The following is a 72,089-nucleotide window of genomic DNA, read 5'->3' as shown; positions in this document are numbered from 1 at the left end:
AGAAAACTTTTGACGCCTCTGTTGTGTCGATGAATGAGCAAAAGGCTTTCGATGTCTTGTGTACTGGTCACTAAAGTCAGGGCGAAAGCTTACAAGAAAATTTCGTCTTTATATACTTGGGACCTTCCATGGGCGTATTTATTGGCATGATTGAGTCCTACCGGTAAGACACTTCAGGTACCGGAAACATGTCTTTGAAGCTCCTAGACTATTGCATGCTGAGTTTTCAATCTTGTTAATGAATGGAGAAGCGGTTGGAACTCTGCGCTATCCGTAAGATAAAATGGTTCAAATGGCTCTGAGCACTATGGGACTCAACTGCTGAGGTCATTAGTCCCCTAGAACTTAGAACTAGTTAAACCTAACTAACCTAAGAACATCACAAACATCCATGCCCGAGGCAGGATTCGAACCTGCGACCGTAGCGGTTTCGCGGTTCCAGACTGCAGCGCCTTTAACCGCACGGCCACTTCGGCCGGCGTATAAGATAAATTAAAACCCTATAATCATCATTCCCGGATAAGGGAAAAACTCGGCGAATTTGGAATTCATTCATTCTGAATGTGCTACCCATAAGACAAATCAAAACTCTACGATCTTCATCCCCGGAATTGGCAAACCTTGGCGAATTTGGAATTCACTCGTTCTTGAATGAAGAAGTCTCTGCAGCAGTACATTTCGTAAGTGGCGGCTAAGTTGAAGATACATTGTGCGACTGTGTAAGATCCGAACAAGGTGGCGTATTATGGAGGAATGTCTACAGAGGTGTCTGGATTCACTTCTATAGACGTACAATGGATTATTACACTTCTAATTTGCGTTTACCTGTGTAAGTTACGAGAGTGTGCTGAGAAGGAATGACTTCGAATTTTTTATGTGGAAACTCTTAAAGCTTTTTGAATAAAACAAACGTTATTAAATTTTTACAACTTCATTCATCATGTCTACATATTTATTTCTCATCTTAGTCATCCTAGCGACTAACACATTTCTCCCAACGAGAGACAGGTTTTTGATATCGTCTCTGTCGAAAGTATGTTTTTTTTTTATTGCAGATGTCGTAGCGCTCGTGTGTGGTCTGTCATTATGTTGCTGAAGGAGAGGGTGGCCTATGTGCGGACGAACGCTTCGAATTCGTGCTTTCAATTTTTGAGGGTCTCGCAATACTTACCATGTCACATACCAAATGCGCCACATGTTGGACACCCCAGAACACTGTGAGCATGATTCTGCCTGCTGATGACATGGTCTTGAATTTTTTTTTTTTTTTTGGTGTCGATGATCCTTTGTGGTAGATCTCCACTGACTCGTATTTTCAATACGAAAGCGGTGAATCCAGCGTTCATTACCAGTCACACTGGTGTTAAGGAACCCTTCACCCTCACGCTGAAAACGCAGAATAGGTTGTTGGCAGATGAGCTTCTGTTTCATATCAGGAGTGAACATTCGACGCACCCATCGTGCACACACTTTTCTGTATTGCAGTTGCGCACTGATGGCAAGTACATGTTCTCGTGATATGTCACATGAGAGCTGCGTCTGTGTTAATCGACGATTTTCTCTGATGAGTTCACCAACCCGATTCCGATGTGTCTCATCGGGTGTCGTATGCGGTCGTACACTTCGATGTGTCACATATGTTGAGGTTAGTACCACCTTTTACAACATTATGTGCACGAACAAAACGACGTCGCACATTACTGATATCGATACAATCATCACAGCACACAGCTTTCATTCTTCTATGGATTTCAATTGGAGGCAAGTTTTATGCGCTTATAAACTCGATTACAGCACGCTGCTTCTCGCGCACTGACATAGTTCCATTAGTTGCAGTACACTCCACCATGTTAAACGGAATATTTCGGAGCCATCTGGCGCCAGAGGTTACAACTTGCGCGAACGAAGCGGGAAAGTCGACGGGATAATATGCATGACATGTAATATCTCAACCGATGTTGACAACAGAATAAAAAGTTCGGAGTCGTTACTTTCCAGCAAGTCCTCTTACAACATCTTGTGTAACATTCCGCTTCTCTTGCTAACAGCGAGGAATACTGAAAGTGCGCCCATGGTGCTATTCGAGCGCTGCTGGCTTTTCTAACGCACGCGATCTCGCTACGCGGCATATAGCACCACTGTCCACGATAGAACTCTTAATCACCCCATCCGGATCTGCTCTCTTCTCTACTACATTGGAGACACAGTTTTTGATAAGAGTAGTCAGCCTCCCCTTAACTCACATGACAAGGTAAAAAGAGTCAGAAATTAGACGCTACATCACTACCCTACATCAATCCGATTGCAGGCAGACAAATTCAAGACTCAACCGGAGAACTGGAAACATAAAATGCTAACAATTGCAGCTTACTATGTAACTGCTTCTTTCCAACTTCCTCTGCAATGTTAGCAGTGTAAAACGTTCAAAACCATGAAAGTCACACCAAATCAAACACTCCAGTTTCCACGAAACAATACGGTTTATTATCTTTATATAAGCTGGAACTACTTCAGCTTTTAATAACTGAAAACTACTTGCGGATATTGCAGGAATATACAGGGCTATTACAAATGATTGAAGCATTTCATAAATTCACTGTAGCTCCATTCATTGACATATGGTCACGACACACTACAGATACGTAGAAAAACTCATAAAGTTTTGTTCGGCTGAAGCCGCACTTCAGGTTTCTGCCGCCAGAGCGCTCGAGAGCGCAGTGACACAAAATGGCGACAGGAGCCGAGAAAGCGTATGTCGTACTTGAAATGCACTCACATCAGTCAGTCATAACAGTGCAACGACACTTCAGGACGAAGTTCAACAAAGATCCACCAACTGCTAACTCCATTCGGCAATGGTATGCGCAGTTTAAAGCTTCTGGATGCCTCTGTAAGGGGAAATCAACGGGTCGGCCTGCAGTGAGCGAAGAAACGGTTGAACGCGTGCGGGCAAGTTTCACGCGTAGCCCGCGGAAGTCGACGAATAAAGCAAGCAGGGAGCTAAACGTACCACAGCCGACGGTTTGGAAAATCTTACGGAAAAGGCTAAAGCAGAAGCCTTACCGTTTACAGTTGCTACAAGCCCTGACACCTGATCACAAAGTCAAACGCTTTGAATTTTCGGCGCGGTTGCAACAGCTCATGGAAGAGGATGCGTTCAGTGCGAAACTTGTTTTCAGTGATGAAGCAACATTTTTTCTTAATGGTGAAGTGAACAGACACAATGTGCGAATCTGGGCGGTAGAGAATCCTCACGCATTCGTGTAGCAAATTCGCAATTCACCAAAAGTTAACGTGTTTTGTGCAATCTCACGGTTTAAAGTTTACGGCCCCTTTTTCTTCTGCGAAAAAAACGTTACAGGACACGTGTATCTGGACATGCTGGAAAATTGGCTCATGCCACAACTGGAGACCGACAGCGCCGACTTCATCTTTCAGCAGGATGGTGCTCCACCGCACTTCCATCATGATGTTCGGCATTTCTTAAACAGGAGATTGGAAAACCGATGGATCGGTCGTGGTGGAGATCGTGATCAGCAATTCATGTCATGGCCTCCACGCTCTCCCGACTTAACCCCATGCGATTTCTTTCTGTGGGGTTATGTGAAAGATTCAGTGTTTAAACCTCCTCTACCAAGAAACGTGCCAGAACTGCGAGCTCGCATCAACGATGCTTTCGAACTCATTGATGGGGACATGCTGCGCCGGGTGTGGGAGGAACTTGATTATCGGCTTGATGTCTGTCGAATCACTAAAGGGGCACATATCGAACATTTGTGAATGCCTAAAAAAACTTTTTGAGTTTTTGTATGTGTGTACAAAGCGTTGTGAAAATATCTCAAATAATAAAGTTATTGTAGAGCTGTGAAATCGCTTCAATCATTTGTAATAACCCTGTACGTATGCATCCCAACAGAGGTCGCATGAAACAACCCACTCAGGTTATCTGTCAAATTACAAACTTGAAGGGGTCGAAATACGAGGGCATGCTGAAAAGTAATGCCTCCTATTTTTTAAGTGAAAACTCTTAATGCTTTTTAATTAAAAAACGTTATTAACATTCTAAATCTTTATTATACATGCCTACATATTTGCAGCAGTCTGCCGCTAGAGGGCACGGAATTGTAGCGGTTAATATGTACAACAAATGCCTGAACTGTGTTATAATAGATGGCAAGAAAGCTTGCTCTCAGGGTCAACAGCAGATATATGGAAATCATAGGATATGCAGGCGGTATGATGATTTGGGAAGCAAATGAGCAGAAATTGGAAGAACAGCCAAATACCTGGAAACGAGTAATTAAAGAAGCAGTCATGGAAATAAGCTTAACAAAAAGTGAAATATTGAAAATCAGCAGGAAAAATTGAGGACGTAAGTTTGAAGTAGATGCTTTCAAGTCTTTAGGAAGTAAATTAAAATTAATCAAGAAAGGTAACGTCAAGGACGAAATTTCGGGGAGAATTGAAAAATGTTCAAAATTTTATTATGGTGTATCGGACAGAATTAGAAATTGGAAAATACCTGCCCAATTGAGTATCTCTATGCAGAGGCTGCCGAACTACCACTGTCATACCGTCGAGATGTTCTCCTCAGCAGATACGCATGCCGTTTGTCTGCCATGTCCGGCCACCTATCCTAAGCCTCCGTTTTCGACGACACCCTTGGCCGCCAGTATGGGCCGCGTCTTTCTTCTCTGTTAACTCCCGGAGTTGGCTTTCGGCTTTTGCTCCGGCAGCTTAACTTCACGCCACCTGTCACGTTCCAGATAGGTGTCAACCCTTCGCAACCTTGGCTTCATGAGGCGGCCCGTGTTAATCTTGGACTTCATTAGCTTCCTAAGGAAACTACCCCGGATTCGACCTATCGCTGTGAGTTTCCAGTCTCGTATTGGTCGTCGAAAGAAAGACTGTCGGTATGCTTCTATGTGGGCTCTAATCTCTCTGATTTTATCCTCATGGTCTCTTCGCGAGATATACGTAGGAGGGAGCAATATACTGCTTGATTCCTCGGTGAAGGTACGTTCTCGAAACTTCAAGAAAAGCCCGTACCGAGCTGCTGAGCGTCTCTCTTGCAGAGTCTTCCACTGGAGTTTATCTAGCATCTCCGTAACGCTTTCGCGATTACTAAATGATCCGGTAACAAAGCGCGCTGCTCTCCGTTGGATCTTCTCTATCTCTTCTATCAACTCGATCTGGTACGGATCCCACACCAGTGAGCAGTATTCAAGTAGTGGGCGAACGAGTGTGCTGTAACCTTCTTCCTTTGTTTTCGGACTGCATTTCCTTAGGATTCTTCCAATGAATCTCAGTCTGGCATGTGCTTTACCGACGATTAATTTTATATGGTCATTCCATTTTAAATCAAAAATGTTCAAATGTGTGTGAAATCTTATGGGACTTAACTGCTAAGGTCATCAGTCCCTAAGCTTACACACTACTTAACCTAAATTATCCTAAGGACAAACACACACACCCATGCCCGAGGGAGGACTCGAACATCCGCCGGGATCAGCAGCACAGTCCATGACTGCAGCGCCTGAGACCCCTCGGCTAATCCCGCGCGGCATTTTTTAAATCACTCCTAATGCCTACTCCCAGATAATTTATGGAATTAACTGCTTCCAGTTGCTGACCAGCTATATTGTAGCTAAATGATAAAGGATCTTTGTTTCTGTGTATTCGCTGCACATTACACTTGTCTTCATTGAGATTCAATTGCCATTCCCTGCACCATCCGTCAATTCGTTGCAGATCCTCCTGCATTTCAGTACAATTTTCCATTGTTACAACCTCTCGACATACTACAGCATCATCCGCATAAAGCCTCAGTGAACTTCCGATGTTATCCACAAGGTCATTTACATAAATTGTGAATAGCAATGGTCCTACGACACTCCCCTGCGGCATACCTGAAATTACTCTTACTTCGGAAGACTTCTCTCCATTGAGAATGACATGCTGTCGGTTCTAAGACTGATTGTGGTGTCGGGTGTGCCTTCGTCACCGGCACCGACCATTTTCCATATCGGCTTTCGGAACGCTGCTCAATATTTACAGCAGAGCTCTTCCTACTATATCAGGCCACGCAGTATACCCGGCGACAAAGGGTTTTTAGTTGTGTTGTATGCTCCGATTCTCTGAGTGCCCTTCTAAGCCTCTGTGCGCTGCACACAGGCCATCTTTTAGTACAACTGATCAAAGAGAGCTTCCACTTGCTAACTGTTGAGGGAGCCGCTGTGATATTTATGTGGGCTCCTGGCCACGTTCGTCTGACGGGAAACGAAGCTGCTGACGCTGCTGCCAAGGCTGCAGTCTTCTACTTCGGCCCGCTAGCTCTTCCATTCCGCCGGCCGCTGTGGCCGAGCGGTTCTAGGCGCTTCAGTCCGGAACCGCGCTGCTGTTACGGTCGCAGGTTCGATTCCTGCCTCGGGCATGGATGTGTGTGATGTCCTTAGGTTAGTTAGGTTTAAGTAGTTCTAAGTGTAGGGGACTGATGACCTCAGATGTTGAAGTCCCGTAGTGCTTAGAGCCATCTTCCATTCCTTCAGATGATCTGCGTGTTGTCGTCTGTCGGCAGGTGGTGTCACTTTGGTATCACCACTGGCCTTCTCTTCATGGGAACAAGTTCCGGGGAATTAAACCTCTCCCAGCGGCTTCGCCGACCATCTCTCGGTCCTCTCGCTGCAAGGAGATCTTTTTAGCGAGGTTGCGTTTTGGACACTGACGCTTTAGCCATCGTCATTTGTTAGGTGGTGATCCACCACCACTACGTGTTCATTCTCGTCAACTTTTGGACGTTCGCCATTTCCTCAACGAATGCCCTTTTATTAACCACTTACGTTCCATGTGGTCAGAGGCTTTCCCGGCGTATGTGTTGATTCCAGGGCTCTCGGGTGTCCAGCCGGATGCGATCGTTGAAGTTGGACTTTAACGATCATATCCAGCTGGACACCCGAGAGCCCTGGAAACTTACGTTCTAGTGTATGTTTGCCGTCTCAGTTATCGGCCGTTGTAGCGAACGATGTGCGGGACGTCGACCGCGTTTACATTTTATTCGTCTTACAATATGGCAAAGGACATTCAACTTTTACTTCGGGAGCTCTGCCGTCTGTACGGTGTATTTTGTGGACCTTTCTCCAAGTGGAAGTCCTTGTTCTTAGCTCTCTTTCTTTCCATCGGCTGCGCTTAGCGAGTAGTCGCTTTTAACTTCAGTGTTCTAAGGTTATGACATGGGCGCTTATGACTTCAGTTGCTTTTGCGCCCGGAAACAAAGAAAAAGAAATGTTGCACAGATCATATTATCTGCCAATTATGACCTATTAATGAAAATGTTGGGCCTGGACAAAGAAATATCTGAGCCGAATACAAGGTAAAGAGATGCTCTTTGCAGCCTGGTTAAGATGAAAAGGGACAGGATAAGGAATGAGACAATAAGAAACACCCTTACGATCAATCCCCTAAAATAAACTGTGGAGCAAAATAGGCTTAAATTATTTGGCCACATTAAAAGAATGGGACAAGAAAGACTTCCAAATAGAGCCCTAGAATGGACAGAGCCTGGAAGAAGACCAATCGGAAGACTACAGACAAGATGGAGAGAGCAGGCAAAGGATGATGTGGACCGAAGAGGACTGCAGTGGTTGGAGATGTTGAATGACACACTGTGGGAGAGAAGAAAAGCTTAGAAGACGTAAGCAGAAACGTTTCGGGAAGGAGAGGAAGATGAAGAGAACTTGACGTTGTGTAACGCAACTATGTCGCTGCGTGAGAAACAGCGTTCTGAACTAGAGTTTCGAGTTCGGAGATTTTGTTGGCACATGGACCACCCTCTTCTTCAGCATGGCGATGGCAGACCACAGACGAGCGCTGCGACATTTGCAGTAATCCGACGCCTTGGCTTCACTGCCATCGATCATCCTGCATACAGTCCCGACTTGGCCACATTCGATTTTCATCTATTTCCAAAACTTAAAGAACACCTTCGGGTACTTCATTTTGATAGTGATGAAGCCTTGCAAGCAGAGGTCAGGTTGTAGTTCCGTCACTGAAGTGAAACATTCTACAGTGACGGTATCAGAAAACTGGTCACTCGTTGGGAGAAACGTGTTCGTCACTAGGGTGACTATGTTGAGAAATAAATGTGGAGACATGCAGAATGATGTTGCAGTATGTTAATAATGTTTGTTTTGTTTAAAAAGCTTTAAGTGTTTTCACATCAAAATTCGGAGTCATCACGTTTCAGCATACCATTCTATACGTCATCAGCCTGTACTCAATTTAACTTTGTCAGAATACGTGCGAGCTCTTGACACTCGTCACCATATCTGCATAGCATATTTTAATGTATTTATTAGTTGACCACTACGCACGATGGAAACACCATCGCAGTGAAACATCAGCTTAAAGTACACCTGCTTATATTTATTGGATAAGGGTGAAGTAACCATAGGAGAAGTAGTAGGAAATTGTGCTCACAAAAGTAAGTCGAGTTTACAACTACAAAAACGTATATCCCGTATTTAAAATCACAAACCTGATGTATTACTGAAATGTCACTCTTAAAAAACTGAATACTAAGAGGAGCTTTGACTGAAATTATTCGGAAGACTGGCAGAAGAAAAAATATTTCCTCATCTGGCCAGTGTATGATTTTAAATTAACAAAAGAAATACAGTTACAATGAACTCTGGATTCTAAACCCACAAATGAATAAGTTAAATGCGGGCTGTTCGGAATGTGGACAGAAATGTAAATAACACCTCACGCTATTTGCGCTTCTGCAAAAGTGAAACTTGCGTTTCCAAACACTAGAGAGAGGATGCCAATCAGGATGATACGGGAACCAGGAAGCGATGATATAAAAATTATATTTTCTACGTTCTGAGCTGGACAAACTGGCCGGCCGCGGTGGCCGAACGGTTCTAGGCGCTTCAGTCCGGAACCGCGCGGCTGCTACGGTCGCAAGTTCGAATCCTGCCTCGGGCGTGGATGTGTGTGATGTCCTTAGGTTAGTTAGCTTTAAGTAGTTCTAAGTTCTAGGGGACTGATGACCTCAGATGTTAAGTCCCATAGTGCTCAGAGCCATTTTTTTCTGGACAAACTGCTCAAATTTCCTATAGAGAGGCTACAGAATGCATTTTCCCAGGGTAACAAAACGTGAATGTGTCTTGTTGTTTGAAACTGATGTGAAAGCTGCGAAGATTTCTGATTTCACTGTCAGGATGTGCAAATACGGATATTTCTCTTTATCAGGTTGGTACCGCGTCTGGGCAGTCCTTCTCTGTTGGTGAGCATTGCACATGGAATATCTAGTAGTAGGGGCAACAAAGTGAAAGGGTTGTCAGATTTATGTAGAGATGGTTAAGAATTTTCTTACGTAGCAAGAGAAGCAAAAATCAGTGTTGTTTCTGAATAGACACTTGCCACATCTTAAGTTTGCAGTAGAAGGCTTACGCGCTCCTGGGCTACCTATAGGGATTTGCACCAAGAACTTCTTTAGAATTCGGGAAACGGACCTCCCCACTTGCCTCCCAAGTGGTTGTACCAAGCGAGGTGCTCCAGTGATCAGTACACTTGACTCACAATCGTGAGAACAACGGTTCAAATCCACGTCTAACCAACCAGATTTAGGTTTTCAATGATTTCTCTAAATCGCTCAAGGCAAATGCCGGGGCGATTCCTTTGAAAATGCACGGCCTATTGCCTTCCCCATCCTTGAAACATTCCGAAGCAAGGAAGATTAGAGTCCAATGTCCCGTCAACAGTGCGGTCGTTAGAGACAGAGCACAAGCTCTTGATTACGAAATAATGGGAAATAAAATCTCCGGGCTCTCGCCGGGAGAACCAGCCCGGCATTTGGCTGAAGCATTTTTAGGATAATAGCGGAAAACCGGAGTCTGGATGTCCGGGTGCGGAATTGAACCGTAGTCCCACCTCGCTCGGTTTGAAATATTCTGAGTTTGTGCTCCGTCTATAATGACCTCGATGTCGACGGGAAGCGAAATTCTAATCTATCTTCGTTGCTTCCTTCTTCCAAGTGGCTGCCTAATCCTGTCCTGAGTCTTTGTGAAAGCTTTATTGCCGAAACTGGACAGTAAGCTAAAAGTGCACCGGAATTCGCTCCCTTTAGGTGAGCATAGCAAAGGTTTCTATTGCTCGCTTTTGTTTACGTATTAAATGTAGCTGAACTGATGCCGAATCGTGAGGCGATATGTACCAGTCGCGTTACAAAACTAGCGAAGTCTGTTTCTTCGAGTCGCACTTCATCCCCTTACAACTCCCTGGTCCGTCTGAAAAATGTTGAGAAATACCTCCAGTTTGGTCTACATAACTGTATTCTCGACTTCGAAAGTCACAGCTGCTGATTAGCTAGCCACCCTCTACGAGGTTCATCGACTAGTTGCCCGATTTCATGACTTATAGCCAACTCTCCAAATTCGATAAATATCTAAACCCTTTAGACAATTAGCGCCATGCCTGTAGAATGATTAACTTGTTTCTCACCTACGGGAATTCTCATTGGCTCAGTCTCCTCTATAGCGAGTGACCACATACACGCTTGTCGGTGCACCAGACGAACGGTCTTAAGCGCTTTTCGCGTTAAGATTTACGAACAGGTCTAGCAGTACGTGTTACCTTGCAAGAGAAACCTTACATCTAAGGACCATCCGATGTTATTATAAGAGTGAGTATCGATGGCAAAGGTCTCGGTAAATTTACGATATTGGAAGAAATATCAAAATATCCGTATAGGAAGTGTCAAATGTTTTTGGGGAAAACAATAATAATTTTCACTACTAGTTTAATAGGAAATAAAATTTATGCTTTATCTATGTAACATACAGGAAATGGAAATGCAGTAGTAATAATTACATGCCATGTTCATAATAACGATAATGCTTTTGAAATAAGATTCCAGAGCGGAAACCTGGTAGGAATTTTCAGTCATTTTTCTGTACATAATGCGCTGGAATTATAATGAAAATCAGTTTTCATTGCTTTTTTCCGCATTGCTATGTCATATCTTCTAGTACTAGTACATCATATAGTTCACTAAAATTCAGAGTGCTGTTTTCCTTCCGTGACTGTATCGGGTAATTTCGATTTATAACAAAGCACATGTATTACAAGGGGTAATTATGGTTACGTTTTCTTTATTCGCCAACACAATATGTTCTTAATAGTTTGCATTCGTTTGACAAATTCCTGAGTTCTGTTCTCCAGTCTGGAGCCTTTTCCGGGAAGGACGAATAGAGGTGATGTTGAAAATCAAAAGAAGAGCAGCGCTTGTCGTCTCCGTTTCGTTCAGTAAATACGATTGTTTTACGGAGATATTCATTATACTACTTTGGAAGGTGGTAAGAATACAAGAGAGGCGATGTGCATCACGGAGTGGTTCCATGTTATAATTCTGTGAGAGTACGTTCCAAGAAATGGCAACGAATACGTTTTAGGCTACCATTCTTCCGTACTCCATTAACAGTTCGAGCAGGAAGTAGCGAAACTGATGGTGGTCTACAGAGTATCGTCCACCATACACCGTAAGGTGGCTGGCAGATTACAAACACAGGTGAAGGTCTAAAATGTGTTTCAGTCCACTCACTGGTTGGTAGCAGGCTACTTGCTATAAGTACGAGTAGAAAATATTATCCCTTCTCTTGCCTCACCACATTTAAATACAACACTCAGACATTCAACGACTTCCACAATCATTGTCGTCAGGAGCAGCTGATGATATGTCAGCTTATATTCCTCCAACGTATGTCATTCTGACCTCGTGGAGGGAGTTCCCGTTCTATTCGTAGCAAAGATTATATCGATATAAACAACTCAGCATATCCTAGTTAACGCCTCAGTATACAACGGTGGTTTCGAAGCACTTCTGAGGGCTACAAATCCGCCAGGCTTAAGTTCTTGATACACGCTTTTATTTCACCTACTGAATCCCAATATGTAGGTGGGTGAGACAAACTTCACGATCCAGTGCATATGCTTATTCTTGCGAAACACGCGCGTAGTTGTGAGAAGTAGATAGGCACAAGAGCGCACCGATAATTTTGCGAGGAGCTCCTGAAGCCCACTTGTGTAGGCAGTCGGTATGGCCTACACGCGGCACGGCTCTCTAGCTGAGCAATTAGCGTGCTCATAAAGCACCGCAGCTGCCTACCTAACAGCTAGAAAGAGGAAGCCGTGACCTCAGCGAGCAAACGGAAAACCAAAAGAACGAGCACCCTTCTAGCTACACGAGGAGATCCTGGAACATCTGCCAGCATCCACGCTGCTCCACATTAAACGACGTGCAAAATACGTCATTATAACGTGAACAGCGTCGCCTTTCCTGCAAAATTTCCCAGTTAGTTACCTGAGGATTTCTGTTACTCTTCCGTATGGAGCATACCGACGTATTACGATACCAGCAGCACGCATCTGATTCTGCTCTATGACTGTTGTCACGCATACTTGATGCTTACTGCAAATCCTGTAGCATCACTCTAGACGTGGTCACAATTAACAATCGTATACAATCGCTCGCTCGACGAGAGATCCTTACCCAAAGAGTGGAAAGTTGCACATGTTACACCAATATTCAAGAAAAGCAATTGGAGTAATCCACTAAATTACAGGTCCATGTCATTAACGCCGATATGCAGCATGATTTTGGAACATACATTATGTTCGAACATTATGAATTCCCTAAGAGAACGGCCAATTGACATACAGTCAAAAAGGATATAGAAAACATCGTTCTAGTGGAACGCGGGCCGCTATGGCCGAGCGGTTCTAGGCGCTTCAGTCTGGAACCGCGCGACCCCTACGGTCGCAGGTTCGAATCCTGCCTCGGGCATGGATGTGTGTGATGTCTTTAGGTTGTTAGGTTTAAGTAGTTCTAAGTTCTAGGGGACTGATGACCTCAGATGTTAAGTCTCATAGTGCTCAGAGCCATTTGAACCATTTTTCTAGTGAAACACAACTAGCTCTTTACTCACACCAGGTGTTGAGTGCTATTGACAAGTGGTTTCAAATTGAGTCCGTATTTCTAGAGTTCCAGAAGGCTTTTGACACTGTACCCTCGCAAGCGGCTTGGAATCAAATTGAGTGCTTATGGAATATACTAATTATAAACATTTGGAAGACGACATACTAGTAATCTTAAAGTATCTATTTGGCTCTATTCGAAGACACGTTACCAAAACCAGCCCTGAATTAATTCCAAAGTAATTAACAGTTTTGTCAAAAATATTGTTTACATAATGATATTTGTTAATTTCATGATTTAAACAAATAATTCTGCCGAACTCTTGTAGTAGAAGAAACTGTTAAAAAGACGGAATGTTTCCATGTATTTAGTTAATTTAATGAGTTAAGTTTTAATCGTAATTTCTGTAAATTTAGCTTTAAACAATGTGTAGTTTCAGCACCTATTATTGTGATGATATATAAGGTCCCAATTTTTGGTCAAGAGAGAATCAGTCCACGGCCGAGTTTCAGACGAGTAAACTGTGCTGCTTAGAACAACAACAATGTTTCAATTGAACTGTGAAATAAGTGTTAAAAAATTAGCCCGTGTGTAAAAACCAATGACAGTGACTTCTCCATACGTATCTGATTATTCTCCAAGAATGTGTTCGGATGCAGACTGAGTTGGCATCCCTTCGCTCCCAGCTTCAGGCAGTGTTGGCTTCGGTCACACAGCTTGAGGCTGTTGCCAATGGGCATCACTGTGGGGGTCCGGATGGGGGTTTGTCGGGGACGGCCAGCTCGTCCCACGCATCCCCTGATCGGACTACGACTGTGGTTGCCCGGGATACTGCCCGCATTGAGGCTGATCCCTCACCTGTGGTAGAGTGGGAGGTCGTTTCAAGGTGTGGCAGGGGGCGAAAGACATTCCGGAGGGCTGAACGGAAAGCCTCTCCAGTTTGTCTGACGAACTGGTTTCAGGCTCTGTCTCAGGCTGATACTGATCTTCGGCCTGACATGGCTGCTTGTCCTGTTCCAGAGGTTGCCCCTCAGTCTGCAAGATCCGGGCAGTTGCAGAGGGTGGGCTTACTGGTAGTTGGGAGCTCCAACGTCAGGCGCGTAATGGGGCCCCTTAGGGAAATGGCAGCAAGAGAGGGGAAGAAAACCAATGTGCACTCCGTGTGCATACCGGGGGGAGTCATTCCAGATGTGGAAAGGGTCCTTCCGGATGCCATGAAGGGTACAGGGTGCACCCATCTGCAGGTGGTCGCTCATGTCGGCACCAATGATGTGTGTCGCTATGGATCGGAGGAAATCCTCTCTGGCTTCCGGCGGCTATCTGATTTGGTGAAGACTGCCAGTCTCGCTAGCGGGATGAAAGCAGAGCTCACCATCTGCAGCATCGTCGACAGGACTGACTGCGGACCTTTGGTACAGAGCCGAGTGGAGGGTCTGAATCAGAGGCTGAGACGGTTCTGCGACCATGTGGGCTGCAGATTCCTCGACTTGCGCCATAGGGTGGTGGGGTTTCGGGTTCCGCTGGATAGGTCAGGAGTCCACTACACGCAACAAGCGGCTACACGGGTAGCAGGGGCTGTGTGGCGTGGGCTGAGCGGTTTTTTAGGTTAGATGGCCTTGGGCAAGTACAGAAAGGGCAACAGCCTCAACGGGTGCGGGGCAAAGTCAGGACATGCGGGGACCAAGCAACAATCGGTATTGTAATTGTCAACTGTCGAAGCTGCGTTGGTAAAGTACCGGAACTTCAAGCGCTGATAGAAAGCACCGAAGCTGAAATCGTTATAGGTACAGAAAGTTGGCTTAAGCCAGAGATAAATTCTGCCGAAATTTTTACAAAGGTACAGACGGTGTTTAGAAAGGATAGATTGCATGCAACCGGTGGTGGAGTGTTCGTCGCTGTTAGTAGTAGTTTATCCTGTAGTGAAGTAGAAGTGGATAGTTCCTGTGAATTATTATGGGTGGAGGTTACACTAAACAACCGAACTAGGTTAATAATTGGCTCCTTTTACCGACCTCCCGACTCAGCAGCATTAGTGGCAGAACAACTGAGAGAAAATTTGGAATACATTTCACATAAATTTTCTCAGCATGTTATAGTCTTAGGTGGAGATTTCAATTTACCAGATATAGACTGGGACACTCAGATGTTTAGGACGGGTGGTAGGGACAGAGCATCGAGTGACATTATACTGAGTGCACTATCCGAAAATTACCTCAAGCAATTAAACAGAGAACCGACTCGTGGAGATAACATCTTGGACCTACTGATAACAAACAGACCCGAACTTTTCGACTCTGTATGTACAGAACAGGGAATCAGTGATCATAAGACCGTTGCAGCATCCCTCAATATGGAAGTTAATAGGAATATAAAAAAAGGGAGGAAGGTTTATCTGTTTAGCAAGAGTAATAGAAGGCAGATTTCAGACTACCTAACAGATCAAAACGAAAATTTCTGTTCCGACACTGACAATGTTGAGTGTTTATGGAGAAAGTTCAAGGCAATCGTAAAATGCGTTTTAGACAGGTACGTGCCGAGTAAAACTGTGAGGGACGGGAAAAACCCACCGTGGTACAACAACAAAGTTAGGAAACTACTGCGAAAGCAAAGAGAGCTCCACTCCAAGTTTAAACGCAGCCAAAACCTCTCAGACAAACAGAAGCTAAACGATGTCAAAGTTAGCGTAAGGAGGGCTATGCGTGAAGCGTTCATTGAATTCGAAAGTAAAATTCTATGTACCGACTTGACAGAAAATCCTAGGAAGTTCTGGTCTTACGTTAAATCAGTAAGTGGCTCGAAACAGCATATGCAGACACTACGGGATGATGATGGCATTGAAACAGAGGATGACACGCGTAAAGCTGAAATACTAAACACCTTTTTCCAAAGCTGTTTCACAGAGGAAGACCGCACTGCAGTTCCTTCTCTAAATCCTCGCACAAACGAAAAAATGGCTGACATCGAAATAAGTGTCCAAGGAATAGAAAAGCAACTGGAATCACTCAATAGAGGAAAGTCCACTGGACCTGACGGGATACCAATTCGATTCTACACAGAGTACGCGAAAGAACTTGCCCCCCTTCTAACAGCCGTGTACCGCAAGTCTCTAGAGGAACGGAGGGTTCCAAATGATTGGAAAAGAGCACAGATAGTCCCAGTCTTCAAGAATGGTCGTCGAGCAGATGCGCAAAACTATAGACCTATATCTCTTACGTCGATCTCTTGTAGAATTTTAGAACATGTTTTTTGCTCGCGTATCATGTCATTTCTGGAAACCCAGAATCTACTATGTAGGAATCAACATGGATTCCGGAAACAGCGATCGTGTGAGACCCAACTCGCCTTATTTGTTCATGAGACCCAGAAAATATTAGATACAGGCTCCCAGGTAGATGCTATTTTTCTTGACTTCCGGAAGGCGTTCGATACAGTTCCGCACTGTCGCCTGATAAACAAAGTAAGAGCCTACGGAATATCAGACCAGCTGTGTGGCTGGATTGAAGAGTTTTTAGCAAACAGAACACAGCATGTTGTTATCAATGGAGAGACGTCTACAGACGTTAAAGTAACCTCTGGCGTGCCACAGGGGAGTGTTATGGGACCATTGCTTTTCACAATATATATAAATGACTTAGTAGATAGTGTCGGAAGTTCCATGCGGCTTTTCGCGGATGATGCTGTAGTATACAGAGAAGTTGCAGCATTAGAAAATTGTAGCGAAATGCAGGAAGATCTGCAGCGGATAGGCACTTGGTGCAGGGAGTGGCAACTGACCCTTAACATAGACAAATGTAATGTATTGCGAATACATAGAAAGAAGGATCCTTTATTGTATGATTATATGATAGCGGAACAAACACTGGTAGCAGTTACTTCTGTGAAATATCTGGGAGTATGCGTGCGGAACGATTTGAAGTGGAATGATCATATAAAATTAATTGTTGGTAAGGCGGGTACCAGGTTGAGATTCATTGGGAGAGTGCTTAGAAAATGTAGTCCATCAACAAAGGAGGTGGCTTACAAAACACTCGTTCGACCTATACTTGAGTATTGCTCATCAGTGTGGGATCCGTACCAGGTCGGGTTGACGGAAGAGATTGAGAAGATCCAAAGAAGAGCGGCGCGTTTCGTTACCGGGTTATTTGGTAACCGTGATAGCGTTACGGAGATGTTTAATAAACTCAAGTGGCAGACTCTGCAAGAGAGGCGCTCTGCATCGCGGTGTAACTTGCTCGCCAGGTTTCGAGAGGGTGCGTTTCTGGATGAGGTATCGAATATATTGCTTCCCCCTACTTATACCTCCCGAGGAGATCACGAATGTAAAATTAGAGAGATTAGAGCGCGCACGGAGGCTTTCAGACAGTCGTTCTTCCCGCGAACCATACGCGACTGGAACAGGAAAGGGAGGTAATGACAGTGGCACGTAAAGTGCCCTCCGCCACACACCGTTGGGTGGCTTGCGGAGTATCAATGTAGATGTAGATGTAGAAGAACTGTGGACTTTGTGGTTATGTTTTTACTGCTCGTAGATGTTCAACAGTAAACTATTGTAGCAGTATGTGGAGTTTCGCCTGCAAACTATTACTGAGGCTTATCGCAAGTTAAACAATAGTGCACTGGCCATATAACCGTGTATTATTGGGGGGAGGGGGGGGGGGGGGACGTTGTGAACAGTGAGATTAAAGTGCTATGAAACACAACTGTGCACCTGTCGGCTACCTTATTTGCAGTAGTCAGTGTCGGAATCTACAAACCCGAATTTTCAATCAGTACGTCAACACTGAGGACAATCATCAAAGTGCAGGAGGAACCGCGACGATGTCACGTAAGTAATAAATATTGCATGTTTATACCACAGAGAAAATAGTCACCAGATACTGGTTTGGGGAACTAATATTTATACGTTTTGCACATGCCAAATATGTTGGTAAAAAGTTGTTTTTTATGTGATAAATGTACAATTACCAAAGGTTTTCTTGTAACATGTCATCTGCAAGCAAACAAAACGATTTGTATTTTCTGGTTCTCGTCTATTACATTGAGAATCGTGTTACTTATCTTGTTACTTGAGAGTTTTGATTCTTTGTCCTTTTTTCCCGCTATTTTCGACGTGTTAGGACACTCATTTTATCTATAACGGAAGCTATGATGAATTCACACACATTTTACTTATTTTGTCACAAAACCGTAGGTTTCAGTCGTCATCTATGGTGTTATGGCGGCTGTCTGCAGTTCATTTGTTTCGTTGTCTGGGTCTTGTGTGCTGTCCTTAGAACTACTTAAACCTAACTAACCTAAGTTCTAGGGGACTGATGACCATATATGTTAAGTCCCATAGTGCTCAGAGCCATTTTTGTTTCGTTGTGTGTTTATTTGAAGGGTGGCTCGATTATTTCAAAGTCTTTATTGACATCCAGGATATTTACTGCATGTGTGGTGGCAGTGACACAGAGCTATAGAGAATGTACAAGAGTGCAGTTATATATAGGATTTCCCACGAGGAATCGTCAGTATGCAGTGATGTGACAGGGACTATCGTTCGAAGCAAAATGTTCTGATAAACATGGGCTCAAAAATGCATACCTTAAGAGCTATTAGCATTTCTTAAACAAATCTCTTGTACTGCAAACTCTTTGCTTTCCATATTTTAGGAGGCGGTAGTATGGACCAAACCAAGAAAACTCCAGAGATGAATTCGTAATTGCGAATAACGCCTACCATCAGCTGTATAAAGGAATGACGACAATGAAAATTTGTGCCAGACCGGGACTCGAACTCGGATTTTCCGCTTATTAGTCGTTATTCACAGTTGCGAATTCATGTGGTGAGTTTCGTAATGGCTGTCGTCGCCGCAGTGCGTCGTCATCAGAATAACACAGGCATTGCAATATCGTATAGAACGAGAAAAATTCTAAAATACGTATCTCAAGAACTAGCTTTGAAGGTACGCATTGTAAAGCCCATGTTTACTAGACTTTTTGTTCCCGTCATATCCCCGAATAATGACCATTCCTCCTCGGACACCCATTTAGTGCGTTTACTCCTTGGGCTGCTGATTTTTGTTTATGATTATTATCCTCTGTGGTTAACTTTTGGTGCACGTTATTGCTAGTTTAAGGAATGTTCACATTGTTTTCTGTTTTTCTTGGGTGGTGATTCTGTACCGCTACATGGTCTGCAAATGTTGAGTGGGAGCTGTTTCTTTGTAGGGCCCTTAGATGCTCTGTATATCTGGTTCTAAACTTTCTACACGCTAGGGCCACATACAGGGAGGTCAGAAACAGTCTGAAAAGCTCGTAACGGTGTTGCAGGGTAGGTTGCGCAGAGGAATGACAATTAAGACAAAAATTCTATATCCTGCGCCGTTTCCGAGCTCAGTCAGCCCTTAGCCCGGTCAGATTCATGTGGCGCACCAGAGAATGTGTCGCTAAACGTCTCTTTTATTTGGCTTCCTAAAATCCAACAACAGAGAGATACAAAACTTGATTATGGGATGGTAGTAAAGATCGAATCCGAGGCAAAGGCTGAGCGCTCTCGCACGCTATCATTTACCGTATTTTACGGACTGTGAGACGCTACGGACTATAAGGCGCACCTTAATTTTTGAACAATTTTCCAAATAAAAAACATTTTTACAATTTTTATTATTAGACTGCAAAATACTGACTAAAATAATTCTTAGCTTATAAAACCTAACTGACCTTTAAAATCCCTGAAAATCTTCATCTGAACTTTCTTCTTCTTCTTCTTGGTCGTCGTTGTCCTCTTCATACGTAAGATAGTCTTCACTGCCATCGAGAGTGTTACTTACGCCGCACTTCTTGAAAGATTTAACAATAATGTCTTCTCTCACTCTAGACCATGACTGTTTTGTCCACTGACACACTTGTTCGATTGTAGGTGGTTTTAAAGCTCCCTTTGGCGTGAATTCATGTTGGGTTTCATCAGTCATCCATTTGTTCCATTCCTCTCTCATATACACTTAAATGGTTTATTAATGAGACATCGCGAGGTTGAAATTGCGAAGTAAGTCCTCCGAGAATAATAGCAATGTATTTCCTTGTCTCAGTTCCCTTTTCATAGAATTTTCCAAATGACTACTTATCTAGCACAAGAAGAGAACTATTCTTCAGCCGCATGGAGCGGCCGCGCGGTTTGAGGCGCTATGTCACGGATTGCACTGCCCCTCCCGCCGGAGGTTCGAGTGGTGTGTTAGTGTAAGTTAGTTTAAGTAGTATGTAAGTCCAGGGACCGACGACCTTGGTCTCTTAGGAATTTACACAAATTTGAACATTTTTTTGAGAAGTGTTCTTCAATAAAGCATCTCTCCTTCTCTCCCACATTCTGTTAATCGATAATTTCATACCAGACTCGTCCATGCTGCCCTTGTCACGTACGTGAACAACACCTGGTGGTATTTCAGAATGATAATGATCGATGGATTAAGTTTAGTACCGTCAGCACATCATGAAAGGATAACAGTGTAGTGCACGTTTTCATGTCCACTCGTTTTTATAGATTCAGTTTTAGCACTTTTTATGGCAATAGTTCTGTTACTCGGCGCATCAAACGTCAGAGGAGTTTCGTCTATATTCGCTTTTTGGCTTAGTTCCCCTCTGGCTTTGTTTCGATGCTGATGGAAACATAATAGTTTTTTCTTCATACTCTTGCTGCTTTTTCTGAGATATTTCGGTTTTGGTTCGAATGCTAAGTCCATGACGCTTCATAAACATGTAGAACCAACCAACTCCATCATTAAAGTCTTTAAGTTCCACTGTAGCGCTAGCTTACGGGCGTGTAATTAAATCATTTTCATATTAATTCCATTCGTATTAATGCCATTTTGACGGTGTCCTTGAATCCATCACGATACGTCATCTTCTAGTTTTCGCCACTTTGCACTCAGTCCTCTATTTGCACGTTTAGTCTTCCTAATTTTTTCCTGTTCTTCTTTACTAGCCCGCCACTCGCGAATGGTTTTTTTCTGTTTCTGGAGGGCCGAGATGCTGCTCGGCTGCTCTGTTCCCATGTTCTTCTGCGTATACTGGGCTTCGTCGCTATACTAAACCATCATGCGCATACTAATTCCTATCATGCCCCATGGCCAACCGTGCAGTTTGAACGTCCTAACGCAAAACTTTCAGAGGTTATCCCGATTTTATTTCATACAGTTCAATAATTATCACCCTGTATGTGAGTAGCTCGAACACTTCTTAAGTAATAGAACCCAGAACATTGTTCTTGACGGTGAGTGTTCTTCAGAGAGTAAACTATCCTTAGGAATGCCGCATGGAATAAATGATCAGCCAGATAGGTTGACCAGCGCAATCTGTGACTGACTGCCTATGACACTGCAGTATATGGGGAATTGTCGTCGTTGTGGCTGTAGCAAGATACAGTTACATAGAGTTTCTATTTGGTGTGATGAGTGGCAGTACGCTCTAAATGTAGGTAAATGTAAGTTAATGCAGATGAACAGAAAAAAACAATACTGCAATGCTCGAATACAGTATTAATGTGAGCTGCTCGACACAGTAATGTCGATTAAATGTCTATAAGTAACGTTGAATTCGGTTTAATGGGAGAATTTTGGGAAAGTGCGGTTCATTTGTAAAGGAGACCGAGTATGGAACACCAGTGTGACCCATTCTTGGGTACTGCTCGAGTGTTTGGGATCCCCACCCGATGGAATTAAAGTAAGTCAAAAGCGGGGTTTTAGATTTGTTGTCGGTAGGATCGATCAATAGGCGAGTATTACAGAGATTCTTCGTGAACGTAAATGGCAGTCCCTGGAGGGAAGACGAAGTTCTTTTAGCGAAACACTATTGAGAAAATTTAGAGTACAGGTATTTGCAGCTGACTGCAGAACGATTCTACTGCCGCCAACGTACATTTCGCATATAGTCCGCAAATAAAAGATAAGAGAAATTAGGGATTGTATGCAATCATAAAGACAGCCGTTTCTCCTTCCCTCCATCTGGAAATGGAGTAGTAAAGGAAATGACTAATAGTAGCAGTACAAGGTACCCTCCGCCATGTAGCTTGCGGAGTATGTACGTAGATGCAGGTGTACATAGTGGCTGCTTCAAAGGTATTTATAGGTGAACAAAAGTAATAATTTCTGACCTAGCGAGCTCTGAGGGAGAAAAACTTAGATAGACTGCGCCAGCTAAGAGCGTCGGGAAATGAAGAAACTCTCGTTGGTAAGAAGGATGTAATCGGGTAACGAGTGCATACAGGAAAAAAGGTAGACATTATTGTTGTTTTAGGAGGTAATTCATTAACTGGCTGTTGAAGCTGGAGCTGTTATTCAGTCTTCTGATATAAGAGAGGTCATCCCAGCGTAAGGTTCCTACTACCGAAAAGGCCGTTGAGAAAGCGGGTGAGTGATGGAGAGGGACAGAAGATCTTTCCCTCTGATGCGAACGATTGTTTCTGCTCTGTTGTTCAGATACCAGCGTTAAGATCGAAGAGAGATAAGAAGAACAGTGTACGTTGTTGAGACAGTTAAGGAGACAAAAAGTCTAAAAATCTCTGCTCTTGTCTGCAACTAGCCAGGATGGCTGCGAATAAATTAGTTAAATATGATAAAAGGATTGAATGTCACAGATATGTCGAACGCAGGCATTCATCGTCCAGTTCCAGGAGCTGTGAGCTGTCCTGAGAAAGACTTTGCAGGATGACATTGCCGTAATCAACAATTATAAGTATAAGCGTTTGTACAGCTTACTTTTTCGGGTCAAAAGGGAAGAATTTTTTATATTTTCATAAGTAATGGTGGAGATGATGTCTTCTTCCACATTGCAGCTATGTGCTGAGCGCGATTTAGCTTTTCATCTGTTATTATTCCCAGACTCTTTGCTGGGGGAGATTAGTTTATACTTATCCCATTTAGGTTTAAAGAGTGTAGGGATTCTTGATATTTCAACGTAATTACCAGCCGTGACCACTTGGGCTTTGGATGGGTTGAACGTTAACCTTATATTCTGTGCCTATTTTCATAGCGAACACAGATCAGCACTGAAATTCTCGATAGCTGTCTTCAGTTTATTGGTTTTGCACTTAGATGAAACTGGAGGTCATCAGCATACAAGTAGTATTTACAGTAGGACAAAGCTGGTGGCTCATCATTGATATACTATGAAAAGTGTATAAGTCTCCATTGTGACTTTATGTTTCCAGGAATGACGCATTGTTTGTGAGTCGTTAGGTACGAGCGACAGCATTGCAGTGCAGTGAGAGAGAAATTTAGACTGGAATGTTTGTCAAGCAAAATGTCGAAGTCGACAGTGTCAAATTCTTTGCTGACGTCTAAGAACCACATAACAGTCGCCTCTTGTCTATCCACGGCAAGCTTTAGGTCATCCCGTAGTGGGTCAATAATAAACTTTATCACTTGTGCCCAATAGATGCCGGTCCGATACGGTCGGTTGACTCTTTGATAGTACTGGCAATAACATGCCTACCACGGAAATTTTCTTGGATATCGTAGTTTATCCCCATGAAATAATCAGTAAGTCTCTGTTTCATTTGCAGTTCATCTGTGGTTGTAGATAATGCGAAGCACCGATTCAGTTCCTTGTCTGGGACAATGATAACAGCTGCAGCTTTTACTTTCCTTCATCCAAGACCTCGCAAGTTTTTCCATAGGACAACTGGTCTGTGTCTATTGTCGGTTAATATATGGGAATTCATGAGTTTGGCGTATCTCACAGCTTCTCTGGTTCTGTTCCGTTTCTGCTTGTAAGCAATACGATTTCCAGACGTAGTGCGTAGTTTATATGCTCGACATGGAGTGTCAGAGTCATGAGGTGTTTTAGCTCACCTGTTAACCTAGGTGCAGGTTTCCTGCTCCCTTGCCTTGTCTTTACGGGAACATATCTGTCATACAGTTGAGCAGGATTGTTAATTGATTCATGAAGTTTTTCGTTTACGTTCGGGAAAGAAAACAGATGTCGTTTCTCAAACAATTTTTTGAACCTCAGTTGCAAGTTCAAGTACATCGATGCGTTTAAAGTCTGTATCTGCAGTCACCTGTAGTTTCTTTCTTGAACAAGCTAGTGACGAAGTCATGAAAACTACGTCGCCGATAGACAAGCTAGTGCAGAGATACCAATAACCCTGTTTGTGAATTTCGTTGCAGACAGATCTATGATAGTGTGACTACTGGCCGTGTGATGGGTTGGGATAAGTTGAAATAGCGTCAGAGTTGAAGGAGAAAGTATACGCTTGAATTTCACATTGTAGGAACTGTTATCCGGGAAATTATGTTAATGTCAGTGGCTGTAAGTGTATGCTCATATGTATATTCGAAAGTTGAGAGGGCAGCTTCGCAACAGGCCAAACTGCCTAATTTAGGAGGTTTGTAGAGGACACTGATTAATCATATATAATCCCACTAAGGAGCAATGTTCGAGAGGAGAGGCGACGACGCTCATGATCCAGTTTCGTCCATCAGGCCATCACATCACATCGACAGAAGTCTATTTAGTGTTTCATCACTATCCCAAAATAAAATGCGAAGAAGTTCCGTCACGAGCTGTTTGAAACAGATAAGTAATCTGTAAAAGTAAAGAGCTAAACCTTGTAAGTACACAGTGCTGTTTTTGTGATTGTGATATTCAGTCCGAAGGCTGGTTTCATGCGACTGTGGGTGCTACTTGCCCTGTGCAAGACTTTTCACCTTTGTATAACTACTGCAACTTACACCCGCTTGGATCTGATTACTGTAGTCTAGCTTTGTTCTCCCTCTATCACTTTTACTCTCCCACACTTCTATCTATTTCCAAACTGACGATTCCTTGTTGTTTCAGGATATATCACATCAAGAGGTCCCTTCCTTTAGTCGGCTTAGGTTATACATTTGTTTTCTTTCCCCTATTCGATTCAGTATCTCATTAGTATAAAAAAAAAAGGAAGAAGAAGAAGAAGATCTCTGGTACTGCGACCTTCATGGGATGGGGGGTTGGGGGGGAGGGAGCGGAGAGGAGAAAGGAGAGTGTTTTGAACTTCAGACTTCTTTGAACGTTACTTTAACGTTTTTCTGGGCATTTTAAAAGTACAAATACAACATCTTAAAATCTTTGGTTCTCATTTTTCTCCGTCACAGGTGCCTGTGGGTACCGTCACAACTCAAGCACTGCATCTAACTTTCAAAATTCTTCTGTACTTCCCCATTTCAAAATCTTCTGTTCTCTTCCTGTGTTATCTGTTAATCGTCCACGTTTGACTTCCGTGCAAGGCTACAATTCAGACAAATACAATGCCTGCCGCTGGTGGCCGAGCGGTTCTAGCCGCTTCAGTCCGGAACCGCACGACTGCTGCGGTCGCATGTTCGAATCCTGCCTTGGGCATGGATGTGTGTGATGTCCTTAGGTTGGTTAGGTTTAAGTAGTTCTAAGTTCTATGGGACTGATGACCACAGATGTTAAGTCCCATAGTGCTCAGAGCCATTTGAACCATTTTGAACAAATACATCCAGAAAAGACTTCCTAATACTTAACTTTATATTAAACGCTGAGAAATTTACCTTTCTCAAAAATGTTTTCCTTGCTATTGCTAGTTTGAATTTTTTATCCTCTCTACTTCGGCCGTTGTCAGTTATTTTGCTGCCCATATAGCAAAACCATCTTCAGTATCTCATTTGATGAATACTCACAGCCTCTACAGTCGTGAATATAGCTTTACTGTAATTTATAGGGTAGTACACTTGGCGCTCGCGTGTGCGCGAACGAAATGAGAAACACATATTGCTATTCTTGTAAGGTACTAAACTGCGTCGTCGATGAGACGTTAAACCTTATCGTTCTTCGTTACTAAACTGCTTTATCTATGTCTCTCTCTGGCCGAGAAATGTGGCGCCAGAGTGTACCAGACCAAGCAACAGCCGCGCGTAAAGAAAGCGGAGCTCACATGAGGTCGCATAGATAAGGAGCATTAGAGAATATAAAAGAAGGCAGGATGATAAAATTGCACTGGCAGTATAAATCCGTAGAACTACGAGGGCTTGTCATAAAGTTTTAATTACTACCTCGAAACAATAATGTTAATTAATTTTTTGTTTGTTTGCCGGTACATGTCTACAGACCTGGTACACATCGACATCTACGCGCCACAGTAGCGTAGCAAGGCGCAAGAGGAGTCACGACAAAATGTAATACAGTGCGGGAATTTGTTTTCTGCATTTGAGGGAGGACAACGCTGCAGTAGTCCATGCTGATTTGGTGGAAGCGTATTGCTACAATACACCATCATATAACACAGTAGTTTTAGGTGACGTGGCCTCTTCCGGTGTCGACAGAGAAGTCTGAATTGTGAAGAACCAAGGGTCAGGCCGTTTCTCTGTGAAGAATAGGCAATCGCAAGAGGAACGGGGGCCCTGCTACTCGAAGATCGGCGATCGCAAATGAGGCGATAGCGGAACAAGTGAAAACCAGTCATGGATCGGTCACCAACACCCACCACGTCATTTTGAACATGACAAATACCGCTGAGCGCGGATTTCTGCGTCTGCAGACAGGCATTCAAAAAGCTCGCCCGGATAAGGCAGCAGTGAACCTGTTGCAGCTGTGTCAGGTAAGGACGACTGTTATAGCACAAACAACCAGATTTCGGTTTTTTGCACGACGGACTAAGCCGGTTGTTAAAACCGCTCCAAATAATCGGTTTCTGAAATAGCACTTTCTGTTTTTATTCCCATTATTTCCGGTAATAAACAATGAAATCGAACAAAGACTGAAAAATTTTGACTCTCTCAGTTGCAATATGCAAAGAATCAAATATTAAATTAAATGGGCAAATAAAAGAAAATTTGGTCCGTCCACGGTTCGCTACTTTTCTGCTGGCTGAATACTACAAAAAAATCACAACTATTCTCCTATTTCTTCCAATTTTTTGAAACTTTGCTCAAAAATCGTGTTGTAATCGTGGATCATACCACTCTTTGGGCATTACGAACGGCCAGCGCTAAAGAGTGAAAAATGAGGTTGAAGGACTCTGTTTTACGTGTTAATTTGTCAGTTTTCAAGGGCTACAAGCAGATAAAGGCATAATATGTAGACATAAGCAGCAAATCAGCTACTTTTTATTTTTGTCAGCTACTTTTTATTTTTGTTGTATACTATGAATGAATGGTTGTAAGTTTTTAACTTGTTACTGTTACCATAATTTTCTTATTCGTTTATTATTTCATAGAAATGGCAGACAAATCATCAATCTTTTAAGGCAAATGAAGTATTGTACTTCACTGCTGCGTCAATTCGTAAAAATATTTGCAGGCTAGGGTCGGTACCATTCTGCAGTACAGCGGATGACCTGCGACTACAGCGAGGAACTACCGTAAAGACCGGATGGGGGCAAGTCTTGTACACTGCATGTACACGCGTACCGTAAGCCACAACGCACGGTGATAGGTACATTAGTGTCTGAGGAATGCTGCACCAGTTCTTGCGCCATGTGTTGCTGGTTCGTTTATAGCAATATTTCAAACCAGTGCAAATTTTATGGATAAAAATTACTCCTATTTGAGAAAAGGTTTACTTAAAAACAAAAAATTCTAGCGCTGTTATTATGGGTAATTGGTATTCTGGTTTTCTTATTCCGTTCTTTGTGAAAAATAAAAAACAGCTGTTATGAACGAGACCAAACAAATATCGAAAAATACCGGTTATTCAAAACTAAATTTTCTCTGCCTCGTGATGACTGGGTGTTGTGTGATGTCCTTAGGTTAGTTAGGTTTAAGTAGTTCTAAGTTCTAGAGGACTGATGACCATCGATGTTAAGTCCCATGGTGCTCAGAGCCATTTGAACCATTTGAACCATCAAAACTAAAAATACCGGTATAGATATTAACTGGTCAGCTATTTTCTATCCCTAGTGACTTCTTTAGCCGCCTAATCAGCATGGATTAGTGCTGGGTGTACTACTATGAGTCCGAGACAAGAGAGCAAAGCAGACGTACGATATGACTGTTTTCTGTAGATGAGCAACATATGAGGCACAACAGAATATGTGCAGGGGTATTCGACACTAAATCAGGTAAATATGGACCTGTTCTGAGCTTTGTACCAAAAAGAAATTTTTCAAGACGTTTCACATTAATTAGCGCAAAATTCAACCATTTTTTCAGTCACACGACCACATTCTAGTATTGATGTCGTAGCATCAGTGAGCATTTTATGGATATCACACTTAGTGGCAAAAGCATTATGTATTTTGAAAAGACGTGTCTGAAATTGTTCACATGACGATATACATCTGATTTCAGTAACCTAATATTTTTTTCTTCAAAGTATTTCTGTGTGTGCCAAATGAACGGTTAACAGCCAAAATGTAGATTTCTTCATGCGGAGTTTCCGCAAAGTCATTCACCCTATTCATTCTTAGGAAAACATGTCTGGTTTCTGCATAACAGGCTATCGGATAAATTAAGTCTGAATATGCTCTGTGTCTTGATAGGCTCAAGAAACGACAGACTGTAAGCTACAGGAGGGGCAGATGGTCCTCTGGAAACTTAGAGGCCACATCGTTCTCGCCTGGGCTTCCCGCGTCGCCGCAAGCTATGGTGCCCGCTGCCACTGCCATCGTGACGTCAGCCGCGAACTCGGCGGCCACCAGTTCCGGGCAGCGTCCTCCGCCAGACCCACTGCCGATCAATTAGGGCAGCGAACGACCTCCAAGGCAGATTTCCGTACTGGCGGAGTCCAATAATTCGCCTTCTTAATTTCTCGGAAGAGGAGACGCAGCGTATTATTTCAGATGGAGAGTCATCGACAGATACAGAAGTAACTTCAGTCGTGTCCCAAGGAAGTGTGCTGCGAGTATTGTTTTTTCATGTTGTGTATTAGACCTGACGGACCATATTAATAGCAACCCCAGACAGTTTTGCAGATGATGCAGTGGTCTATAACGAAATACTACCTGATGAAAGCTGTGCAAATGTTCAGTCAGGTCTTGATCAAATTCCTAAATGGTGGATATGACAAAACTTGCTTTACGTCCTTCTTAATTTCATAAATCGGGAAACCGTAGTGACTTAGGACAAAACTGTCACTGAGTCATAGCTGGAATCAGCCAACTCATACAAATACTTCTGTGTAACGGTTTGTGGTGATATGAAATGGAGTGATCACATTGGCGTAGTCGCAGATAAAGCAGGTGACAGACGTCATCTCATTGGTAGGATGCTAGGAAAGTGCTGTCCATCTGCATAGGAGATTGCTTACGAAACACTAGTGTAACCCATCGTCGGATATTGATTTGGGATCTATATCAAATAGGATTGAGAGGGCATGTTGTTGTTATGGTCTTCAGTCCATAGACTGGTTTCATGCAGGTCTCCATGCTACTCTATCCTGTGCAAGGTTCTTCATCTCCCAGTACCTACTGCAACCTACATCCTTCTGAATCTGCTTAGTGTATTCATCTCTTGGTGTCACACTACGATTTTTACCCTCCACGCTGCCCTCCAATACTAAATTGGTGATCCCTTGATGCCTCAGAATATGCCCCATCAACCAATCCCTTCTTCTAGTCAAGTTGTGCCACAAATTTCTCTTCTCTCCAATTCTATTCAATACCTCCTCATTAGTTATGTGATCTACCCATCTAATCTTCAGCATTCTTCTGTAGCACCACATTTCGAAAGCTTCTATTCTCTTCTTGTCTAAACTATTTATCGTCCACGTTTCACTTCCATACATGGCTACACTCCATACAAATACTTTCAGAAACGACTTCCTCACACTTAAATCTATACTCGATTTTAACAAATTTCTCTTCTTCTGAAATGCTTTCCTTGCCATTGCCAGTCTACATTTTATATCCTCTCTACTTCGACCATCATCAGTTATTTTGCTCCCCAAATACCGAAACTCATTTACTACTTTAAGCGTCTCATTTCCTAATCTAATTCCTGCAGCATCACCCGATTTAATACGACTACATTCCATTATACTCGTTTTGCTTTTGTTGATGTTCATCTTATATTTCCCTTTCAGGACCCTGTCCATTCCGTTCAGCTGCTCTTCCAAGTCCTTTGCTGTCTCTGACAGGATTACAATGTCATCGGCGAACCTCAAAGTTTTTATTCCTTCTCCATGGATTTTAATTCCTGCTCCAAATTTTTCTTTTGTTTTCTTTACTGCTTGCTCAATATACAGATTGAATAACATCGGGGAGAGGCTACAACCCTGTCTTACTCCCTTCCCAACCACTGCTCCCCTTTCATGCCCCTCGACTCGAGTCGAGAGGGCATACTGAAAGCGAAGGACAGCACGTATGGTAAAGGGGTTGTTTGATTCACGGGAGAACTTCGTAGCAGTTCCGAAAAATCTTACCTTACAGTGCTGAATAATCATGTTAACTACCCATGGAAAGCTTACTCACAAAAGTATAGAAAACAATATTAAGCAAGCAAATTCTACAACCCTACATATCGCTACCACAAGGACTGTAAAGATAAATTAGACTAATTACAGTGCACACAGAGGCATTTGCGCAGTCGTTCGTCCGTAGCTCCGTACGTGAAACGAATGGCTACAAATCTTAGTATATGGTACATTGGGAAACACCCTGTGCTATGCACTTCGTAGTGGCTCACAGAGAGGGATGCAAATGTAGAGGAATTTTGTATTACTTCTGCTTCGAGGACATCCCAATTTTCACTGGTTGTGAAAATTTAAATCCTACCTAGTTGTCGAATATGGGGTGTCTAGGAAACCTGCGTTCTGGGATCGCAAGACAACATTCAAATAAATCGTATTAATGAGTTTTATTACAAAATGAACAAATACAATACTTAACTTTGTATTACACAGATGTGCCGCAAGCAAAGGGTGACAAACAAAATAAGAAATCTTTTAGTATAACAATTCCAAGTCTGTTACACAGAGTGTACACGCGAAGTAATGAGCTTTGACGCTTCTGTGCAAGTCGCTAGTCTTAAGGCTACTGTTCAACAGGGCCGCAGTTGGCCGGGATGGCCGAGCGGTGCTAGGCGCTTCTGTCTGTAACCGCGGGACCACTACGGCTGCAGGTTCGAATCCTGCCTCGGGCATGGATGTGTGTGATGTCCTTAGGTTGGTTAGGTTTAAGTAGTTCTAAGTTCTAGGGGATTGATGATCTCAGATGTTAAGTCCCATAGTGCTCAGAGCAATTTTAACCATTTTTGAACTGGGCCGCGACCAGTTCTGCGCGACGCTTTTGTCCTTTTCGCACAGGACCTCTGCTGTCGCGTTGTCGTCCTGGAGAGGGATTCGTCAGCGTGCAATTGGCTGACTTCTTCTCACAGGCATTCCATCCCTCTCGTTCCGGACTGGCGTGCCGGCGCTTCACTTTACGCCGTGACACCCCTAAAGCTGCAGGTCATGACGCTGCACTTAGAAGTGGCCTTGTCGCTAGAAAAGACTCGCAACCCATCCAAACTACAGCTGAATGTTAAACTGAATACTCAGTCGTTCGCTTCACTTAAAGCTCAGTTGTAGCAGCTTTTTATTACAGCGTTAACGAGACACAACAGCAGCAATCAAGTCATACAAAGATCTGAGAGCAGCAGTGCGAAGAGGTGTGAAACAGAACGATTTGCGTAATGCTGATATGTAAACGGTGACTTGAACATTTTTTGAAGTTATTTATTTGAACAATTTGTTACCTAACATTATTTCTTGAACATACAGATATGCTTTAAGGTAGTTAGAATACACATCCTTCCTTAAGAAGCTCTGACCTTACTCGTGTGCATTCTACTGTAAAATTGGCGGGAACCCTTATTATGAATTATCAGCAAACTTTATGACAGGTGAAAGCAATAGCCACATAATGTTGACTCAGATGTACTGTCGTCAATGTCTGTAAAGCAACTCTGTGCAGGCGCTTGATGTTCCTAAGCACATTGACACTCTTACTATAAATGACGAATACTGTCGGAGTCCAGGCTACTATAGCAGCAACGTTCGAGTAACTATTCTATTCTGTAATTAGCGCAGCATAGCCTTTTCCACTTGAAATTTGACAATGAACGGTCTGAGCATTTCAAACTGTGATGTTTTGTATGTCTTATTTACGCAGTCGTAAAGCATCGACTACACGCCGACCAGCGCAGCACCGCGAAACGGCATCGAGAAGGCGGTGACCCGCGCGCCAATGGAAACAGCGGCCAGGGCCACACCTCCAGGAAGAGAGAGTTCAGCGCCCCCTGTCAACGCTGACTTAACCAGCCGCCCATATCTGGTCGGGGCCCAGTTCGGTCGCAGACTTTGAGATCATCAGTGCCGAGTAGTAGGAAGACGATACGTAGCATGCGTTCTGAGAGTAGTTATAGCGTAAAGTACTTGCATGTAGAAGGCACAGGAAACACCGCAAGACACCTCATAACGAGAAGTTAAGTTACGTTTCTTTTCTTTTTAAAAATAAAGTGTTCTATTAATTGGAAAGTGCAGATCATTTTGGATTCCTGCCACCGGCTATCGCAGCTTCTTTCATCCCTTGTTTGTGTCGGTACTGACTCCCGCAGCTGCCGACACAACGTTATTCAAACAGCTGCTGTTTCATATTGTTACTGAGACTTTATGCGGAAATCGGCTGTAACACAATTTGCAGCATCTGTGAGGCAGAACGTACCTGCAATGCGTGTCTGTGTGTTTGTTTACTTCTCCGTGTTGGCTTCCGCCTGTAGACCAGAGCAAGGCGTCAATTCGCGAGCATCCCAACAATGAATAATAAGTACTTTGGTAGCTGCGCGGTCAGCGCAGCGGATTGGTAAGGAAAGGGGCCGGCATTCGATTCTCGGCAGGGTCGAAGATTTTTCTCCGATTAGGAACAAGGCGTTGTGCTGTCCTGCATTCGTAGCGTCATCATTAACTTTTCCCCACTGAGACGGCTGAATGGGCATGGCCAGAAAGCCATTAAATTGAAACAAAGAAGAAATTCAAAGGCATTCTGTTTGAAATACTTATTAGTTTCTTTCATATATATATATATATATATATATATATATATATATATATATATATACTTCTCAATCAGGTAGCTCCTCAGTTTGCCTCACAAGAGCTGAGTGCACCCCGCTTGCCAACAGCGTTCGGCAGACCGGACGGTTACCTATCCAAGCGCTAGTCCAGCCCGACAGCGCTTAACTTCGGTGATCTGGCGGGATCCGGTGTTACACTACGACGATGCCGTTACGCTGCATACTTTTGTATAGCTTTCGTATTTTAGTAAGAGAGGGCTTATTGGTAGTTTGTAGTGTGGTTTTTGGTCGTGTGGACTGTTCTGTTATTTCATTGTATTTGTTTAAATATATTGTAAAATTTTACCGTGAGTGAGAAGTACCCAAATTTTCGTAGGTTAGTGAGTTGTGGGACAGGTTATGAATTGTGTAGCAAGTGGTTTCACCGGGGTGAACCTAGCGTGGGAACTGTGGAATATAGCGAGGCTTTCTCCTGCAGATGCAGGACGTTTAATAATAATATACTAAAACTGGAGCAAGAAGTGAAACAACATGCGTATTTCTGGAACACTTACAGGATATTAGACGAGATCGGAAGAGGCTACGGTGGAAGAGATTGGAGAAGTGGGAACCGGCAGTAATGACATAAGGAAGAGAACACGCTCCGATACTTTCATTTTGAATGCTGATAACAAGTCTAGCTAGCTGTCAGACTTATGTGGAGAGCAGCGTACAGTAGCTGTAGGACCGATATTATGCAGAGTCATCCAACGTTGTTAGGACTTCGATGTTATGTAGTAAAATTAAGAAGGGGACGACTATTACGCCGCTAGGTAGCAGTCATGGGTGCGGTGTAAGCCCACAGTTGCAGGAGACTCTAAGGAAGGAGTACCTAATCACCAGCTTCTTTAGGCCAGGCGCTGGGCTCAGTAAAATGATAGAGGACTTGGAGACAATGTGGACGGATTTTATTAAAGACTATCAGTTAGAGGCGGTATCTTGGGCAGAATTGTTACTCAAACGCGGGCCAATAATGTTCGTTTTGTACTGCTGTTTCGGCGTTTCGTGAACCCCATTTTGACAGCGGTTTGAAGGACTTCAGAGGGCGCTGATGACTGCTCATAAGGCACACATTTCGGTGCTGCCATTTGAGAGTATCCATAGATATGGCTATACTAGAAACGGCCTACACTTAAATAGGACTGGAAGGGATGGTTGGTGGATCTAGGTTCACCCAAGGCCACCAGATTCTGGTGAAAACAAGTAGAAGGCCTAGACCTTTTTCAGGATGATGTCAGATAGGAGGGATCTCTGCTTCAAAAAGATTTTATTGACTCTGGAAGCAGGTGCAGTAAGCTTGTTCAATCAAAATAGTAGAGGAATTAAAGGCAAAATAGATCAACTGTTAACAGGGTTTGGTGCTAACACTATCTGTATCTCAGAGCATCATTAACGTGGTGAAGAAATACTAAGGCTTCTTTTGGTGGGGTACGTCTTACCAGATTTCTACGAAGAGAGTTCGCTGAAGAAGGAAGGCGTGGCCATTTATGCTAAATGTAATGTCTCATTCAAGACAGCTGATACGTCAAGACATTTTAAAGATCAAATATGTGAAGATTATACAGGAGAGATTGAATTTTCAGGGAAAATGTGTTTCATTGGAGATCTCTACAGATGCCCCAGTTCAAGCTACAGGGTTTTCCTCTCCAAACCTGACATATTGTTCTTAAGAGAGACAAAAAGGTAATTTTGTGTGGGGATTCCAATATAAACAATCTCACTGATTCTCCAGTGAAAATAATGTTCTTGGGTTTATATGAATCTTACATCCTTGTACATACAGTATACTTTACAACTGAGGTGCTGAGAATCACAGGAGCCTAAAGTACACCGTCATCAATTTTGAAACTGTAGCATGTATGCAAGCTCCTGACATCTGTTGGTGATATGGTGAACCAGCTTTAGCTATTCTGTAGCCTTACATTGTGTATGATCATTCACGAAAAGCTGTCTCACCGATTTCTTGGACGTTCATTTCCACATGGGCCCAAAGCACAAAACTTACCGCTCTAGACAATTATCGACTCGAGTCTTTGCTCGCAGTGCTTTCGAACGTTTTTGAGAAAGCAATATATATGGAGTAGTGGCACATCTCTGTACACATCATTTGTTGTCAAACTCTCAGATTGGCTTTAGGAAAGGTGTATCCACGAAAATTGTTATTTATTATTTTGTGTGTAAGACACGAGCAGTGCTAAACGATAGGTTGAGGACAGTATGTGTTTTCTTTGATGTAAGAAAAGCGTTTGATTGTGTGGACCATACAAAACTTCTACTGAAGTAGGACATTATCGGATTAGGGAAGAAGCTCAACAACGGTTTCCTTTACAACTGGAAAGTTGGAAGCAGAAGATTAGTCTCTTGTGTTCACAAACAGGAAAAGGGTTTCCATGTATCTGGCATCATGTAAAGTGTGGGATGCCAAAGGGTTCTGTTCTGGATCCATATCGTTCCTTAATAAACATTATGTAATCAAAAGTATCCGGACACACTCCAAAACATGTGTTTTTCATATTAGGTGCATTGTGCTGCCACCTACAGCCAGGTACTCCACATCAGCGATCTCAGTAGTCATTAGACATCGTGAGAGAGCAGAATGGGGCGCTCCGCGGAACTCACGGACTTCGAACGTGGTCAGATGAGTAGGTGTCACTTGTGTCATACGTCTGTACGCGAGATTTCCACATTGCTAAACATCCATAGGTCCACTGTTTCCGATGTGGTAGTGAAGTAGAAACGTGGAGGGACACGTACAGCACAAAAGCGTACAGGCCGACCTCGTCTGTTGACCGACAGAGACCGCCGACAGTTTGAAGTGGTTCGTAATGTGTTACAGGCAGACATCTATCCAGACCATCACACAGGAATTCCAAACTGCATCACGATCCACTGCAAGTACTATGACAGTTAGGCGGGAGGAGAGAAAACTTGGTTTTCATGGTCGAGCGGCTGCTCATAAGCCACACATCGCGCCGGTAAATGCCAAATGACGCCTCACTTGGTGTAAGGAGCGTAAACATTGAACGGTTGAACAGTGGACAAACGTTGTTTGCAGTGACGAGTCACGGTACACAGTGTGTCAATCCGATGGCGGGATGTGGGTATGGCGAATGCCCGGGGAACGCCATCTGCAAGCGTGTGTAGTGCCATCAGTGAAATTCGGAGGCGCTAGTGTTATGGTGTGGTCGTGTTTCTCATGGAGGGGACTTGCATCCCATGTTGTTTTGCGTGGCATTATCACACCACAGGCCAAAACTGATGTCTCAAGCACCTTCTTGCTTCCCACTGTCGAAGAGCAATTCGGGGATGGCGATTGCTTCTCTCAACACGATCGAGCATCTGTTCACAATGCACGGCCTGTGGCCAAGTGCTTACACGACAATAACATCCCTGTAATGGACCGACATCGATACCTCTCCTCCGTGCAGCACTCCTTGAGGAATGGGCTGTCATTCCCCAAGAAACATTCCAGCATCTGATTGAACGTATGCCTACTAGAGTGGAAGCTGTCATCAAGGCTAAGGGTGGGCCAACACCTTATTGAATTCCAGAATTACCGATGGAGGGCGCCACGAACTTATAAGTAATTTTCAGCCAGGTGTCTGGATGCTTTTGAACTCACATGCATTGATATCAATGATCTGTTGCTAAACAAGACAAATAACACACAATTTTTTTCTCTTTGCAAATGACATACGTGTTATTTTGAAAGATTTCGAACGTAACATAAATTATGTAGCTAACAGAGTAGTCAGTAACATTAGCACGTGGCTTTCAGAGAAAAGATTAATGCCTAACTGTAACAAAACGAAATGCACAAAGTTTTAACACGGAACTCTTGTAAAAGCGAAATTTTGTTGTCTGATAGTGGTCAAACAATCAGTGAAGTAGGCAATTTTGAATTCTTATGACTAGGGCAGATGGAACTCATGGGAGTAAGATTTTATGCAGATACTGAATGCTGCTGTCCTCACTACAAGAATGACCTACTGTGTCACCGATATTGAAATAGAGAAGGTGGACCACAACACATTACCACGTCTAATATGGTGTAGCAAAATCCGTCTGAGTTCAAAACAGGTTCCCCCGTCTCGGAATGGATAAATACAGGTCATGTACGGTTTTCAAGGGAATCCTATTCTATTCTTCCTGCAAAATAGTCACAAATTCAGGAACCATGATAGAAGTGGATAGCAATCACACCCCCTTCTCCCCAAAGTAGACAACAAAGAGTCAGTAATATTGAGATGTGATGACTGGTGGCCAGGGGAGACGTGACAATTCATCGTCGTGTTCACGAAACCAGTCCCGGCGATGCGGACTGTGTGAACAGGGGAACATAACATCACTATTGGGGAAGAAACACAGTATCTTTGAAGGGACCCGATCAGCCATAACGGTCACATAATCCTTGTCAATACTGCGACCCCGCAGGGCAACCATGGAGCTCATGGATTACCACGATATGCCTGCCAAAATCATCGGCTAACTCCTGTGTTTCACTCTTGGGACGTAAAATAGGCCAGAAGTTGGAAACAGTGTGATACACGATTCATCTGACCAAATTGTTTGCTTCTATAGCTCTAAATATAATAGCGAACTGTACGAGACCAGACACGGTCACTGAAACAATTTTGTCAAAACTCAGCTACAAAACAATATACGGTGGGAAACATTCAAGTTTCAAACAGATAAGGTAAAGACGCCGACACTACTGTCAACTCTTAGGCACACAGACGGCACTATTACAGGGATAAGGAGATGTTAAGCTGAGTACCTACTGAATAAACTTCTCCCTGCTGACGAAAAGACTGATGACCAGAAATATCACACAGATTTATGAATACAAATGGACGAGACATACACAAATGGCTCCGTTACTGTCTCATTGGCCGGAGAAGAAGTGGCGTTAGCAGTTAACGATTAAATATTAAGAAGAGCCTCGGTCCAGATGGGGTACACTCAGAAAAATTAAATAACACATCTGCAAAGATATTTGGTTCAATGCCAAGCAGAAACACAAAAGGTTATCAAGAAAATAACAAAAGGATGTCCACAAGCCTCAATCTGTGGGCCAGTTTTCTGAGATATTTTCCATACAGGTAGAACCGCTCGTAAACAATCTAGATGTTCAAATGTTCAAACGTGTGTGAATTCCTAAGGGACCAAACTGCTGAGGTCATCGGTCCCTAGACTTACACACTACTTAAACTAACTTATGCTAAGAACAACACACACACCCATGCCCGAGGGAGGACTCGAACCTTCGGCGGGAGGGGCCGCTCAATCCGTGACATGACGCCTCTAACCGCGAGACCACTCCGCGCGGCAAAAGAATCTACATGAACACGATAAGGTGAAGGGCACATAATAGCCTATGATGAGAAGTTGCTAGTAGTATTAACTGCAAACTCGAGAGTGCAACTCGAAAGCTAGGCTACACAACTCATTTCTCTGTATAAGATGCAAACCGTAAAACATGTGAATTTATTATACTGTACATAAACATATATATCTAGTATCATAAAACTTAACTATACAAACACAAAAGTACAATATACAGGGTGAGTCAATAACTATTGCCACCTAGAATAACTCCGAAAGTATGATAGAAGCTGAAAAGTTTATGGGACAACAGTTACATGGGACAACGGAAGCCATAATATGACGTTGGTTTTTTGTTGCTTGGTGGGGTCGCTTCAGAGATATGAAGGCCAACTTTGTTTTCTTTGTTTTTTTTTCAATAGGATTCTATAGTTTGGTGCTTATTTCCTGATAGCGGCTATCGAGATGAATCCAGTGATGTGTAACAGTAAGATGTTTGAAGATCAACGAAGGTCACAAAGGTGATATGAACGTCCATTTACAGAAAGTGTTCGAAGTGCTGACTATTGGTATTAATGCAGTGCTGTAATCTTCTTATCATGGACTGAGTGGTATTCCTTCTCACATCGGCGCTTATCGGAGCACACGCTGTGATAATTCTCTCTCGCATATCTTCACGTATAGTTGGAACGACTTTATAAACAATTCCTTCATCTTGACAGTGAAGAAGATGAGGGAAAAAAGAAAATATGACAAACTGTAAAGGAAAAAAGACACTGCAAAAACGTAATACAGCAAGAACACCACACTTTGTGGTAAGAAGCCACAAAATAAAAAAAACCCACTGATGATGCTGCAACTGCAATGAAATATGTCTGGTACAGAAAAAAAATTGTGTTTTGCTAAAGGCGAACCCCACCCAAAAACATATGTATTGTTAAAGCAAACACAGACAAAAGAACTTCAACCTCAAGATGAGTAACTGAAAAGTTTGTGGGATAAATGTTACATGGGACAACGGGGGCCATAATATAACGTTGGTTTTTTGTTGCTGGGTGGGGTCGTATCAGAGATATTAAAGTCAACTTAGTTTTTTTTTAAATGGGCTGCTATAGTTTGGTACTTATTTTCTGATAGCAAATATCGAACAGATTCCAATGATGTGTAACAGTAAGGCCTTTGAAGGTCAACGAAGGTCAAAAAGGTAGCATGAACGTCCATTTACAGAAGGTGTTCGAAGTGATGACCATTGGTGTCAATAGAGTGATGCAATCTTCTTATCATGAATTCAGTGGTATCCTTATCACTTCGGCACTTATCGAAGCACATGCTCTGACAATTCTCTTTCGTATATCGTGCAAACAGTAAATATTCACCGAATACGGCGTATCCATCTAACGTGTCACTCACATGTAAATACCATTCGACGGTTTCGCAGTACAACACTAATAGGAACGGTAAGACTAGTATTGTTGGCCGGCCGCGGTAGTCTAGCGGTTCAGGCGCTCAGTCCGGAACCGCGCGACTGCTACGGTCGCAGGTTCGAATCCTGCCTCGGGCATGGATGTGTGTGATGTCCTTAGGTTAGTTACGTTTAAGTAGTTCTAAGTTCTAGGGGACTGATGACCACAGATGTTAAGTCCCATAGTGCTCAGAGCCATTTGAACCATTTGAAGTATTGTTGATTCAAGTGAATGTGGATGATGTATTCCTTCGAAGAACAAGTTCATATGTTTCTCATTTACGGAGAATGCCAACGACATTCAGTGAGAGCTAGGGGCTTATACACTGAAAGATATCCTCAACGTACTCACCTTACACGTCGTATATTTAAATATGTGTATGATAAATTGAGAACAGCTGGATCTTTAGCGCATCGGAAACATATCCGGCAAAGGAAAGTTACTAACGAGTAAACTCAAATTGATACTCTTGCCACTATGTTTCGAGATCCTTGTGTTAGTTCGCGTCAGATCGCAAGGGAATCTGGCACGAGCCACAGTAGTGTTGTTCGTGTTCTGCATCGCCATAAATACCATCCTTACCATATCAGTCTCCACCAAGAATTAACTGGTACGGATTGTATGCGTTGCACTGAATTCTGGTGATGGGCTCAACTTCAGATTCAGAAGGATGACACATTTATTAACTTGATTTTGTTTACTGACGAAGCTACATTCACGAACCTTGGAAATGTTAATTTGCATAACATGCATTACTGGAAAAATGAAAATCCATGTTGGCTGCGGCAAGTTGCACACCAAAAACCGTGGTCGGTGAATGTATGGTGTGGGATTCTGGAGGACAAAATTATAGCCCCTATTTCATCGAAGGAAATCTTAATGGTAGGAAGTAGACCACATTCCTGAAAGAAACAGTAGGTCTGTTATTGGAAGAAATACCTTTAGGAGCAAGGAACAGAATGTGGTACCAACACGATGGGTGCCCGCAAATTTTTCGCTGATGGCTAGAAATGAGTTGCAGGGACAATTCAGAAATCGTTGGATTGGACGCGGAGGAGATGTGTCGTGGCCGGCTTGTCCGCCAGACTTGACGCCTATGGATTTTTTTGATGGGGATTCGTAAACGACATTGTTTTTTTTTTCACTGTCAAGAACTTGTCAGTGAAGAAGATGAGGGAAAAAGAAAATATGACAAACTGTAAAGAAAAACAGACACTGAAAAAACGGAATACAGCAAATAATCCACACCATGTTGTAAGAAGCCACAAAGTAAAAGAAAACCACTGATGATACTGCAACTGCAGTGAAACATGTCTGGGACAAAAGAAAATGTGTTTTGCTAAAGGCGGACTCAACATAAAACATATGTATTTTCAGCTACTATCATACTTTCGGAGTTATTCTAGTTGGCAATGGCTAGTGACTCACCCTGTGGATAAGAAGCGCCTCTCGAGAATACGAGGCTCCTCTCCTGCTAATGGTGCGGGCAAATGGAGGAAGTAATTGCACGAGTGTAACAAGTAGCACTGTTAAACCTCATACTCAAACCACATAGAGTTAATCTCACGACATACAGACAGTAGTAACCATAGTAGAATGGAATGTGCTAATTCAGGTAAGACAGGCTCTAAGTGTTTACCGAAGCCCTCTCAATTGAAATAGCCAGGTAAAGGGACCTCTTTTACTATCCAAATCTTTTTTTCTTCTATAATTTCTTCTTAAGAATATAGTAAAAATGTTTTCTTTCACAGAATGTACTTTGTGTGTCACTTTCTTAAAATTAATAATGTAATTATGTAAAAGACGAGAAAAATAACAGTACTGAGAGAAGCTATAGAAGATGACGAAGAATCTGTCTCTGCAGATTGTTACTAATTTTTAGTAGCAAATGGCCCACCATAGTTACCAAGGCTGTGGGTAACTCTGTAATGTTAATAAAGAAACAAATTGCTCTATAGTCCAGATTTTATGGTTTCGGCACCACGTTTTCGTTAGTTTTCGTTACCGGCGTTTGCGTCGCTGATGTGTGGTTTTGGAACTCCAACTCACCCTACGATTATTAGCTTAAGGAGCTTCCTTTGCATTATTTTGCTTCTGACAGGGGTTGCAAGTGCGACTTTCAGTGCTGCAACTGTCGTCCTGGCTACTTACAGATGTTTAGGAAAGTAGATGTTGCGTGTTCATTTTTCTCAGAATTTCCATTCTTTAAACGAAGTACCAAGCAAAACATCTTGAAGTTGAGGACAGAATTGTTTAAACACTTTTGTAGCTTACTGTTTATGCTCAATTAAATGAATTCTCAGAACTGGTGCAATTTAAGTATATCTCACCTGAAGATTTAATCTAGAATGTCGAAATGCAGCTAAAGAGAATACGAGAGTTAAAGGTTTGACGCTCTTTTGATGATAAGATCGTTAGAGTTGAGACACATACCCAGAGTGGACAAATACGGTGCAATCAATCGATCGTAGTCTTTTCGAAGGAACAATTCAGCGAGTGACTTCATGTCGTTTGGGGAAATCCTGGAAATATAAATCACGCTGGCCGAAGATGGATTTGAAGCCGGCTCCTCTTTATAGCCAGACCAGTGTGTTGACCATCGCACCATCTAGCTCGATAACTGCAACGACACTAGCTTTATTGAAGTTAGAACCTCACTAACAGGACAGTGTAGCATCGAATGGTACCAACCTGGGGTAATTAACGTCGACACTAAAGAGGTACAGTCGTGTGCAATATCGGTGACACAGTCGTCGTGGAAGAAGCGCGGACCTGCCCTCACCTGTTACAATAAGCGCTTGTAAAGCTCGGCCGCAGTGACACATGAACCCCAGGAATGCCGCTGAGCGACAGCCCGAGCGCAAAACAAGTTGTCGTGCTCGTCCCCAGCCCGCTCCAAATTAAAGTGCAGAAACTGTTTTTTACGGACAAGGCGACTTGAGAGATTGCTTCCTGCGGCCTCCGCGCCTAAAAGGCCCTCGCTTTTTTTGCCGCTGGAAGCCGACGAATCTCGTACGCCGCAGTATCGCGCCATGACAATCAGTTTTTAATTAACTCTGGATATAATCAGATAGGCCTGGGAAAGGAATTTTATTTCGTAGATCTGGGCGTTTCAGACGACTGAACTGACACATGCCGAAGAGCTCATCATGCGGAGATAACACAGTGACTGATTTTTCCTATGGGACGCATCACAGAGACATTATTGAAACCACATCTGTTCTTCGTTTGTTATTCTCATTCCGTCTGTTTATAGCATGCAGTGTGACATGTAGTCAGAAATGCGACACTAGCACACATTCATATACACTGAAGAGCCAAAGTAACTAGTATAGGCACGCGTATTCAAATACAGAGACATGCAAACAGGCAGAAGACGGCGCTGCGGTCGGCAAAAACAAGCGTCTGGTGCAGTTGTTAGATCGTCTACTGCTGCTTCAATGGCAGATTATTAATATTTAAGTTACTCTGAACGTGGTGTTATACTCGGTGCACAGATGATGCGACACAGCATCTCCGAGGTAGCGATGAAGTGGGAATTTTCCCGTAGGACCATTTCACCGTGAAAATCAGGAATCCGGTAGTACATCCAACCTCCGACATCGCTGCGGCCGGAAGAAGGGACCAACGACGACTGAAGAGAATCGTTCAACGTGACAGAATTGCAAGCCTTCCGCAACTTGCTGCAGATTTCAATGCTGGGCCATCAACAAGTGACAGCATGCGAACTCTTCGACGAAACATCACCGATATGGGCTTTCGGAGCCCAAGGCACACTCTTGTATCCTTGATGTCTACATGACACAAAGCTTTACCCCACGCTTGGGCCCGTCAACACCGACATTGTACTGGAAACGTGTTGCATGGTCGGATGAGTCTCGTTACATGTCAGCAGGGGACTGTTCAAGCTGGTGGAGGTTCTGTAGTGGTGTGGGGCGTGTGCAGTTGGAGGGACATGGGACCCGAGATGCGTCTAGATACGACTCTGACACGTGACACGTACGTAAGAACCCTGTCTGATCACCTGTATCCATTCATGTCCATTGTGCATTCCGACGTACTTGGGCAATTCCAGCAGGACAATGCGGCACCCACACGTCTAGAATTGCTACAGAGTGGCTCCAGGAACACTCTTCTGAGTTTAAGTCTTCTGCTGGCCACCAAACCTCCCAGGCATGAACGTTATTGAACATACCTGGGATGCCTTGCAACGTGCTGTTCAGCAGAGATCTCCACCCCCTCGTATTCTTACGGATTTATGGACAGTCTTGCAGGATTCATGCTGTAATTTCTCTCCAGCACTACTTCAGACATTGGTCGAGTCCATTCCACGTCGTGTTGCGCTACTCCTGCGTGCTCACGGGGGCCACACACGATATTAGGCCGGTGTACCAGTTTCTTTTTCTCTTTAGTGTAGTTCCAGGGGAATGGTACATCTAAGAGCAGAGTGAAGTTTTAACGTACCGGTACCATCGACGATGCGATCATTATACACGAAACATCTTTTAGAATTGGAAAAGGACGAGGAAGGATCTAGATCGTGCCCATTGAAACCATCCTGCCAATCGCCTCTAAGAAAATCATGGAAAACCAAAATGTGGAATCGCGGACGAGGATTTGAACTGCTAGCCAGTCCAGTGTTTTATGACATCGCCAAATAGCGCGGTCTGTCGTAAGAAAGTAAATGATAGGAATAGTAACATTCTCAACATTTACGAAAGATATGGATTCAAATCATCGTCTGTTACTCTTACAACAGTTATCTTGTGGTTTCCGTAAAGCTTACTAACGTATGCCGTGATGGATCGTTCAACAACACTGCTTGACACCTGGTTTAATTCTCGTCCAAGTGTTTGAGTGCACAGCCGCATGCTGCCTTATCGTCGACTGTACAGCGACCCTCGTTTATTACAGTACCGAAATATTCACGGGAAAATCACAATCATTATGCGTGCAGGAAAGGAGAAGTAATATGAGTTAGTCGCCGATTCGTCACCTCGCCATCGAGGTCAAGTCAAAACCAACAAGTAAAGGTCCTAATTTAGGGCTAATGCATCACAATTTTTGTTTTATCTCAGGTTATTTTTGAGGATTTTCCGCCGTAAGTGTCCCGTTTGTGGTCCTTGTGGCCCGCCGGAGTGGCCGAGCGGTTTTAGGCGCTTCAGTCCTGAACCGCGCTGCTGCTACGGTCGCAGGTTCGAATCCTGCCTCGGGCATGGATGTGTGTGTGATGTCCTTAGGTTAGTTAGGTTTAAGCAGTTCTAAGTTCTAGGGGACTGATGACCTCAGATGTTAAGTCACATAGCGCTCAGAGCCATTTGAACCATTTTGAGATCCTTGTGTTTATCAACTTTTTTTAACCGTAAAACAAAATTGCCCTTATGCAGTTGCTCAAGTCTCATCTTGAGAAATTAGGCAAATACATCTACGATCCTTAGAAGAATGGCAAGTGTACCTCGTCAATCCAGAAAGTTTCGAGACCTGTTTAATGAAAAATCAAGAAAATTTAAGGTGGTAGTTTTAATGCGTCAGGTGTTCTACATATTCACTCCCACAGTGCACAGAGCGATCATAAAAGCACGTTGAAACCGTTAGAAAAGTCCTTTGGGATGTTGTTCAACAGCTCGTCACATTCGCACCTTGGCGAAACATCACAGACCCATTCTACATTTTGAAATTTAGTTTTAGGTTTATTTTTATTCATTCCTTTTACACGTCTAGCTCCATAGGACCAAACTGAGGAGCAGATCTCCAAGGTCATGGAACGTGTCAGTACATGAAATTAAAACATAAAATTAGTAACAGATGAGATAAAATATTTATGAACGGAGAAAGAGACAAGCCATAAGTTTATGTAAAGGAATTAGCTCAATTTTTCAAGGAACTCCTCGACAGAACAGAAGGAGAGACCCACGAGAAAACTCTTCAGTGCGTGGATTATTGCTAAGATTTTTTAATTCTAGTGGTAGCTTATTGTAAATGGATGCAGCAATACACTGCGCGGCTTTCTGCACAAGAGTCAAAGAAGTGCGATCAAAATGCAGATTCGATTTCTGCCTAGTATTAACTGCGTGACAGCTGCTAATTCTTGGGAATAAGCTGTTGTTTTCAACAAGAAACTGTAGCAATATATATATATATATATATATATATTTTTTTTTTTTTTTTTTTTTTTTTTTGAGACGCCACTGTTAGAATACCCAGACTAATGAACAGAAGTTGACAAGAGGTTCGCGAACTTACACCACTTACTGCCCGAACCGCCCATTTCTGAGCCAAAAATATCCTTTCAGAATGGGAATAGTTACCGCAAAATATAATACCATACGTCATAAGTGAATGAAAATATGCAAAGTAGACTACTTTTCGTGTAGAACTATCACTTACACCAGATACCGTTCGAATAGTAAAAATGGCAGCATTAAGTCTTTGAACAACATTCTGGCCGGCTGCGGTGGCCGAGCGGTTCTAGGCGCTTCAGTCCGGAACCGCGCTGCTGCTACGGTCGCAGGTTCGAATCCTGCCTCTCGCATGGATGTGTGTGATGTCCTTAGGTCAGTTAGGTTTAAGTAGTTCTAAGTTCTAGGAGACTGATGACCTCAGATGTTAAGTCCCATAGTGCTCAGAGCCATTTTTTGAACAAGATTCTGAGTGTGGGATTTCCACGACAGTTTACTATCTATTTGAACACCTAAAAATTTTAACTGTTAGGTTTCACCAAACATATGCCCATTCTGCGTAATTAAAACGTCGTGCTTTGTTGAATTGTGTGTTAGAAACGGAAAAAGCTGAGTTATTGTGATTTAGCACGGACTACACTGTTCGAAACAATGCCAATGTTGGGCACAACATCCTTTAGTGCCAAGCTAGTGTCATCAGCAAACAGAAACATTTTAGAATCACCTGTGATACTAGACGGCGTATCATTTATATAAATGAGGCACAGGAGTGGCTACAGCACTGATCCCTGGGGCACCCCGCATTTAACCATGCCCCACTCAGACCCCACATCGTAGCTTTTCTCAACACTGTTGATAGTGACTCCTTGCTGTCTGTTGTTTAAATAATATGTGAACCATAATGAGATTTTCACTCTGCAGCGGAGTGTGCGCTGATATGAAACTTCCTGGCAGATTAAAACTGTGTGCCCGACCGAGACTCGAACTCGAGTTCGAGTCTCGGTCGGGCACACAGTTTTAATCTGCCAGGAAGTTTCAAGAAGTGAATCAATTGTGGGCTACTACCTGTATTCCAGAATGGTCCAACTTCTGTGATCAACACAATCAAACGCCTTAGTTAAAGCAAAAAAATAGATGCCTAGCGTTCGAAACCTTTTGTTTAATCCATCCGGTACCTCACAAAGATAAGAGAATAGAGCATTTCCAGTTTTTGAACCACTTCTAAAACCGAACTGTACATTTGCTAACACCGAGACTCGTTACCTGTGATGATTCTTTCTAAAAAAGAAATGTCGGCGTTTTTCGTTTCAGTCACGTCGCGACAGGCAGCCACGCGTCATTGTTTTTGTTCGGGAGTCAAGGTGTGCAGAACAAACTTCTCACCGACTTTTATGTTCATCAATACATTCAGAAGAATTTCTTGAACAACTGATTTAGAGATGCTCAGTTCAACAATTTGTGATACAACAACGCTGACTTCTCTTATACGCCACGAATAAAATTGCGATTTTTATTTTATTTTATTTTTTTGACGGACGATGTATGTACTGTTCTGACTGAACTTCTCGTCTTTAAATTTATCACGATCGTCATCAAATCGTTTTACGCAAAGGTTGACGCGCAGTTTAAGCCGCCATGTCATGGAGCGCGCGGCCCCTCCCGCCAGAGGTTCGAGTCCTACCTCGGGCATGGGTGTGTGTGTTGTTCTTAGCGTAAGTTAGTTTCATTTTACAATGAAGTGTTTCCATTGTGGCAGCAGCATATGGTTCAAATGGCTCTGAGTGCTATGGGACTTAACATCTGAGGTCATCAGTCCCCTACACTTAGAAGTACTTAAACCTAACGAACCTAAGGACATCACACACATCCATGCCCGAGGCAGGATTCGAACCTGCGACCGTAGCAGCAGCGCGGTTCCGGACTGAAGTGCCTAGAACCGCTCGGCCACAGGGGCCGGCTTAAATAGTTCATTGGGAGAAAGTTTATGTAATTTTTATTCATATACGTTGTCTCCATATGAACGCTCGTAATTTGGTGGCTCCGTCTCTAACGACCTCGTTCTCGACCGGAAGTTCAGTACTAATCTCCTCTTCCTCCGTGCAGCACTCACCATCTTTTGAGACAATAGTTTCTCATGTGGAGAACTGTTCTTTGTTAAACATCTATTCCGCTTGATATTTACGATATGGTTAAACTGAGTGCCATCGTTGTACTTTTAATCAACGAGGAATCCGACCCCAAACCCCGGTGCACGGAAAACCACGTATGATCCCCTAAGTGACGGTAGATACTGCAGCACAGCCACTGAAGTAACATACCCACGGACACCCTTCCATCCACCTCGCCTGCGGGCCACCGTTTCAATAAAAATAATCAGGTGGTGAGTCTCAAATGACCGTGCAGTCGACACTTCATTAGGTAGGAAGGAAGAAAAGGAGAAAATTACAAATTCCAAAGAAAATACTTTTTCTTCAACAAGTCAGCTCGGCTCCTTTCATTTCTCGTGTGTTGAATTGACGATTAATCTTCTTTTATGATTCCCGTGAGGTCAGAAACAAAGAATGCAAAAGTAACGCAACAGTTGATACGGCAGATTCGGGGAGTGGTACAAGGCAATTCTTTTAAGCGCTCTGGTCTCCCGGAGCTGGGCAGCAGCATGATTACAGGGGTCGGCCACTTTTGCCGTCGCGCGAGTGACAAATTTTTCCACACAGGCGACCTGTTTCCGCTATCTGCTTGCACGATCTGCTGCCGCAATCGAGCGAGAGCGGTGTCTTTGCGTAAGCTAGAAAGAAGGAGCTCGCCACCTCTAGCAGAAAGCTGCAACATGTGCGACAAACTTGCCAAACGGACGCAAAAATCCCAGAAAATACGGCGTGCGCGCTGCCATATTGCGACACACGGAGCTAATCTGGAATAATTTATACGGAACCGTGAGGCCTTTATGAAAGGAAAAAAATTGGAACAGGAAAAATAAAAAACCGTACTATTGTCCTAGCAGCAACTGCGACTCGCCACAAATTATGTTAGATCTGTATCACACGTATGTACTGAGGCTTAGAGAACACGAATTTCCATAAATCACGGAAAAACTGTAAAAATAGCGATAACTTGAAAACTGTGTAGAACATGACGAAAGGGTAGAACACACGACATGTCATAAATAAACCATGCAAATACAGTTACGGAAAGAGAATTCGTGTTCTAATCAAGACAATGTTTATAAAGACAAGATGGCAGTGTCTGTTTGGGAGAGGGAACAACTCCACTTATAATATAGCACATAGGAAGTGGATGCCTTTTCTTGGCCCTGCTGTTCTCAGTCTCACAAAAGTTTAAGGTGGGGGAGTACAGGCAGCAACACGCAACGACGAAATATCACACATGTGATCTACGATATTTTACCAAACTAGCCATACCACGCACTGGTTTGGATTATGTTGACGACAGCCACAATTAGAGGAGGAGCACGTGGCTGTGACGTGTCCACTTCTTGGATAAAATCATAACAAATAGCATCGGAACACGAACGTACATCAAGACACAAAAAAACTATATATCTAACAGTTTCATTACCGCTATGCAACCAAGCGATTTTGAGCAGTGGTAAGACAACGGATTCGCACTACACAGGGCAGCAGTTTTAATTCCCATCTGTGGCCGTTCTCACCTGTATTCCCAACGCTAAGGCAAATGCTGGCGTTGCACTATTGCAAAGAATATGACCTCATTCCCAAATCCAAGCTTGTGCTCCCTCTCTAACGACCTCGTCGTCAACGGAACGTTAAACTCTGATTTTTCTTCCCTCCAAAATGTACTAGTCATTCATTTGTACAATTACCAGCCACATAGAACAAACATTGAATTGTAATCAAGCAGTGGGGCGTAGTAGCTTTACAGCATCATTGGATCCTTTTCAAGTCATGAATGAAATTACGGAATGGAACTGCGAGTATAAATTACCATTTCGCTTATGATTCATAGATGTGGAAATGCTTCTGACCCAGTTTCAACAAAATCTGCACTAAATGCTTTATGAGAGATAAAACCCATTGATTCAACCTTTGTTCGTTTACTGAAGAATATACACGTCTACGATACAGCCTTCAGTGGACTTTAACCGAGTAGTGAGAAAATGAAAACTGAATGAAGGCAAGACGTTTCCATACCGCCAAAACAAGATTCAGTGACCCCAGGGAAAACGAAGATGGTGTACTTGTTACTGAAATACTGAAATATACACGATCCCCTTTCATTTCAGTCATAACGTAGTTCTCGTTGCTTGTAGAGCAGACCAGACTTTCACAACTATTGGAAATTTGCAAGTACGGTTGAAAATGAATCGTAATTTAACTTACATAACGTCGATCACAGCATCGAAAATCACTGTGTCTTCCCGAAGATATGGAGAGAGGCCATACATTGAGAGGGCCGAGCTGCTTAGTATTCAAGTACAACTGAGTTAAAAAGGCTAGCACATAACAGAGGGAGCACAAAGAAAGGACTATCTTATGGTTCCGCCATACGTCACTTAAATAGTTCCCAAGTGGGCACCCATCCGCCAAATGCGGATATAAGCGGACACGCTGCTCCACTCAAGATAGTATCCGGAGTATCAACAGTACATCGGGAAGCCGCAAAGAAAATTCAAACTAGACATTCAACAAGTGATCGCAATTATCGTTCGCTTGATTCGGAACTAGACCATAGGTAAATACAGATCAGCGCAAATGAATACTGAACTATTGCCACACACCACCTACTACAATTAAGTTATACACTAAAGCGCCAAAGAAGCTGGTAAGGCACGCATATTAAAATACAGAGATATGTGAACAGGCAGAATACGGCGCTGCGGTCGGCAACGCCTATATAAGGCAACAAGTGTCTGGCGCTGTTGTTGATCGGTCACTACCACTACAATGGCCGGTTGTCAAGATTTAAGTGAGTTTGAATGTGCTGTTAAAGTCGGCGCACGAGCGATGGGACACAACATCTCCGAGGTAGCCATGAAGTGGGGACTTTCCCTTACGGCCATTTCACGAGTGTACCGTGAATATCAGGAATCCGGTAAAACATCAAATCTCTGACATCGCTGCGGCGGAAAAAGATCCTGCAAGAATGAGACCAACGGCGACTGAAGAGAATCGTTAATCGTGACAGAACTGCAACACTTCCGCAGATTGCTCCAGATTTCAATGCTGGTCCATCAAAAAGTGTCAGCGTGCAAACCATTCAACGAAACATCATCGATATGAGCTTTCGGAGCCGAAGGCCCACTCGTTTACCCTTGATGACTGCACGACACAAAGCTTTACGCCACGCCTGGGCCCGTCAACACCGACATTGGGCTGTTGATTACTGGCAACGTGTTACATGGTCAGACGAGTCTCGTTACAAATTGTATCGAGAGGATGGTCGTGTATGGGTATGGACATGACCTCATGAATCCATAGCCCCTGCATGTCAGCACGGGACTGTTCAAGATGGTGGAGGCTCTGTAAGGGTTTGGGGCGTGTGCAGTTGGTGATATAGGATCCCTGATACGTCTAGATAAGACTCTGACAGGTGACAAGTACGTAAGCATCCTGTCTGATCACCTATTCCATTCATGATCATTGTGCATTCCGACGGACTTGGGCAATTCCGGTAGGACAATACGACACCCCACATGTCCAGAATTGATACAGAGTGGCTCCAGGAACACTCTTCTGAGTTTAAACACTTCCGCTGGCTACCAAACCCCCCGGACATGAACATTATTGAGCACATCTGGGATGCCTTGCAATGTACTGTTCAGAAGAGATCTCCACCTGCTCATACTCATACGGGTTTATGGACAGCCTAGCAGGATCCATTCTGTCAGTTCCCTCCAGCATTACTTCAGACATTAGTCGAATGCATGCCACGTCGTGTTGCAGCACTTCTGCGTGCTCTCGGTGGCCCTACACGATATTAGGCTGGTGTACCAGTTTCTTTGACTCTTCAGTGCATAAAACTCATTTTAGTAAATTACTGTAGATTGTTGCTAATCTATATTGCCATCATTTTTCCATAGCCGTTGCCTATCTCTTTTCGGCCCTGTGAGGAGGATTTAGAATTCCTGCGTGCAAGCAAGCCATCTCATAACAACAATTAAATTCGGTTTTGGGAGGTTCTCTTCCTGCAACATTCCCATCACTGACACGAAGAGGAATTGGTGAATACAACAAAAACACAGCTACAAATACAAAAAAGTTATAAAACTAAATTTTGGAATTAGGGCAGTTGAAAGCAACCTAACGATCAGGAAATGAAATAAAGAGATGAGTAAAAAACGCCTGGATTGGTTTTGGTAATCTCCATAATGTTTTCAAACAAAGCTTCCGATTTTTCTCCAAAATCAAGTTTAAAATCAATGTGTATTGTCACTCTTGACTTTTAATCCGTTCATATTATAAAAATGTGTGTGTGTGTGTGTGTGTGTGTGTGTGTGTTTTTTTTTTTTTTTTTTTTTTTTTTTTCTTTTCACATCTCCTCCTAAACCACTGGACCAATTTCAACCAAACTTGACATATATATCACTACCTGGAAAGAATCTACCTATCAAAGGGCTGGGAGTGGAGGTGAAAAGCAGCATAGCCCATGAAGTGTGAATACCCATCCCTTTTTCGTCCAGTATTTGGAAACGAGAGCACTTAGTGATTTGTAACAAACTGTACACATCATTTCCCCTGTATTTACAAAGACGTGTAAAAGAAGTTAAATATATGTGAAATTAATTTGTCATGTGCGCATGCAGAGAAAGCCATGTAAAAAAACGAATTCAGTCACAGGTAGTACACATACTAACCACGGTCTAGAAATAAATACTGTGGGTGTAAGAACCACTAGCCTCCTATTGGGTTGGGGGTGATAATGCGGAGAGAGGAGGGGGGGAGGTGGACAGACAGAGAACAGGAAAGAGGAGATGGACGAAGTTGGGGAAAATTGAGGAGATCGACAGAGATAGAAGGAGGGGGGAAGTGGACAGAGAGAGGGCAGAGGAGGAGATGCACAGAGATAGGAAAGAAGAGGAGATGGACAGAGACAAGGGGAAGAGGAGATGAGATGGGAGAGGGCAGAGGAGGAGATGGACAGAGGGGGAGAGAGAGGAGGGGATGGACAGAGAAAGGAAAGAGTGTGAGACAGACAGACAGAGGAAGGAGGAGGAGGAGGAGATGAACAGCGAGAGGGGAGGGCAGGAGATGAACGAAGTGAGAGGAGAAGAGATGGAATTAGAGTGGGGCAGCAGGAGATGGGCAGAGGGGGAAGGAGTAGACTGACAGAGAGAAGGGGAGGAGCAGATGGGCAGAGGGAGAAGGAGCTCATAGACAGAGGGGGAGGAGCAAATGAACAGAGCGAGGGGTAGGAGGAGATGGACTGAGAGAGGGGCAGGAGGAGTGGACAGAGAGTGGGGGATGGAGGGGCGGACAGAGAGAGGGAGTGGAAGAGACTGACGGGGAGGCAGGGGGGAAGGGGGGAGATGGACAAAAAGAAGGAGGAGGAGTGGGTGGACTAACAGAAGACTGTAATAAATACGTACCTGAGCTGCGCCATTTATTCAGTAAGTGTGAAAATATTTAGAAGACTGAGTATTGCTTGCTGTACAATGGAAAGTTGCACGATGGAAACTGCCAAGAGAGACAGGAATAGAAACGAATGGATTAGGAAAGAGACTTTTGCTGAAGACGTAATTACGGGCGTAATTAAAAATTAAATATAGATGCGCAGGACAAATAGCAAAACGAATGGATGACAGATGGACCAAGGAAATTCTCTGCTATATTCCGAGATAAGAGAAGAGAGAGAAAGGTCGATCTAATGCAAGGTGGACAGACGATATTAGAAAACAAGTAGAAGCAACACGATGCATGTAATTGAAGATCGTGTTGTTCGGAGGAGGAGTTTACCCAGCAATGGATTTTAGATGTTTAATGGCGACGACGACGATCACGAGTAATGTACGACCCGGAGATCTTGTCCGTTTTGTTGATAGAGCAGGATTGGAAGCGAGGGCGACATCCGCGCGCAGATGCGGCGCGGCTCCGGCCGTGCTCTACTTGCGGCGGCCGGCCTCGCAAATTTATACGATCTGATAGCGCGCCCGTTTGTCCGCGCGCCCTGCTACTTTGACAATAGTTTTAAGAGGCCGCGCCGCATAAATTGGATTACTTAAAAGAGTTATGTGCGCTCAAGGGCAATCTCGTTTGCTAAACAGTTAGTTCGCCACGTGTTCTGGGAATTGGAACGGCCCGCCTGCCAAAAGTCGCAGCCCGTAACGGCTCATTTGGTGGTCTTTGTGTTACACTTTAATGTCGCAGTCACGCGCGCCCCCTGCACCCCACTGTGTCACTGTCTGCACACGCTACGCCGGCGGTCATCAACTATGCGAAACGCAGAGTTCGCCGAACTCGTGAACCTTTCTGAGCTACTTTCTCTCATCGGTTCTCCTCCTCCTCCTCCTTCTTCTTCTTCTGGTATCTTTACCAGATTCCTTGCAGTTTTTTTTTCATTGATGATCACATTTTGATTCGCACCGTGTACTAGAGGAATTGTAATTTCTCTTCTTGGTAACTTTCTACACTACTGGCCATTAAAATTACTACACCACGAAGATGACGTGCTACAGACGCGAAATTTAACCGGCAGGAATAAGATGCTTTGATATGCAAATGATTGCTTTTCAGAGCATTCACACAAGGCTGACAACGGTGGCGACACCTGCAACGTACTGACATGAGGAAAGTTTCCAACCGATTTCTCATACACAAACAGCAGTTGACCGTCGTTCCCTGGTGAAACGTTGTTGTGATGCGTCGTGTAAGGGGCAGAAATGCGTACCATCACGTTTCCGACTTTAATAAATGTCGGATTGTAGCCTATTGCGATTGCGGTTCATCGTATCGCGACATTGCTGCTCGCGTTAGTCGAGATCCTATGACTGTTAGCAGAATATGGAATCGGTGGGTTCAGGAGGGTAATACGGAACGCCGTGCTGGATCCCAACGGCCTCGTATCACTAGCAGTCGAGATGACAGGCATCTTATCCGCATGGCTGTAACGGATCGTGCAGCCACGCCTTACTCACTGAGTCAACAGATGGGGACATTTGCAACTGTTCGACGACGTTTGCAGCAGCATGAACTATCAGCTCAGACACCATGGCTACGGTTACCCTTGGCGCTGCATCACAGACAAGAGTGCCTGCGATGGTGTAGTCAACGACGAACCTGGATGCACGAACGGCAAAACGTCATTTTTTCGGATGAATCCAGGTTCTGTTTACAGCATAATGATGGTCGTATCCGTGTTTGGCGACATCTCGGTGAACGCACATTGGAAGCGTGTATCACCCGGCGTAATCGTATGGGGTGCCATTGGTTACACGTCTCGGTCACCTCTTGTTCGCACTGGCGACGCTTTGAACAGTGGACGTTACATTTCAGATGTCTTACGACCCGTGGCTCTGCCCTTCATTCGATCCCTGCGAAACCCTACATTTCAGCAGGATAATGCACGACCGCATGTTGCAGGTCCTGTACGGGCCTTTCTGGATACAGAAAATGTTCGACTGCTGCCCTGGCCAGCACATTCTCCAGATCCTTCACCAATTGAAAACGTGTTGTCAATGGTGGTCGAGCAACTGGATCGTCACAATAGGTCAGTCACTACTGTTGATGAACTGTGGTATCGTGTTGAAGCTGCATTGGCAGCTGTACCTGTGCACGCCATCCAAGCTCTATTTGACTCAATTCCCAGGCGTATCACGGGCGTTATTACGGCCAGAGGTGGTTGTTCTGGGAACTGTTTTCTCACCAAAATTGCGTGAAAATGTAATCACATGTCAACTCTAGTATAATATGTTTTTCCGATGAATACCCGTTTATCATCTACACTTCTTCTCGGTGTAGCAATTTTAATGGCCAGTAATGTAGAAATCATAATCAACACTGGCAATGAACTTAATGTTTTCCCTACGATCATACCATCGTACACAGTCCGTCTCATCTCTCCTCGACCTCAACACTCTTCTCTGAACAACACCAGAAACATTAGTTCCCATCATTTTCCTATCCCATTCCATTTGACAGTCTTCTCTTACGTTCTTTTCAGTAGCAAGATACTGATTTTGGAATGATCTGCTACATTATATCAGAGAACTGTATAACATCTCTATCTTCAATAGCTTCAACAGATAGTTAACGACTTTTATAATTACCCGAAGTTGCTAGCTGGTACAGCCTGTATTAATTTTTCTCTCTTAGAGAATTCTCTGTGTCGTACCGTCTCACTTCTGTACATCCATAAGCACATTCTGTATCGTGTAGGAACTGTTCTACCACCTGAACTTCCAACAAATTCTTCATTCGAAGAGGTACTCCATACCGAGCATCTCCGGTTATACGTTCTGAGGGTTGATCGCGGGGACCGTGTGGATGCCTACGTTCGCTCTGATTTAAATTCGGAGACATTAGGTGAATCGGATACAAAAAATGAAAAAGGAGAAGAGTTCTGGTTTCTCTAAATAAATGCATGAAATCAGAAATTTTTCATCGGAGTAAACTATAGGACGCTCAAAATCGGTCCGGTGTCAGCTTCCAATCAACCCTTTCCGCAGTTTGGTCGCTTTCCGAGCATCTAAATGCTATGGGAGACACAAATGTAAACCTGCAGCTAAAATCTTGCTATATGTAGAATTTATAGAGACTGTCTCACTGTAAAGAAACCAGTGTTTTACCTTTCAATCCTACCCACCACTTGCCACAAAGGCACAGCATTATAGATAAAGTGGTAACGAAGAGCACAGATAAAGTAATTCGAACCAGCTAGACTTCTGTTCCTGGCCCTCCTACCAATGATGTGATATTCTTAATGCTAATATAAAGAGACAAATCTCAAGTAATAACGTATGTAGACTTTAAACGGGTATACCACGATGACCTAAAAAATAACTATACAGATATTCCTTGGAAAGATATAAATAATGACGTGATATTAGATGACAAAGTCTGCGAATTAAGTCGTTAACTTAACTACACTACGTGACAAACATGCCCCCCAACTTTCAGTCGAAGCAAAGAGAACTCCTGCTCCATGATTGACTACCGAAACAAACAATACAACAAATAAACGAGACTCTGTGCATTGAAGATTCAAACGAAATCCAACATCTGATCTCTGTTGCCCCATCTTAGAGTAGAAAACAAGGGATTACTGGTTGCTGCTGATGTGGATTTACTGGAAAGCTCTATCAGTGGACAATTACTGCAGCCGGTAACATAGTCATTCAATTTGATTCCTGATGTGTACTTTGCAACCAGGTTATGTAAATGTTATGAGATTGCTATTGATAATATATTTTCAGACAAATCTAGGGAAAAAAAATATCACAAAAACGTTAGTAAATGGGCTATCTGATCATGACATAAAGCATCTTGTGTTAAATGTTGAAACTTGTCAGGATAAAAATTCTATTAAATCTGATTACAGGAGGGTAATATATCAGTTTAAAAACGAAATCTATGAAGGTGAACAAGTACTTACACTGTTAAGATTTGCATTTTGGAGCCCATGTTGGCTACACTTTCTTGCTTCGAATGACCGGTCCTGTCATATCCCTGAATACTGACCATTACTCCTAGAACACTCTGCAGAAACTTGAGATCCCCTGTCGGTAGAACTAAATTTCATGCGAATAGAGAACCAGTTCTGTTTCACAAGAACGATGTGTTCTTAATCTGTGTTAGTTACGTGTCAATGGAACGTTTCCTTAAAGGTATTTCATAACGTTTGAGCACAATCTATTTTCTCGAGTCATACGACAAATCTATCGTAGTGATGTGGGTTTCCGTTATAACTATCTATACCGAAGGTTTCCAGGTTTATCTCACGCCACATTCCGCTGCGTTTCAGTAACGAAGGTGTGGGTAGGCTATTTGTCTGTGCTGCATGACTTTCTACGCCTGCGCAGATGCGTGTAGGAGCTGGCGCGCCGTGATTTACCGCGGGTCGGCAGTCGATGGCTGGTCGAGATACGACGCTCTCCAGCTTCCAGGAATTCTCCCCCTGGTCACGTGACACGCGCGCTGCCTGCGCATTAACGCGGAAGTGGCCGCTTTGTCACAGCGCTACTCAGCATTTAGCTATTTATCTGCCGCGGCGGGGGTGTTCACTCGCGAGGCGTGAACAGAGCTGCTCCTGTTCTCGCCGTACAAATCTAATGAAGCAAGGAAGTGACCGTTAAATACTGTTGACGGTCAGGTCTTTAGGAATCCAGCACAAGTTCGGATTGGTCACGGATGGGGAAGGAAACTAACTGTTGCGTTGTTAATAGAATCATTTTAGCGAAAAAGTGGAAAATCCTGATGGCCATGTCCGGATTTGAATCTCGCTCCTTCCGAATACGAGTCCACTACTTTAAACGCCTACTCATTTAATTTGGTCCAAATGCCCTGACAGAATTAAATTTAGCCGCCCAACCAGTCGACGTCAGAGCTATAACTGGGGCGATATCACGAATGTAATCCCACAAGGTTCAATTTCAGCTCCACTTTTAATTCTTTTACATGTCGATGACATTCCACTTAACGTAACACCAGAAAGAGCTCTTACATTTTGTAGATGACCCGAGTGTTATAAGTGACCCAGTTTGAGAGCCATCAACAGAAATTACTAATAATTTTTTTCGTAGAATTAGTAAGTGGATCTCTGAATATCTTCTCTTCCTCAATTAAAGTATTCAATTCTGTGCAGTAAAATAAAATACAATAAATACCACTTAATGCAGCACATGAACACGGACCACTGAATATAATAATATGCCCCACTTTTTGCGGTGGTGCATTAATTAGCACACTTGACTCGCATTCGAGAGACGACGGTTCAAATCCACGTTAGACCTTCCTGATTTAGTTTCTTCGAGATATATCAAAATCGATTCACACAAACAGCAGGATTGGTCTTTTGAAAGGACACTGATGATTTCTTCCCCATCTTTGAAACAGGACGAGTTTGTGCTCCGTCTTTAATGACGACGTGAGGTCTGGAACATGACAAGGAATGAGAATTCAGAAAGTGGACGTAATTAGTTTGATACTTAACTTTAATCCATTAATGATGAACGTCGCTCTTGACGGTACATGATTCACAATATTATCTGTTCAGAATACATTCTTGAAGTAATTATAGTAACTGAAGATGGCGCCTTGCTAGGTCGTAGCAAAGGACGTAGCTGAAGGCTATGCTAAACTGTCGTCTCTACAAATGGGAGCGTATGTAGACAGTGAACCATCGCTAGCAAAGTCGGCTGTACAACTGGGGCGAGTGCTAGGGAGTCTCTCTAGACTAGATCTGCCCTGTGGCGGCGCTCGGTCTGCAATCACTGATTGTGGCGACACGCGGGTCCGACGTATACTAACGGACCGCGCCCGATTTAAAGGCTACCACCTAGCAAGTGTGGTGTCTGGCGGTGACACCACACTTTTTATGTTTAGCGTGTAGAGATTATTGAAAATTTGAAGTGAAAGAATTGTGTTACTCAACTACTGAATCAACGATGTTATACAACATTTGCTCGTCGTCTTATTAAAGCTGTCAATAACCCAGGCGGTTGTTGTATGTCAAGCCACAAAAATCTTTGATCATTTGTCCAAAATCATAAACTTGCAGGCAGGTAGTAAAGCAGATGTAAAATCTAACCCGAAATCAACTCTTCCGCAACAGCTCCTTGTATCCCATTGTCCAATATGTAGTTAAACATGTGAACTTACTCATTCCATATCACTTCGATAAATATCGCGGAAATTGTCTGTGGTGGGACATGTAAATAACTAATTAATAAATGTATGACGATTCCAGTCGGTTCTTTCGTGTTCGTTATTTCCTTTGATACCAGTAACTGACGCCAAATTCAACACGAGACAGCAGGTCCGTTGTTGGTGACTGAACGGAGACTCATTCCTAATGTAGAAAGAGTAGTTAAAAATATATCAGCATGTTCTCTACATCCTGTCACAGGATACCAAGTTTAATTCGAGAGGATATCGTTTATTTTATACTAGAAGTGATGGCTACATTACAAGTTAACGATCCAGGTGCACCTAACTTAAATATCAGTATAACACTCCGCATTTTTGACATAGATGCTTAGCTGCTTTCATTGTGTACGATTGTATTTATGCAAACTAACTTTTCAAATACCAAGCAAAATTTTACACTTCATGCTTCAGTCTCTGAGAGTCCATAAAGATAGTCTGTAAAAGGAGTCATATTACCTAACCCATATCATTGAAAACTGAGAACTCTGCGGTTGTTTGCTGGTAAGCTTCTGGTTTATGTACATGGATGTCTGACTACTTTTCTGGGGATCCCTCCACATAAAAGACAAGAGAGCATCAGTTTAACAGTAAAAACTATGTACGAGTCTCCAATTTCTAACGAATATAGAAATTTAGAGCGAGAGAATCAAGAGTATAGCGTTGTGACTGCTGCAAGATTTTTTTTTTCCTTGCTCCATTATAGCGCTGACAGCGACCCTATTGGAGACGAACAATATGATAAACGATGAAAATACAAATGGCTAATGTTACATGGTATTTATTTTGTAAATTGGAATACGGGTTATAAGACCATCAACAAGTGATAACTGACTGTTGTTGTTAAAGACATACACAATCTTTTGAACTACTTCGTGGAAGATACGAAGTCTGTAAACTTGCAAAACGAAAAAAATACACGTATTAGGGGAACTAATTTCAGCCAACCTTTGTTTTGCTGGTGATGTACTTCTTGTCTCAGGTGCAGGTAAAAATCAACGAAAGAAAAAAAACTTAGTTGAACAAGTTTGTATGTAAGCGTGACAATCAGTTACAATGAAGTTAAAATAATATTTAGCCTACATATCGAAAAAATGGGACAAATAGCCACAGAAGTAATTGATGTATAAAAAACAGCATCGTTATACTAGGATGTTAGTTTAAATGCGCTCTTTATTAAGTACTAGTATTTAGTTTCAATCAACTGGATCTACATCATGTACAAAAACTAGACGATACAATTCTACAGATACGTATTCAGGTCCTAGGCGGTGTGGGGTGTGATGGTGCACCTGCTCATCTACAAACTCTCAAAATTTTTTCAAGGCCGCAGTTGAGTAGTTACAGAGGCCATGCCCTTGCGATACCCCTGTGTCTATTTGAAATTCGTTGCACTATTCTCAGATTGATTTAAATTTGACTTTGTTTCTGTGAGGGTTTCCTTTATGCTTGTTGTCTTCTGATGTAATCAAAATTCAGCTGGTATTCCGAAGACAGATTCTCGATTTATAGCGTCATATGTTTGTTTATAATGGACAAAGGAATGGCATGCCATTTGTTTGCTGTTTTGAGGAAGTATTTCATTGATTTCTTCTGGTTTACAATTTGTTCTATGTACCAACGCCCCTTTTTGAATTCACTGACTTTAGGAATTAAACTGATGTTCTCCTCGGTTAAGGAGAGCCGTGGATGTAATTCTGTAGGTAGATGGAACTAGTGAGATTCTACGATAGTGGTTTATGTCTATGTTACTTCCTTTCTTGTGTACTGAGGTGCTTCGGTTTCCAAGATTTAATCATAAATTTCTACGAGCTTCGTAATAAAATTTTCCCCAGCATTTTTTCACAGTCCCTAGACGATCTGATCCACTTCCAAAGTTTTATTTATTCTTACAGACTGCACTACCTCGTCTGGTTCCTGTATACTCGATGGTTCTGAATCTTGATGTTAGTGGATGAAATAGAATTTTTTGTGGTTTTTCACAAGTAAGTTGTTCCGAAAAGTATTCTGCGAGGTTACGAAATTTGTACTAGTTGTATGTCTTTGAACTACAGTGATGACGGAGATTATTTGGTCATTTCATTTTCAATTTGTTTTCTTGTATCTTCCCTTTGTCTGAGAATCTTTCATGTCGAGTTTTTAATAATTTCTTGAGACGTCTGTGATATCTGTGATATCATGTATGGTTTCTTGGTTTTTGTTGCATGATCCCTTCTATAAGCCGATCACATTCACCCCTCTAGTAGACACATTTTCGTGTTCCGGTTTGCGGTACTATGTTTTCTGCTGTTTCTGTAAGTCATATCTGTAGTCGTTGCAAATCTAGTGCGTTTCATTTTCTGTTTTGTTCATAAATTTTCATTACCTTAGATGTTCGATACATCGCATTTGCGTTTTGAAATTTTTACTTTAAATGTTCTGGACTCGCATCTAAGGAGAGGTTTTTTGAGTAGTAGTCAAACTCTAAGGCTCCATCGTTGAGGACACTGAGTTCCATGACTTTTGTTATATATGTTAGAGAGTTAACAACACGATCCAGTTGACATTCAACTAACAAAGAATTGAGTGCGTTTTCCTGAAAAATGTCCATTTAAGAGCAGATTGTGACTTCTGCAGAGATAATGAGCCGGATAACATAGCGGTTAGTCTGTCATATCCTGACCATCAGTTTACTCTATATTGGAATTGGTTGTCTTCACAAATTTGCGTATTAACGTCACCCACGAGAATTTTCATGCGATTTCTTGGTACTCTTTGTGGAAAGTCACCCAGTTGACTAGAGAAACCTGCTTTTTCTTTGTTCTTTCTTATTGGTGATATTCGTTGGTGCCTGCCCACTGATTAGGATATAAATCTTGTTTGCCGATTTTATTGCATGGTTAAAATGCGTCCTGCGAAAGTCATACATTTTGTATATTTGAATGAAGTAATGATTTATTTACACTACGGGCCATTGAAATCGCTACACCAAGAAGAAATGCAGATGATAAACGGGTATTCATTGGACAAATATATTATACCAGAACTGACATGTGACTACATTTTCAAACAATTTGGGTGCATAGATACTGAGAAATCAGTACCCAGAACAACCACCTCTGGCCGTAATAACGGCCTTAATTCGCCTGGGCATTGAGTCAAACAGAGCTTGGATGGCGTGTACAGGTACAGCTGCCCATGCAGCTTCAACACGATACCACAGTTCATCAAGAGTGGTGACTGGCGTATTGTGACGAGCCAGATGCTCGACCACCATTGACCAGACGTTTTCAATCGGTGAGAGATCTGGAGAATGTGCTGGCCAGGGTAGTAGTCGAACATTTTCTATATCCAGAGAGGCCCGCACAGAACCTGCAACATGCGGTCGTGTATTATCCTGCTGAAACGTAGGGTTTCGCAGGGATCGAATGAAGGGTAGAGTTACGGGTCGTAACACATCTGAAATGTAACGTCCACTGTTCGAAGTGCCGTCAGTGCGAACAAGAGGTGTCCGAGATGTGTAACCAATGGCACCCCATACCATCACGCCGGGTGATACGCCAGTATGGCGATGACGAATACACGCTTCCAATGTGCGTTCACCGAGATGTCGCCAAACACGGATACGGCCATCATGATGCTGTAAACAGAACCTGAATTCATCCGAAAAAATGACGTATTGCCATTCGTGCACCCAGGTTCGTCGTTGAATACACCATCGCAGGCGCTCCTGTCTGTGATGCAGCGTCAAGGGTAACCGCAGCCATGGTCTCCGAGCTGATAGTTCATGCTGCTGCAAACGTCGAACTGTTCGTGCAGATGGTTGTTGTCTTGCAAACGTCCCCATCTGTTGACTCAAGGATCGAGACGTGGCTGCACGATCCGTTACAGCCATGCGGATAAGATGCCTGTCATCTCGACTGCTAGTGATACGAGGCCGTAGGGATCCAGCTCGGCGTTCCGTATTACCCTCCTGAACCCACCGATTCCATATTCTGCTAACAGTCATTGGATGTCGACCAACGCGAGCAGAAATGTCGCGATACGATGAACCGCAATCGCGATAGGTTACAATCCTACCTTATCAAAGTCGGAAACGTGATGGTACGCATTTCTCCTCCTTACACGAGGCATCACAACAATGTTTCACCAGGCAACGCCGGTCAACTGCTGTTTGTGTATGAGAAATCGGTTGGAAACTTTCCTCATGTCAGTACGTTGTAGGTGTCGCCACCGACGCCAACCTTGTGTGAATGCTCTGAAAAGGTAATCATTTTCGTATCACAGCATCTTCTTCCTGTCGGTTAAATTTCGCGTCTGTAGCACGTCATACTTATGGTGTAGCAATTTTAATGGCCAGTAGTGTAGTATAGATCCTCTTCCATGTTTAACACTTCTCAGCATGCCTCGTGCTAGTGGTATACTTTTGTATGTCCGATATCCTCCTGAATCGAAAGGACATGCCTCTGCATATCATGATTCTTGGAACGAAAGAGTGTAGGAACGCTTGAATGTGATTCTTTATTTTTAAACGAGACTCTTTTTTTGTATATTTACAGCATGGAGGTCATTCCTATGTTTCAAATTCTCATTAAGTTGAAACAAAATTTCATCCCACAATATAATGAGACTCATCCCGCGAAGCGTCCCCAAACCTGTTCTATTCAATTTACTTTACACCTCAACGTTTTCGAGTAAGTTAGGCTTTCACTGTCAAACACAGCTTTTACAGCGTGAGCCTCGTCACTTGCATTATGTTCGTAATATCATTGACGGAGTAGTTCATAAGCTTGTTAATGTTTTTGATAACGATAGTTCTCTGATGATGATACTGTGCGCCGTAAACCGGTTTACTAAAGAAAGAAATATTCGAAAACGTAAACAGCTTGTATTTTCGTTGCTAAAAAGGAAATTGTTCTAGCAAGATGAATCCATGAACATAAATGAATATTTTTGTGGCAATAGTAATCCAAAACAGAGTTTCGCCGTTTCCTAAACTAGGCAGAAATGGACTTCAAATTTTTGATTTTGTGTGGTTTCCCTAAAACACCTTCGCCAGAGGGCGGCATCGTCCCACTAATAAGACAACGACCGATATCATTCTCTACACTTTTCACACTACTCCGCCTCTAAAGATCTCGCAGTCGGCTGAACGCTAAATTCTAATATGCCTTCTTTCTTTTCATTTTCCCGTAAATTAATGTGTATTTGACGTGTTTCGATATGTAGAGCGAAGGATGAAGGGAGCTGAAGCCGTTAACATCGGTAGGCACGCATTGTTTGAAGTTTTCAACGGTTACCCGTGTGAGACAGCGTCTTTCCACATACTTTCCGGAAACGGACGAAAAGGATGTGTACAGCGACAGTCGGAGAAATAATAAGTAAAAAAGCAACCCTCCATTTAGGAGGAAAGAACTGTTGGCAGTGCGAACAGTGCGTCGTATTCAGCCTCACACTGGGATGCGGCAATAAATTGCCGCCCGAACCATCCCGGCGACATTTCCAGTTTCGGGAGGATTCGCATAATGCCAACTGTATCGTACTCGCATTGTTGTAAGCGTCTCGCCTGGAGATGCCCAGAAAGAAACGGGCAAAAAAAATCACGCGGACTGGAGGTCAGGCAAGTCGGTCCACTAAAAAAACCCAGATTTCACACTGCGGGAATTTTTCTGAATGGCAGAGAGGGGAACGGAGGCCGCGTATAAAAGACGGAGTAACCCGGCGCGAGAGGTGCGCGACTGCAGAAAAGGGATTAAGTGTTTGGGGTTAGGAGGGGAGGAGCAGGTAGCGTGGTGTTTACGCAGGGCTGTGACCCCGGGCATCTGCCGCTGGGGGCCGGAGCGCGTGCCAAAGGGAGAGCACGCACCTCCCACGCCGGGGTAGCGGCCCCACAGATTGAATAATGACGCCACTATCTCGACTGGCATCTTGTACTCTACAAAGAATCCCCACCTATTAACAGATAAGCATGTCGTTATTCTATCCGACTCGATATCTGCACTCTGATAACCAGAACGCCTGCTTTACTGCTGTGGCCGATGTGTGCCGTCTAAACAGAAGCGGACATCGCACCCCAATTTGTTGGAAAAATATCAATAAATGAAACAGGCGAGCCTCTTCGAATAAAATCATTTGTGATGCTAAAGAACAACACAAACTACTAAAGTCGGAAGACTTCATCCACAATACAAAACAGCTCGTGAAAAAAGATTGACGAAAAGAATCAACAGGTGTACGTGTTGATAAGAACATTGGAAATCTGTTTCAAGTATTTATTAAATATCCTGGCACAATCAATTGCGGCGGAAACGGTATTATCATTAATTTTACGACTCTCTTCTCAAAAACATAATACTGTTGCAGTTGATAAGCTATCCATTAACTTAACAAAAGCTCTACAAAACTTTACTTATTAAAATATCAAACAAAAATCGCAATGCTTAGACCTAATGTTCCCCTGAAATTATTATCATTAAACATTCTTTATTTCCAGACCTGTATTAAAATAACGAACCACTGGTTATGGGACCGAGATGCTCAAAAATATTCGGGGAGTAGCGGTAGAGTTGAGAGAATTTGTGCCCTGCAAAAGCAAGGGAAACTCACTGCTGTAGTATTTTTTGCAAACACGTTTCAGTTTCTTCGAGGAAGGTTGCACATTCCTCATCATTTGTAGATAAACATCCTCAAGCTGGAATGTGGCATAATGAGCTATTAGGACCTGAGGTTTTGAAACGTACCACATTTGCTGCTTGTTGTCCAGATTAGCTTCAACGCAGCCCGCAGCAGACGAGGTCGGTCCTTCGACGCAGACAGGTGTCACGGTACTTCAGCATTTTCGTACCTCGCGCGTACTAACCCACCATCGTACAATTGAAGACATATGCGGAAAAACGGGCTAATCCTCAAATGTAAAAACTTAGAGATAAGTGTTGCCATCTGTTGCTGGATGTAGGATCTTTGAAAATTGACATTGGTGTCGCCCCTAATGTGATATTTAGACGTGAGACCAATGCCAATTTTGGTAGTTCCCGTACCCAGAAACAGATGGCAACATTTATATCTAGGCTTTTACACCTTAGGGTTAGACCGTTTTCCCGCGCATGGCTTCAGTTTTCTGTAGCGATACTTATAGGAGAAAACGGTTTGTTGATAATCAGAATACCACTGGTTGTTGAATGGTCCCGTTAAAACTATGCAGCCTGGAAATATGGCAACCTCTGACGACGAGGTCTGATGTGTTCAACATCTTTTATTGGTAGCAGATGACGCTGCACATCGATCATCACTTCTCTGTAACACTTGAAACACATTCCTTTTGAAACCTCAGTCCACGGACATCCGATCGTTCTGTAATTATCATTAAATGCATGTACATCACTGCTTTTCGTGCTGTTATGGATCTTTCTTCATGACGTTGCAGTTTTCCCTATCGAGAAGGGCTCCAGTAGAGAGGTATGGGAATATCGTCACTAGAAAGTAAAGAAGTTTAACTTTTGGTGTAAATATAAACGCCGTCCTACGCAAAGTGAATGTTTCACTCTGCAACCAAAATAACCTTTAGACAGTGACTAAATGATCCTATACAAAAACTTTTCCATCAGGGTTGCTAGCATAGCAAGGTATGTAAGATGTAAAAGAGGTTTTCCGTTGTTTGGGAAATAGGAGGTAGATACTGGCAGAGTGAAGCGCAAAACTTGGTTGTGTAGCGTGCCTGAATAGCGGAAGATAATATTTAGGGTTAGAATCATGCTCCAGCACACAGGTTTAACATGACGGGGGGTTTCATAAGAATAATAACGAACATTTCATCGATATGACACACATCTGTCAACGCAGTATCCGTGGAGGAGATTCAGTGATAACCTCATTATTAGCGTGGAAAATTTTCTATTATTTTTCTATTATCAAATGGTTTTCTATTATCAAATGGTTCAAATAGCTCTGAGCACTATGGGACTTAACATCTGTGGTCATCAGTCCCCTAGAACTTAGAACTAGTTAAACCTAACTAACCTAAGGACATGACACACATCCATGCCCGAGGCAGGATTCGATCCTGCGACCGTAGCAGCCGCGCGGCTCCATTCTATTATGTGGAGACTGCACACTTACTTACGTTCCTCCTCGCTCAAGGAAATTCAGTCCTCTAAATTCTTACGGCTATGCAGAAGCTCTGCTCTCCAGGAAGAGCTACTTACTGGCGAATATTTGCGTGACGGAAGTATCAATTGACCCTATTCCAGTTCTCAGAAGCGGTCTGCAGCAAGAGGCACTTTTTACTTTTCCTCTCCAGAGATGCACAGTATTGCCACGTGATTGTTCAGCAGGATCTCCTAAGTCGTACAGGGAACACTCGCGGAATATCTAGATTAGGGCCTAAAATACGAGATTAACGATGTGTACGGAAACATTATACTTCAACTCATACGAAGGTGAAGAAGAAGGCGATGTATAGCAACGACATTTTTCTGTGGATGTAGCTTTTGGGTAACATAAGATTCATTTAAAGATACTTTCGCAAATTAAGCATATTATATATTTCACTTAAGTGATGAAAAAAAAAAAATGAAATAAAAGTGGGCCCGGAAATCGTTACCCACAGCTTACAAGCTATTGATATTATTTCATAACCATGGATCATTGGAGCAAAAATATGATTAGAAAGGCCATTTCATAAAATTAAAACATTCCTATCTTTTGCAAAATGAGCCGGTTTCAAACCTAGTCTTGCTTAGTTGTAGATATCCGTAATTTGTTAAATTATTCCCGGTGACTGCGAAGTACCATTTTGACAGATTCAAGGTCCTTCTGTCCCACACCCTTGTGAAACGCTAATTCATGCCTGTATTGCATTTGGTTGCTCCACTCCTCAGTGGCTCCTTCTGCATGTAGCCAAAAGCAGTGATTAGAAAATAAATGAGAAACACAGTGCAGCAGTGACCCCAGTCGCTGAACTAACTAATATGCATTAACGAATTGTTACACGATAGTTTCACCACTTCAAGAACAGTCAACTTCACCATATTTTATATTTAGCCATGTGTAACAGACTAAACCAGAGTAAAGCAATTTGCACGCTGCGCTTGCACAGCTCAAGCAAGTAAGAACACGACTCTTGAAAGACTTTTCTTAACAAACTACACGCCACCGAAGTTTGACAATTCGTATTTAGAATATTCGCTAAACTAGTATACGTACAGCCTTCAGATAGTAAGTTACACATGTTGTCCCACTCTAAGAGTATAACGCAGCAACAGTGTCCCGTTGTTAGAAGGGAGGATATAGTCCGGGTTTCCTGCAGACACAGTTCTGCTGCAGAATGGGTAACAGGTGCACCACAGTCTTCTTCTTCTTCTTCTTCTTCTTTCGTAGCGCTAAAGCTCTTTGTCACCCTTGGCTTCTTCAACGACTTTCCTCCATATTTCTCAGTTGTTTGCTGCTCTTTTCCACCCACGGATTCCCATACTGGTGAGGTCCACTACTACGTCGTCAATCTATCTTCGTCTCCCTTTTCGTCTAGCTGAATGGATCACACCCTTCCTCATTTTCTTTGGAATTATATCGTCTGCCTTTCTCTTCACATGTCCTAGCCATCATATTCACTGTATTTTCCCAAGTTTTACTAAGCGCTTATGTTGTATTAACACTTGTAATTTTGCATTGTAGCTTATTCTCCAGTATTCTTCCTCCCTTATTGGACCATAGATTTTGCGTTGTATTTTCCGCTCAAAGGTTCTTAGTGCATTTTTGTCATGTTCTATCAACGTTCATACCTCTGACTCGTATATGTTAACTGGGCGGACTAGGGAGTTATATATTCGTATATAGTTTTGTCTTTCTTGTAACAAGACTATTTCTGAAAAGCTGCATATTTGCAAAGTAAGCTCTGTTTCCTGCTTGTATTCTTTCCCTTATAGCGTTTCCAATATTGTTATCATTTGTTATTAGGGCTCCTAGCTCCTAAGTAGCTAAAAGAGGACACTCCTTTGAAGCATTTCCCATTGATGTTTAGGCCTTTGCGGGTTCTTATCGCCTCAGCTTGTGACATTACCATATATTTTGTTTTGTTTTCATTTACTAATGAGGTCAATTTTTAATGCTTCTGTTTCCATTGCCCGGTATGATTCTTGGAATGTATTGATATTTCTTCCTACTATAGCAATGTCATCACCGTATCCACATATCTGGATAGTTTCATTAATATAGTGCCTATTTTGTTGATTGTATTCACTACACTAATTATTCAAGTCAAAGCTTTCACTCGTTCTGCTAAAGACCTTTACTTTTGCTCTTGGCTCTGTCATTATCATTCTGATTAGTCTTGCTAGTTAGCACATATGCCAACTTCTTCCAGTACCCTGTATAGTTCTTGCCGGCTTATGCTGTCAAAGGCTCCTTTGAGGTCGATGAATAGGAAATTCAGATCTATATCATATTCATAGAACTTTTCATCATTTGTCTTACCACAAATATTTCATCTGTTGTTCTTCTGTCCACAATGACACTCCCCTAGTATGTCTTCTGCGCACTTCTGTATCCTTTCGTTTAATACGCTCGTGAAGATGTTATAAACTGTGATTAGGAGTTTTATACCTCTATCGTTATCGCATGCTTTTCTATCCCCTTTCTTATAAATGGGGATCATTATTCAATTATCAGGCATAAATTCCATTTTCCATATATCTGATATTAAAGCGTGCAGTCCCTTTATTACAGCCTCTCCACCAGTTTTTATTAATGCAGGGATTATGCTGTCTTTCCCAGGGGCTTGATTGTTTTCCGTCTTGTGCGCAGCCCGGGAGGCCTCTTGAAGTGTTGGCTTATTTGCCTCATTGGCATCATTGTGTACTTCCAGCTCCTCTCGTTCCTGCTGTGCATCTGTTGCTGTCACGTCTTCGTATGAAGCATCTGCACGACGATTCGAATTCACGATATCCAGTTTTATGGTGCTGTACAATAATTTCGTTGATTTGAAAAAAGCGCATGGGGCCTGAAGATGGCAAAATGAATTGCCGAAACTGGCTGCTTTCAGAATAAAATAAAATATCTTAAAGTATACGGCTGTTGGTAAAGTTTATTGCACTGAAAACTACGTACCAGCCGATGACCCCTGGTAGTAATGGACCAACAGAGAGAGAATCTCTTACTGACACTGATGTCAGTTTTGTTCACGCACAACCAGTGAGATGGTATATGTGTCATTAATTCTCTGTTTGCCGTTATTTTTAGGATCTCTTTGAAAACATCGCGTGTGTTCATGATAACATTAAACTAGATGTGTGCAGTGATTCGCAGTGAACAGAGTGAAATTAACCAACACCTTTTTTATAAATAAATGACTAACGTTAATAAAATCTAAGTATTACTGATTAATGAATTTTGTGATGGTCGAAAGGGGGTTCCTAGAAAATGAAACTCGCTGGCAGCTGGTTATATCGCCCTCGTTGTTCTATGACATAGACCTCGGGAATCTCACTACTTAAATGAGTAAATATCTTCCGACTGACCGAAAAAAAAGTTTCCTGCTTGATTCGGTATAAAGTTAACTCGTAGGAGCAAGGTTCTTCTTTCTTATCCAAACGTGTTTATATCACTAGCTAACTCCTGTTCTACGAGATTCTGGCATGAAATATGCGATATGGAAGATAAAACGTTCTCACACTCTTCGAATTCCAGGAATGCGGTCTGGAGGTTTAGATATGGTGACGGGAAAGAGACCATCGTGATCAAGTAACTTCTTCTTAATGCAAATTCTGATCCATCCAATCACTTGTTACCTGTTGTGCAACTTTGCCCCGCCGGCCGAAGTGGCCGTGCGGTTAAAGGCGCTGCAGTCTGGAACCGCAAGACCGCTACGGTCGCAGGTTCGAATCCAGCCTCGGGCATGGATGTTTGTGATGTCCTTAGGTTAGTTAGGTTTAACTAGTTCTAGGGGACTAATGACCTCAGCAGTTGAGTCCCATAGTGCTCAGAGCCATTAACTTTGCCCCGCTGTCCTTTTCGGAGACCAGTGTGGGCTATAGCTGTGGTATTTTCCACTTTCTGAACATAACTGTTATATTCACTTATGAACAAGTAATCTTACTCCGCCTGTTTACAGCGTACTCTTACTGTCGCAGTATGTGTGCAACTCAGAAATGGATAATTTGGACAATATTCGCTTAACAATAGTCAGAAATCGACATGTCACATTGCGCAGACGGATCTTAGTTTCAAAACGTCAGCTGCCAATCCAATTCGCGCATAGAAGTATCGGAATGAGCACATAGGTGTAACACGAGACTATTTTAATGATACTTGAGTAGTCGTGTTCCTTCGGAAACG

This window comes from Schistocerca americana, chromosome X, assembly GCF_021461395.2.
Source record: "Schistocerca americana isolate TAMUIC-IGC-003095 chromosome X, iqSchAmer2.1, whole genome shotgun sequence".
In the NCBI taxonomy this organism is placed as follows: domain Eukaryota; kingdom Metazoa; phylum Arthropoda; class Insecta; order Orthoptera; family Acrididae; genus Schistocerca; species Schistocerca americana.
This window is presented reverse-complemented; position numbering follows the sequence as displayed.